The sequence below is a fragment of the Apus apus genome, chromosome 2 (genome assembly GCF_020740795.1).
Source record: "Apus apus isolate bApuApu2 chromosome 2, bApuApu2.pri.cur, whole genome shotgun sequence".
NCBI lineage: Eukaryota > Metazoa > Chordata > Aves > Apodiformes > Apodidae > Apus > Apus apus.
In genome coordinates, this window is record NC_067283.1 from 43,621,643 (window position 1) to 43,692,225 (window position 70,583).

Sequence of the window (70,583 nt, forward strand, 5' to 3'; positions counted from 1 at the left end):
AAATATATTCACTGAGCAGTCACATCAGAAGTGATTTGTGCAATGTAAGTGGTAAGTGTGTAAATGTGTGGTGCCATGTTGAAACTCAAGTTTGCATCATTACACCATTTGAGAGTGTCTTATAGGTCCCATATCCTATCTACCAGCCCTGTGCAGACATCTCGGGCAACCTAAACTGTCTAGAATGGCACTAGACACCTACCTCTGGGCACCTGAAGTGGCTGTCTCTGCCATTAGCATATTCACACTGCTTTCACTGGGCATCCCCTGTAAAAACTTCCCTACCCTGTAAAGGCAGTAGACTTAAACAGATGTGGGTCTATAAACTTGTTACTCTAGGAATAACAAATGAACTATTTTGCATGAAAAGTTTATCAGATTATGCTCTTCTCCCATTGCAGGTTATTCTGGAGCAGACATGACAATAAATCACCACAATCCTATGAATATTTCATAGAAACACATTTCAGCTTATGGGTGTTCTTCTTTTTCTTGAACGATTGTGTCTGTGTCTTTGGCTATTCATCGTCTGCGATACGTGACTGGCCACTTGATTCAAATTACTGTAATGTCGGAGTTTTTGACTGGTTCATTAAATATCTCATAACAAGGAGGAAAAGTAGGACTGCAGATGACTTTTATGTGAATATGCAAACAGGTATTCATAAAATCTTAGTCAAGATTTCTACTCACAAATGCTTTAGGAAAATTAATAGAGATCTCTAAACATTGTTGAAATAAGTAGTGACTTTTTATTCCAACAGATGGTAATGAAAATGGTGACAGCAATGATCATTTTGCACCATAGCACTAGTTATGAAGATGTGGGTCCAGCATTCTGAAATCTTTCTAAGACTGAAGTATAACTCACAAAGCTAATGAGAAACAGAGTTGATGGGATCTCTTGCAATGGATTTCATTAGTGTAATAGTTCTTGAGCAAACTCTGGAAAACAAATCTCAGAAGCCTGACATTTGCTTTATCAGTCCGTAAGAGCTCAACATTAAAATTCTTAGAGGCCATAAGGAACTTAAATTTAGAGTAGAAACAAGCACTTCTGAAAACCTTCAGTTCTCGTGTGTATCTCATAACGCAGGTTAGTTCTTTGGATCACTTGCCACGAAATCTGCAGAGCGGGAAAGAAGGCTGGAGGAAGGAGTACTAAGCTGTTAAATTTGATTTCCCCCAGATGACTATCAGCTTTTCAGGGGCAAACATTTCAACGGTCAGAGTTTTACATTAATTTCCTGTACGCACGTTTGGCAACCCCGTCACTCGGGGAGCGCTTAGTTACGCATACAAACACCAGCTAATGCGAAAGATGCTACCGACCCATTAACTGTCCTTCTCCTTGACTGAAAGCGCTTGCGTGGGTGTGGAAATGGAAAACTGCCACCAGAAATCAAACGCCTTAGTGAAGCGAATGACAAAAGCCCTGCTGTCTTTGGGAGAGGCCGGGTCAAGCAGAGGTGCTGCGCATTATACACGTTCACGTGGCCACTTGATTTGACTCCTTGTAGTGGACTCCGCATGTTCTCTGGGGTCTGTTCAAGCTGTAACAGCCTCACGGTTCCTCTGACAAAGTCTGACCTCACTAACACCACCACGGGAACGTGACCTGCTGCCGCTGTGGCATTTTCCCTGGTGGGAAGAGCCTTCCTCAGCTAAAGATGCAGATGCCTCTTATCTATTAGGTTTTTCCGGTAGATTGGAAGGCGTGTACTCGTAATAGTGATCGCTGCTCTGTGCTTCAGCGTGTATACTCTGCGTGGAAGAGATCAAGCGGCCAGGGAAGGTGGGCAGCAAGCCCGGCGGCCCTGAGGCGGAGGGCAGCCCAGGGTCAGGGTGGGACCCTGAGGGACGAGGGAAGGTCAGTGCCTGAAGGTGGGGGGGCAGGGCAGCGGAAGGGTGAGGCGGAGGGTTGAAGGAGATCCGGAGAACAGAGGAGCGGTGCGGCGGACTGGGAGGAGCGGAGGAGTTGCGGAAACCGGCCGGACGGCGAGGCGAGGGCAGCCCGAGCAGAGAGCTGGGAGGGGGGACCCGCGGCCCGAGACGGGGCGCCCAAGAACTACACCCCCCAGCATGCCTCGCGCGGCGCCCGGCCCCGGGCATGCGCAGCGGCCTCCGGGCTGCCCGCCGCCTCAGCCGCCTCCCGGGAGCGCGGGGGAGGCGGTGCCGCCTTGTCCCGCCCTCCCCGCCCCGCCGCCACGGCCCCTCGGTGGGCAGCGGGAGGGCAGCCCAGGAGGCAGGCGGCGGGGCCGGCTGCGGCGGCAGGTGAGGCGGCCGTTGGGGCGGCCGTTGGGGCGGCCGTTAGGTGGGGCGGCCGTTGGGGCGGGGGCAGCCGTTGGGGCGGGGGCAGCCCGGGGCTGGGCGGTTCGCGGGAGCCGGCGGCTGCCCCCTCTGCTCTGAGGGGAACGTGGGGGAAGGGGAGGCGGGCCGGGGTGCGGGGCGCTGTCTGTGGTGGTGGTGGTGGTGGTGGTGGTGGTGGTGGTCGGCGGCTCCACAGGGAGGAGGCGCGGGGAAGGGGGGGTGTGTGTGTGTGGAGATAAGCCGCGGGTCCCCCCAGGGCTGTGGAGAGCGGAGCTTGGTCGGTGGGACTGTTTCTTCTCCAAAGCCGAAGCGGTCCGGGCGGTCCCGGGGGCGGGTGACGCTGTGAGGGTTGGCTGTGGTAGGCAGCTGCCTGCCCCGCAGAGAGGCGTTTCGATTAAAACTCTGATAACCTCCCTAGAGGTCAGAGACGCTGCGGGTTTGCAACCTACCAGGGCAAGCAAAGATGTAATTATGTTCCGACGGTTTTCCTTGGTGGCTCAGTGCCTTGGAACCCCCCCCCAGACACCTGTCTTCAGCTCTGAAAGCTTATCAGCCCGTGTGAATTTGGCCCCGGTGGATACGGATGCTGAATTTATCGCATCCTGGCCCTTTTAATTGCTGTGTGCTGACTAAGCATGATGGAAAAGTTTCTCTTGCTTATGTCAGCGCTGGGTGCATCACACGTGCACATTCAGAGGGTCAGGATTACAGGTCTGCTTGTGTCCCCTTGCTTCCTTCCAGCCCCTCTCAATTAATACAGTGTTTAAATGGGCTATTAAGATAATGGCTGCTGTTTTAAAAAAAAGAAAGTGAAGAGGCACACTCCTCTCTGGTGATGAGAATAATGACTGCATCTGAACAACTGGTAAAGGCGAGGGAACATATTGGTGTTTTCACACCAGTACCATAGTTTGATAACTACCGACAAATGCTGACTTTTAAACAGTGACTGCTGATTCAGGAGAATCTGTTGACTTTGGTAATAAAACAGTAATGGCTCCTTTTAATAGTGATCTGGAAGCACTTGAAGTGATAGACTGGCTTGTTGGCTCAAGCCTTGGCTTAGCTGAGAGCCAGAAGAGCTCTTACTCTTTCAGATGACCACCTCCCCCCAGCAAATCTGATGTATGCTAGCCACATCAACTTAAGACAGGGTGTTTGTTTTGCAATGTCATTTTAAAAAACATGGTAGATACCAAATACGTGAACTAGATACAGGAAACCTGTTTTGCAGTCTGCTTTTCTGCAGGAGCTCGTTTTAAACGGTTTATGATTGCAAGGTGGCAGTTTTACTTGGAGTCTCACTTTTGTGTTTTAATTAGCTGTCATCAGAGCTGGAGTTCAGCCTCCAACACTTGTGAAGTGTGCCATGAACATGCACTCAAGGTACCTGCTTAATATTTTGGGACCAATTACCTAGAACCCATTCTCTATTAAGCAATGTACAAACTAGATTGACTATGTGGAAATCTTTTTCCAGTTACATTTCCAATCTCCTGAGTTGCAATTCACTGTGAACTTACTGAGGCATACATGAACCATCTGAAAATTGGATATTCACATTCCCCTTGTTCTCAACCCCATCTCTTAAAAATTGTTGATTTAAAGTCTTCTGTAAGTGCTGTTGGTTTAAGCAGTTCCCTGTGATAGCAGCCCACATTTAGTTTCTGTATGCCAGAGTTTTTCCCAGTCTTATATCTGGACTGTGCTCTGTCACAGCAAGGTCTTTAGGAGGTGTTTTAAAACATAAGAGGCTTAAAGATCTTCCACTAGTAAAACTATAATTTTATTCAAATAAAACAGAGCCATAGATTAATTCTCTCAGCAGAAGCTTTGCTTTCTATTTAAAATGGCTTTTCCAACTGGAGTGTACCTAGGTTGTGAAGGAGTGGATTTTTCTAGGAAGTAGTGGGAGGCAGGAAGGATCATGAAAAAGAAGGCGGCGCAAAGGGCAGCATTAAGCCACAGAGCTAGAACCCATCAGAAGTTCTCAGCTGTGCAGACAAAATCTTGCCGTGTCACACTGTGGGACAGTAATTTCTTCAGTTGTTATCCAGAATGGTCACAGAGTTTTGTGGTTCGGAGCAAGGGGTTGAATGGGTCTATGGGTCCATGTGGCATGAGGAGGAGTGGGCTAGGAAGCGTAAGTGGAGTTCCAAGGGGGAATGGGGGGTACTTCCCCTGTTTTGCTGGCCACGTTCCTGGGGAAGCCAGTGGCTGTTCCTCAGGGACTTGGCACAGTTGGCATAGAGTGCTGACTGAGAGTTAACGTTGGTTGGTGGTTGTGCTGTACTAGATGAGTGGGACATGAGATGTTCCTTTTAGGTCTTCACACCTTTCCTTCACCTTCTGTGGTAGGACATGTTCCATCCTCAACCAGCATGCTGCCTGCTTTGACACTCCTCTGCCCTCTTCCCCCTTGCCACTGTCTCTCCCTGTCCTGGCAGTGAACTGCTAGGTGTGAGTTGTTGGAGGAAGGTAGAGTTCTTTCTTTGCCCTCCAGGCATGCAGACTGGGCCTGGTGGAACAGGCAGTGGAAAGGCAGTGGCTCACATTTGGTCATGCTAGGCAGTCCTCAGCTCTGCCTGCACTTGGAGCAAGCTGTGAGGGAGGCATTGAACTCAGTGTGGCAGAATTTAAACTGTGAGTTTTCAAAGCCAATTACTGGGCACAGTCTGACAGGCTTCAGTTTCATTAGCTGCCTCCCAGGAGTATTGAGCTGTGCTGCTCACCTTTGCAGAGCTCAGATTCTCCTCTATGGTGTTATTAGGTGTTTTTAAAAATAGCTTCATCAGTCCACTTGAAAGAGCTGGTCTGCTCTGATAACGGCGCCTGCTGGTGTTTTTCCAGATAAGGAATTTGTCACTTTTCCTGCTGTCATACATGCAGCTTCTGCCCTATTTAGAATACAGCTTAAAAAAAGACTATAAAGTAGCCGCCAGTCTTGTGTAAAGATTTGTGTGTTCCATTTAGGAACAACTGAACCTTCCTCATTTAACTGCTCTGGACACTATTGGTTTATGAAGAAGATAGGAACAGACTAAGTGTAGAGTTGAAGGTGATACTTCATATACCTGTGTATTGAGGAAATCCTTATTGTAAGATCTGTTAAATAATAAAGTGACAACAGGCCAAAGATCTCTTCTTTTTTTTTTCTTTCAGTCCCAATTAGAAGTTTATTAGCTTTTAAAAGGCTCTGAAGTACTAGCATGTGCGTGCATGTGTATAATCTATATGGTGGTGGGAAGCAACCAGATGAAATAGTATAAAAACAATTTCAGTCTCTTTTGAGAGTCTGAAATGTAGTTGCATTTGTGCACACCAGGAGTATTGTGGGGAAACTGCAATCGCGTGACATAGGTAGTAATTCATTCTATAATGGTGTACGCAGGAGCAATGTTCTAATTTACACATTTCTTTGATGTTTTGTGAACAGGTGGCATTTTTAAAAAGGTCTATTAATTCTGTGGGAATTTTGTAACGGCTATTTGCGGGGGTATCAGAAGAGAGTAGCAGCCAAAGTGAGGCTCCTAACTTCTCTGCTCTGCTTCTCTGCAGCCTCATTCGTAAGCTACTACCCTACCCTCTTAGGCATCCTTGTTCAAGAATATTCACTGGTGTCCTCAGCATAAATTGGGAGTTTTTTCATTGCTCATGTTTTGTTGTAGGACCCAGTGAATTTTCATATGAAAGTCCTTTACTCTTTCCCACATTCCCTCTTGCTTCTCGGTTCCTTTCTGTTTTCCTGTATCTGTTTTTGTCTCTTTCACCATGCCTTTTGCTTAGGTTTATTCAGGTACTTTAAGCACCTGCCTAAGTGCAGCACAGGGTATAAGTACCCATTTGCTCTGTAATATCAAAGGATCACGTTTCAGAATTACAACTTTTCCCTTTAACAAGAACAAAAAAAGATTCCTGGTTTCTATGGTGATGAGTGCAATATAAACGCCTATAAATAAGTAAACATCTGATTCTTGGACTTTGATTTGCAGTATTTTTGCTTTTCTAATGAGATACAATTAAACATCAAAATGGGAGGAGGTGACATTTTACCAATTAAAAAAAATACATATTTTTTTTTATTCCATGCATTTTATAGTATTTCTGCTGAGAACAATTAAATATTAAGTTGTTTATTTTTCTCTCTGTTGAAGGTTTATGTTTTGAAAAATCAAAGTATTTATAGAACAACTTTTAGATGCCAAAAGGCACTCCACTAAAAAGGTGGTGTCCATTTTCTGTTTAATCAGAACATACATTTTGAACCAAATGCCTATTTTTCTTGTCTCACAGAGTTTATTACGTGCTGTCACAACATTTAAGTGCCAGTCAAAAGCATCTATAAATGTAATTATGTTTCTCTGCAGTATTTGAAACCCCACTGGTGCACAACAGCAGAACTTGAACATGTTGCTGACTTTTTCTTTTACGTTAAAATGACAAAGGCAAACTAAAAAATTGGATATTCGTTGTTGACATCTGAGGAGGAGGGGTGAATTGACTTTCTTCTAAGCCCTTTGTTCTCAGGTCCATGGTGTAAAAGTAGTTTCCTCTCTGTGCTGAAGGTGATAATTGTACAGTGGATTGGATGGAGACAATAAGCTGCTTCTTCAGAAGTCACCGAGTAGCCAGCAGCCATTGCTAAAAAAGCCTTTTTCATTAGTAATCCCTGGAGCCCAGTCCACTCGCAGTTTCTGAAAGCAGGACTGCAGCCCAGTTCCCCATCAGTGAGTGCACTGGAGTGTTCTCCCTCACAGGTGTTTCTCACTCAGGAAGTGGGTGCCTTTTGTTTAACAGCAAAGCAGGGATTACAAAGGGATGAGCTTTCTATCCTTAGGGGAAGGAAAATGGTTATTTATAATATAAGGAAATAATAATTTCTTGAAGGCTGGCTCTAGTTTCTTGGTGGAAACTGATTTTGCTACAGAGAGCCAAAGTGAGATTTCTTCAATCCTAAGCTGTGGAGGGCAGCTTGTGTACTGGTAGGAAGTAGATCTGGTTTCTGCCATCATCCCAACTTTGTATTCAAAGAAATGCTCAGACTTCCAAAAGCACTGTTCTTTCCTGTTAAGTTTTGGTTAAACTACACTATGTCATTCACTGTCTTCGTTCCCTCAGTGCATTCTAATTCATATCTACTTGCTTAGCAATTTAAAAGATACTTGACTAAATGCCTTTCACTTCAGAGTGTGTGTAATTTTAGGAGGACAAGGATTCATGGTATTTTTTCAAGTTACACACAATTACTTTTCATAGAGCAAGACACGTACATCTGCACATTGAAGGTAAAGGCAGAACAGGAGCAGCGGATGGGTGTCCCTGCAGGTCTCACTTCAGTAGTGACGGCCAGCACAGTTTGATGTATGTTTCATCAGCCTGTCACTTTTGTCCCAGCTGAGCTGCTGCTGTGACCAGGCTGGTGATGCTAACCTGAAGAACAGTGACAGCTTCATGGCTTTCCTGGCAGTGAATTAACCCCAGAGCTGCCTCAGAACCTGGTGCTTTGTGCTGTAGGACTGCACTGACATCCCAGAGGGTGGCACAGAGTCCTGACCCTGTGGCTGCCTCAGCACTGTTATGTGTGGGCTGGATGCCAGAGCCAGGAGCAGCTTGTGCATTCTACCTGCTGGAAGGTGCTTTGAGCTTTGTGTGTATCAAAGGCAAGTATCACTTGTGCCTGCACTGAGGTTAGGCTCGGACAGTCAGTGTTTTAACTGCAGGTCTTGGCTGTCTTCACAAGATTGTGTGGCTGACAGCAGACATGGGCGATCCAAGGTCTCTACCAAAAGGGGGATTGCAAAGGCTGATGAGGTTTATAGGCAGCCTGAACTCAAAGAGAATCTGTGCTGCCTACAAGAGCAACACGGAGATGGGAAGGGTGGCTTAACCCTGGGCTGGTGATTAAACCTTTATGCTTTCTATTAAGCCCTCTCTTTTCCCAGAAAGGGAAAGGAAAGAGAATAATAGGAGAGACTTATGGGTTGGGAACTAAACTATGCAGCTTTAATGAAACGATAGTGATTGAAAAGAAAATAATTAAATATCTACAAATATATACAAACCACACTGGTGCTCCCTCCCAATACTGCTTGTACACCACCAAGGCTGCAGGGCAGGCCCTGGGAAAGCCCCTGACTGGACTGCTAGAGTCCACAGCAGATGAGAGCTGGATGCAGGAACAAAAGGATTTGGAAATGAGTGGATCAGGGCCAAAGACAGAAGAACAGTCAAAGTCCTCCCAGGACACTGGCTATGGACAGAGAGCTTGACCCTTGTGATCTCTCAGCTTTATACTAAGCATGACATGTATGGGATGGAATACTCGTTTGGTTGGTTTTGGTCACCTGACCGGTCCACTCCTCCATGACAGGAGGGCCGCAGGTGTGATCCGTTTTCTTCCCTTTTGCACCTGGCACACAAGGTGTTGAGCAGAACCTAGCAGTGGTGCTGGTTCTGCATACTGTTCTCCAGCAATAACTATAAACATCAAGTGTTACCAGTCCTAGAAGCAGACACTGAGTGAAAAGACATGCTGTTAATTTCAGCAAGTGCAGTTCCTTAGTTCCTTAGAAGAGGCTTTACTGAAAATTAAAATTACTAAAAAAAAATTGGTTCTGTCCTGGCTCAAACCAGGACAGGTGACAAATAGGGAATCTTGAAAGTGCTCTGAGTTTGCAGCTACTCTCAGAGCCAGCCCCCTGGGCTTGGTGTACCATGTTGATGCTCGAGCAGGACCAAGCTCCAGAGTCACTGAGTTTTCTCAATTGGTAAGCACCACTATTACTAGTCCAGACTACCTTTTAATGAAGTGCAATCTCAGTTCAGAAGCCTTTTCTTAGGGTAGGATGATGAAATACACATGCTGATATTAGTAACAAATCAAGCTGGTGAGGACAAGAGGTAGAGATATTGTGTATCTCCTTTTCCTGCAGAGATAGAACAAAGGATTAAACAGCACATATACAACATTTTTTCTCTTTTTTTTTTTTTGTCTTTCAGAAGTTCTGCTTTTCTGTGCAGTATTTTTTCTTTCTTTTGATTATTTTAATTTTTTTTTAGTGGATGGATATGATCCAGGACCATCTGGTGGAATTTGCTGTTGTCACATCTAGGTTTTTAGATGTATTGCCTGTCAAGTTATATTGTATATTCAGATGAGTTTCTCATATGATGTGCTGACAACTGCTGACAGCCCTGAGATGGGAAGTTGGAAACCTGGGTGAAAGAAGAGAGGGCAGTGTTAGCTTTAAAAATGTAGCTTTGGTTGCTCTTGATTGGTGGGATTTCATTTCTGGTACCTATGGTTGACTTTTTAAGTAAAGAGAGGTAAATGAGTGAACTTTAAATCAAGTGTATCTAACTGCACCTAAGGTACTGTAATTAAACTTGGAAGGTTTGTAGTTCACTCCTAGTTTTCTCATTGATTTTGTTTTTTTCTCTTTGACACTGGGTTCCTCACTTAAGTTGTCTTTGTCCTTAACTCTCCCCCTGTAGGCACTCTCACATTTAAATTGCAGTCTTTCCTTGCTCTAGCTCCTCTGTCCTTCCTTGCTCCCACCTTAGAAAGGAGATCTCAAAATGCTTCTGCTTTTATTGGGATACCACCAGATACTCTAGTAATTGGAGTATGTCCTAGTTCCCTAATAATTCTGTAGTAAAATGAATTAAGATTTGTGGCAAATTAATATTAACCTTTGCAGACAGATCACATATATGAAAGCAATAAGCCACTCTGAAATAACTACAGTAATAATTTTCTTGCTGGTTTAATATTAAAATAATTAATTAAAGCAGATTTTTTTTAATGTAGAGATCCACAGTGCAATTATGTTTCTTCACACTTTGACAAAGATAATGCTGTGCTTTGTAAACCAGAATCCAAACAAGCTGTGAGCAGTTCAATTTTGTTCCTCATTTTTTTCTGCTTTAATTTGAAGCCCTGAGTAGCAATTAGGCTGGTGACAAGATAAATTTCACAACTTCTTCATTTTTTAATTGGCCAGAGCAGTAAAGAAGTGATTTGTGTTTGAACTTGAAAGGTTCTTATTTTGTGTAGTAGTTGTAAAAAGCTCAGTACAGGTACTTGTAAGTGGGCTGGAAGGAAGCCTGTTTGTAAAGAGAGATGGGATTGCACTACAAAGGCATGGCCAGGTGTGGTGCTGAACAGACTCTTCCTGCTCTCCTGCTCAAAGCTGTGGTGGTTCTACTGGGCCTCCTGCTCGTTACATCCTGCCTATATGTTGATAAACTTGGAAGTCATCCTTGGAAAGAAAAAAACTTTCTTCCACAGAGGTTTGAATCTGAAAATTACAGTCCCCAAAATCAGGGGACTCTTCTCGCAGTTTGCTAAGGGAGAAGCTCAGAAGCATTCACTTGCCTCTACTTATTTCTGTGTCTCCTTGGTGCTACTTCCTGAGAGTACCCTCTTTTATCTGTGGAGAGATGTGTTAATCTGAGCAGGCAAGTAGAGCCTGAATATGAGAAAAAGTAACCACTGTTCTGTACTCTGATCATCTGCAATTCCATACTTTGTGAGTATCAGATAGGATCTAGCTGGATCTGGAAATGATCCAGCTCCTGTGCCATTGTGGACGATGGACTGGGATTTTCAATGGTCAGTGTGAGGGTTCAAGCAGCCCTCGATGGTGGTGGTGGGTTGTGTTGCATGGAGCACTGTTCTCGTCCGTATCAAGCGTCAGCTCAGCTATTGTTAGAAGTGAACTTTGGAGGAAACCCTATAGATGGAATATGGCCAAATTACCTTCCTGTAACATGTTGGATAGCACTGCAGGGAGGTGAGGCTGGTCTTCAGTCCTCAGATGCATTAAATTAACTCTGGGCAAGCTTGCTGGGAAAAGGGTAATGAAGCGGGTTGGAAACAGGATGTGTGTGCTCAAGCACATGCAGTGGGCTTAATACTTGAGGCAGCATTCCCGCAGGCAGGTGGCTGGGGAGCAGCCAGGTCACGGAGCATGCTGTGCTGTCTGTTAAATGTATCACAGTCCACAGACGCAGCTGAAATCACTTGTCCAGGCATAAGAGGTAAAGTCACATAGGAAGGAGAGCAGTACTATTGGGAGAAACTTGTGAGAGGAGCTGGATGCAGTCTAGTGTAGTGCTGGCTGTGTAGGGCATGTCCTGGCCACCACCCTCTCAGGGGTTGCTTGAATCTTGCGGCAGATTTCAGCTCCTGATGGTGGAGACTGATGAAGATCTTGACACATCGATTCTGTTGTTTCAGGTAGAGGTGGCTGCTGAATGAATCTGCAATGTGACTGACGTGTGGTGCTTCATCTTTATTTCATGTGATGAGGAGATGGGAGGGTGGAGATTACTTGAAGTGCCTGGCCAGAGACACAATGCAATTTATTAGTGTTCGTTTGTCTGGGGAAATACACAGCCCATATATAATTTAGAAACATGTTAAAAAATAGGAAGCTATTGTATTTTAAAATCAGTGAGCACTCGAGTCTGTTGGTTTAAGTCTTGTTTCTGTGACACATAAATGCACTGCTATACATTTTGTATTTATAGTATCTGTACATTATAAGCTGATAAAACTAAGCCCTTCCTAAACTCAGAGTAATGTGTATTTTCCATATTTAGGCTGAAATGCCTGGAACAGTACATGGATTTATGCTAGTCAGTTCTTCTGAGATCACATTTAATATAGATATTCTTCTCATATAAGAGCTGCAAATGGATTTGTTTGTTTGTTTCTACCGTAGTAACTATTCTCCTCCCCCTTTTTTCTTCTCTGAGTCTTTTTTACCTTTTTCTGATTCAGGCCTGGTAATGATATGCTACAGCTAAATTATCAGAAGGGGAAAAGGGATAACAGTGTCTTCCACCTTGCTGTTGAGAAATCTATTTTTTTGTTTTCTGCAGTGCAGTGAGAGCAAGAGAAACAAGCAGGGTGTTGCCATCCTTTATCAAAGGCAGAATGATAAATTACATGTCCTGTACGCTTCAAAGATGTGTAAGAATGCAAATTCATGGCCCACAAGGATGTGTGGTTGAAAGTGCTGATCCAGCCAGGAATTAAGTGTGTGCTTAAATCTAAGCATAAGCCTTACTTCCATTGGGTGGATCTAGCTGGCACCATGTTGTGGGGGGTAAGCAAAGCTCTTGCTGTGAGAAGAGGATTGATTTATCTTAGAGGGTTGTAGTAGGAAAAGGAAATGAACCTTTTTCAGTCACCTGAAAGAGTGGTCTGTGAGAAGTGCAGGTGTTGCTCTTGTGTGTTACTGTCCTGGACTCTACCACATGAACTGTTGTAGATGGAAACCTTAATGGTTTGGTGTTTGCTGCTTTGCAGGGCATCTGTCCACATCCCATCCTCACTTTTCACACTCTGCCCATGTCTGCTAACCATGAGCAGAAGAAAACCTTCTCTGTAGTAGATGGCACAATAGTGTGGTGCCTCTGCATTAGGAGCGACTGAGGATGTCATAAGGGAGTGCCTAAGCTTTCCTCTTTTGCAAACAGGAAAACGTGTATAAATTTCCAACAATTTACAGTCCAACCCCTTTCCCTCCTGCCCAGCGTAAAAAGCCTTTGGACCAAAGCTCTGTACACTGCGCTCTGCCAGCCTGAGAAAGAAACCTCTTGCAAAAGTGGCTAGAGGATTGGGTGTTTTTTTCTGGCTGCTAATGGCAGTGTGCAGTCGGCAGAGAGGGCTAGATCTGTTCTTCTTCAGCTTCTTATTCTGGTTGTCCTGTAGTGGAAGCACTCTTTTCAGCTCCGTTTTTCTTTCCTCCACTTTAGTTCATTTTCATGCCACATTTCTTGCTCCATTGAATGCAACGGTGTGTGTTCTTTCTGAGGAAGAAGTGTATTCTCTGCTCTGGGTGCTGTCTGTGTGCTTCTGGTGGTATGAAGCTGTCCATCCTCTTGCTGGATTTGAGCTTGCATTCAAGCTGGGAGGGGAGGCATCATTTGTGTGTACAGGTGGAAATGTTTTTACTGGACTTTTTTTGTGCTCAATTAGATGTCATCTCTCTTGTATCCTTGAGACTCTAAAAGGGAGATGGGGTTGGATTTTCCTGATGCACTGATTTTATAGCATAATTAATTTTTACTGGATTACCTCCAATGGTCCTACGGCATTGCAGCTGGCACTACAATTCTCACATCTATTTCCGGTGTTTTAACTGATTTTATTTACTTCATGCAGTACAATGAGGTCTAAGGCTCATGACTGGAAGTTCTTAGTGCTTTACCAGTAAACACATCAGAAAGATAACCTCCCAGTCAGGTCTTTTTTTTCCTCTGGAGTAGTCATTAAAGGTTGCACATTCTTCTGCTGTACGTCCTTTGTGAAAGTGTGTCGTCTTTTTTAGTTCTCTGTTCCCTTTCTACTTGTTCCTTTTCTTCCTTTCCTTTATTTCAGTCCTATGTCTTCAATATTCTTTTGGTTTGCTTTATATTTGAAAAGAGACATGCCACAGTTTAAGTATATTTGGTTATTTGGACTTAGCTTGAAAGTTTTCTTAAGAAATGCTTTGTACGCAAAGGGCTCAGTAATTCACCCCTTCAGCTCTTAAAGCATTTTTCACCAACAGCTGAAAAGTTTCACTAACTTTTCCTGTCCTGTCTGCAGCTTTCGTTGCCGTTAGCCTGTCTTGTGCACCGAAGCTTGCTTTGTCATACCTACAAGAGGCTGTGCTGCACAGTTCTTTCATCTGAAGCAACTGACATTTCCCTTTCCCTTTGTAAAATATTTTGCCTTTCCTTTCAAAACACCCATGCAAGTGTCCTTCTCTCTCCTGACCTTTGTCTCTGTCTTGTAAAGCTGAAACAGTGTTATAGGTAATTGACAGCTGAACTCCTGCAAGGTTGGATCCAGAAGGCTCTTCTTCAGCTGCTAGGTGTTCTGAAGACCATGCATGTGTAGAAAGGGGCCAAGGGGCATTTTGATGTGAAGCAAGGATTGCTTGGTTCTTGTGTGGAGATGGCATGTATGGAGATGGGGATTAAAGGCGAGAGGAATAAGAGCTTCTTTGATAACAGAAGGGGGTTTTTGTAGTTGTGAAAAATGTTTTTGTACCATCCAGTTCACTTGGCAAAGTGCAATTGAGAAAATGTAATTCTCAATAAAAACAGTTTCATTTTTTTGGTTGCAAAGGTTTCTTTGTATATTATGTTAATTTTCTTTCCATCTTTTTACTGGTTTACCTTAACAACTTGATTTTCACTCCTGAGAGACAGTGTGTGTGATACAATATCCGTTTAAAATTGTCATCATGTAATTAGCAGAGAAAGTTGTCTCTGAAGTCTGATCTGCCTGCTGTTTTATGGCTCAAGGAGCAAAGAGGAGCTGAGTTGTGGAATTTGTGTCCTTGATTGCAAGTCCTTGTGTAAATTTGGCGTAGGCTGCTTCTGATTCAGAAAACCATCTCTTTATTCAGCTTAGAGCTGTGTAGATTGTAGGACCATGCTTGCATGAAGCCGGGGAATTATTATGAGTTTCCTAATTGTGCTCTATGTGCACCTTGTATGAAGTGGGCCCACACATAGATCTTTCTTATGCATCTAGTTGTGCTCTCTGGTGCAGTAATCAGTAGACCATATAGTTTTTAAACAATTTGTTATGGAGTCATGGGGCTAGCGCTGAAAAATAAGCCTTACTCTCCCTTTTCAGAGCTCCCTGTCTTCAAAACCAGTGTCTGAGGTGTTGCTACTACATTCTGCTCAAAACCACGCTGTGGGTTTATCAGTGCTTTTGGAAGTAAGTTGTCACTTACCATGGTTTTGGGTCCACTTTTGCATACTGTTCTCTGAATAACACTTGTTCTTGCCAGTTAGTTTCCCTTCAATGGTAAACCAGTGTGATTGTGTTTAGACCCTGATTTCTTTAAGCTCAGAAACCCATGTGTAGTTTTAAGCTGTATGTGAATTTCAGATCACTGGTGACCAATGAAACATCTGTGCAAAATAGCTTGGTGACTGCAAATGCCTTCAAGGAATCTGAACCATCTGGCTCTGTCCCTTCTTTTGTCCCAGAAAAAGCCCTCCTTAGTTTGGGTGTAGGGGCTGCTCTCCCTCTTCTGAAGAGGAATGCTTTGTGTCATCAATATTTTCCAGGATGCGATGGGGTTTTGCATTTGCTTCTGGCAATAGGGCAGTCAAATGTAGTTACAGGATGACCTCAGTCCATTGCATCGGGCAGTCACTGATGGGCCTTTAATGCACTGGAAATGAGTTAGCCGAATTGCTCTGTGTCTTAGTTTGCTGTTGTTTTTCCCTCTCACAGCTGGCCACCTGTAATGTAAATTGAGTGGGATGTTGACAGTTTGTGAATTGCAATCCCATAGCCCTGGCAAGATTAGTTTCCAGTGTTGGCTCCCCAGGCAGATGAGCCTTTCACCCACACCTGTGTGGACAAAAAGCCCTCTCCAGTAAGGTGTGTGACACCCGTTTATTTATTTTTTTTTAAATTATTATTATTTTATTTTCACTGACTCCCCATATCATAAGCTCACTTGTGTGAGCCAAACCAGACTCAGGCTTTTCCTCCTGTAGTGAATTTCAGTTTTGTTGTGAGCCATCCATGTTTTCCCACTCATCTTTCACAGTGGATGGCAGGAGTGAAGGGAGGGGAGGAAGGGTGGAAAATGAAAACGTGCACAAAGATTAATTTGCTGTGTAATTTCCTGTTTCAGAAGGAGGGAGAGGCACATGTGGGAAGATAGGTTAGGAGACCTTTCAGCACGTGGATTAAATACTGTCCTTTTTAGCAGAGACTCAGGTGTCAGGCTGAGGCAGTCACTTATCTGCACTAAAACCATATGACCAGACTAATTTTGAGGAGACATGAGGTGGTTTCCTGTGTGTGTGTGTTTTTACTGCCTCTAGATAAGTTAAAGCCCTTAGTGCTTATCATTTTTTAATGATTTGTTCTTACTCTTACTCCTTGTTTCTGGTTGTTTGCTCTTTACAGCACAGAGGTCACAAAATCAAGTTAGTATTGAGAAAGTTCTCTAGTCCTTGCTTAATTTATATGCATGTCTTTATCCTTGTGGAACACAGGGCTATTAGGTACATGGTTGTCTTTAATTGTTGAATATATTCAAGCAAATTAGAGAAGAGTGTTTTTATCTTAGTGTAAATTTTAGTTTTTATTTGAATGTATTCCATCACCTTGATAATAAAGAGATGGGGGTTATTTGGTTATTTTGTGTAACCTTAGTCATTTTCTAGTCGGTCCTCAGCCTTTGACACTTTCTCCTTTCAGATACTTGCTGCATTAATACAGGTGCAGTTTTCAGTCTTCATAGTTGCAAGGGGAACTTTTAGTGGGCTGTAACTTTAATCCCTTTGCCTGGGAATGTTTGGCAGACTGTTCCTGTCACCCTCCAGGACAGATTATAAATACATTGTTGTGCCATGGATAAGGTGGAGCTGGATGAGCTGAGGCAGTAAGGTTCTGCCTGGGATAACATATGTTCTCCATCTCTGACCCCTCCAGACTTGTGATTGGTCTCATTGCCTGTGGCTGATATATATTTTAGTCTTTTCTTTCCTCCAAGGCCACAAAAACCTTCCTCTTTCAGGAGAATAAGTATGAGAGCTCATATGTCTTTCCTTGGCTTATCTTGGGAATTCTTTGCAAATGAGAGGGTTCATACTTGCTCCAAACCTCCCTGTGCTAGGGTACTGCTGCAGGGCTTCCATAATGGCGAGATGGCTTCTGTGGGGGATGCCTGCATTAGCAGTAATGCTTGCAGAAGTCTAGATGTGGAGAAGTATATCTTGATGGAGGCTGCTGCCTGCAATGCCCTTGATGTCTTGAAATACAGTATAAAGTAGCTGAAAAACCACTCTCTTCTTGCAAAATATCTCTCTTTGCAAATATCTGCAGATGGATCCAGAGCAGTACATAATGAATGGGGGCAGATGTTTTTTAAGTGGAGCTGTTTTAAACAGCAGTTGGTTTATCAGGCTGATGTTGCTCTTCTCTCAGTAACAGTCAGGTTACACTTCAGTTATTTGAAGAGATTCTCATTGCCAAGTCCTTGACTCAGCATTTGACTCAACAGAGGCAGCAGATCTTGCCAGTGGGAAGGAACAGAAATGAGCTGCTGCAAGCAGGGTTGGGTAAGGAATCACCCGCCATCAAAGAGCTACCAACATGTAGCAAATATGTCAGAATGTTTGTAGATGTTTCTCTCCAACAGATACTTATTTTTCTCTGAAATTTTCACCTTCTAGGGTGTATTATATGTCATATCAGCTGTTTATGGGGGAGGTTTTAATCCCCACAGAGACGGGGTGAGAAGGAGTGTCAAAGGGAAACGATGCATTGACTTGTTAGTGGGATTTATGGGGCAAAAATTAACCACCTTATTTTGTATTACTATTAAAATAAATATAACAGCAAGACTTACACCCAAAAAAGCCCTCCAATCAGGGTTGAACCTCTTCCTCTTGCTACTGTGCCCTTGATAAATATGCCTGGATTCAATAGTCCTTCCATGAATTTTCAAGCTGCCAAGGGCATGGAGAGGTTCTTCTTAGCTATTGAACTGTAAATTGTTGCATATGACACCTGGAGGAGCTGGAATGGTTTTGTACAAGTAACTCAGTGTATTCATCACACTTTTCCTGTTGTGTGCAGTGGTTCATGTTGAAGCTGAGAAAGATGATTCATATTGCTTTCTTCTCTTCCCCCTGTCAGCAGCAGCAGTAGCCCTCAGAGCAACATTTGGAACAGCCTGGCCCACAGCCATGTATTACTATTACTCTGCTGGGCCCTCTGATGGTACTGTAATCAGATGAGAGACAAGGTAAGAATTGCTCTTTTCCACAGGGCAAATCAGACTAGGGTATTTAAGTACTAATCGGAAAATGATTTTAAGGAGATCTTTAAATTGGCCAGCAGACATTTTTTATTCCTGTGGGCTATGCTGTCAGGAAACACCCTTTTGTTTTGCTCCATTAGAAGTTATTTTAGATGAGTCATGAGACCTTGCTCTCTTTTAAATTTTCATGTGAATATTAGCACCCCTGGGGTATGCTGCCAACCCAGAACACAGATATTTTGTGCTCCCTTTAGCTTCAGTCTAAGTGGTTACACTGAGGGGTGGGGGTTATCCAGTAATACGGTGCTCCTATTGTTTGATAAGTAATACTATGATATTAATAGGATTGGGTTATATCCCTTTAAAATGCAAGGCTGTTGTGTACAGGTGTGGCTAAAGGGGGCATTGGAGGTAAGACAATCAATTTGCAATTTTGGGACTCAAAATGGCAGTAAACCTTTTTGTTTCCTCTGATTTGATTTAGATTCTCTTTTACTTTGGCTCTGAAGTACATTCCTGTCATGCTGCTGTGCTAGGCACCTCCAGGCATTTGTCAGAGCCTCGCTAATTGAAGCACATGCTCCAGCTGGGATCGAAAAGCTGTTTTGATCAAGTTTGTAACCGCTGCTGCTGCCTCCTTGTGGAGTTCTTTCCATGAAGTACTAGGTCTTTGGTTTGTGGGTTTTAGTTCTCCAGGGGTTGTTAGGAAAGCACAGTCTCTGTATATATCAGGAAGTGGAAGCTTAGGGCAAAGGCAGGTGCAGGGAACAGTCCTGCTATTACCCTTCTAGTGAACTGAGATGTCCTCATCAGTTACAGCACAACTGCAGCCCACTTGCAAATGGGTGCATAATCCAGTGAAGGCAGTGAAATGCTTGGACTTCTTAAGCGCTGTCCTTCAGTTACTTCCACACGTTCATTCAGCCCTACAGATCGTCATAGTGCCTGACAGTTCTGTTATTTAACCTGAAATACAAGTTACGTATTTCTGTTATTTCTCTTCTTTTACATACCTTGTAAGGCAAGTGGGAGGCAAGTGTGGGTGGGAATAGAAGATGGGAGGAAGGTGTCCTGTGAGCAAAGCAAGTCAGGCTTACAGCTGCTCTGCCAGCAGCTGTTTCAGAGCAATAGGGACAGAGCTGATAACTTAATCCTCCCTCTCCTTTATCTTGCTTAAACTGTCACCTGTGATCTTGGAGGATCTATCTTCTGTCTTCAGTCCTGGAGCCTGTGGAGATAAATACAACCTTGGGGTACATGAGAGGGTTTGATTGTTGGTGGGTTTTTCACAGGAAGCTGTTACCGTATCTGTCGCTGCTGGTGTGATGTGTCCTACCCAAATCTCTTTGCCAGTTTCAGTCTTTTCATCTGTGAAATGGGAGTTATGCTTCTTCAGGTAATGCTGTGGTGATAAAGGCCTAACACTGTAGTGTCATCTTAGAGAGGGCAGATGATCTTGGTGGTGCCTAGGCAAAAACAGTTAACAAGTACTTGGCTGTGGGAAGCACCATAGTGAGGCCACGAGCACTACCCAGGGGTCTGGCAGGCAATGTTTTACCCTTGGTTTCTCATGTCAGTCTAGATGAATGTAATTTACTTTCCAGTCTGCTCTTATGAGCATGAATTCTCTGCTTCCTTTACAGACACATTGGCACGAATTACATTTTTCAGCTGGCATAGCTGTAGGAGATGGAATTGGTTTATCTGTGTCACCCTGCTGACCTGTCATTCCTGATGACAAAATGGGAACCTGAAAGAGGACAAGTGACACCTAGCTTGGGTTAGAACAGCTACTGAAGCCACCTCCTGCCTTGGAAACTACCAGGTGACTCTCCCATGCCATTCATCTGACCACATATTGCATGTAGCAGCAGGAGCAGGCCAGTATACCCTTGCAGTGCTGCTAGAGTGGTCCCTAATGGGGATGAAGGTGGTATTAGAGTGAATAGTTTAGCATCTGACAAATTCAGATAGCTAGTATGCTTAACAGGTATGTATTTTATATGTATAAAATATGCACTTATATGTGGAGGAGAATAAATATGAATTTGTCAGGTTGATGTAGAGACATGTAACCTAAGCGTGTATGTGTGAAATGTATTTGCTCATGCATACACCTTTGTACACCTGAAGTTTATATAAAACTTGAATCCTACATCTCTTGAGACTGGCAATGTGTCATGCTTGCAGCAGTCAAGCAAAGTGGGGTTTGGCCATTGATGTACTCTTAAAAAACACCTTTTTCCCTGTCAAAGTATATTCTTGCTTAGGAATTTTCAATATTTGAATGAAGTCCTGTCCTTTTGACATCAGTTTTGATGTTCGCTTCTGCAGAATCAAAATGCCATCCTCTGTGTGTGTGTGGAGTCCCATTTTGATGTCCAGAAACCAAACACTTCCTTTGTCTCCTTGTGTTTTTATCAATACAAGGATTCTTTTTTGTCAGTTTAGGCACAAAATTTGTTTGTGCTCTAGAACTGAGATGCACTTTTGGTTGAAAAGCAATGCAGGAAGAATAATTTCTTATAGAGGATAATTCTGGGACTATAAATAATAAATGTCGTAACTCAGAGTGACGCAGGCACCCCTGCAGCATATACGTGCAAGGCAAAGACTCAGTAAGTAATGGTTTACCTGCTCTTTGTTAGTCCTAAACCAAGAGAGGTCTGTTCAAATTACTTTGCTAGCTTGGTGAGTATTGTTTGTTCTGTGCTGCATTTTAGGAGTTCCAAGAATGTTAACTGTTTTTCTCTTGTGGTGCTGTTACTGGAGGCTGCAACTTTATGAGGGGTATTAAATATTTATCAAACTTCTAGCTCGGAGCCAAGGCCACCTATTCAAACCTTATGAACTTGCAGTAGGCTGGTGGTGCTGACTACTTGATATGAGCTCAGGGAGGCCATCCTTAGTGCCTTATGGTGTAGTAGTGGTAGTTATTATTTCAGAGTTGTTTGATTTATTTGATTATGCTTTTCCCCCCTCTTTAATGATGTAGTTTTGTTCTCAGTTACCTCGTGGTGTGTCAGATTGACAATAGGATCCTCTTCAGGAATGGGATTACACTGTCCAACTTCAAGTGATGTGATAAATTGTACCTTTGAAATCTATGCACATACCTCATTTCAGGGGTAGGGGAGAAGCTTATTCATAAGTAGAAGACCAGTCTATACATTTTGTACTTTCTTCTCCTTTAAAATCAAAGCTTTACAAAGATAAGGAGCCCAGCATGGTATCTTTGGGTTCTCAGGGGTTCCACCAATAAAGAGCCTAACTGGAGGTGAAGTTTTGTGGTCAGTGGAAACATTCCCATTAGCATCAGGGGATGATAGGCCATGCAGTGGAGCTTTCTGCAGTGTGAAAGACACAAAATCAAGATACGTTTTTTCAACCAAAGTCAATTACATCTCTAACTCCACTCCTCAACTTTTAAAATTGCAAGGAAAAACACCTGGCTTCCTCCACACGAGATAGCACCTTTGCTTTCAAAGGGAGCTGATGAGATGGCAATGAGTTGAGTTAAATAGAAAAGGTAGATATCCTTAGATATCCAACAGGACAAGCTGAATGGGCCTGCCAAAGAGGGGATTTCTTCTCTTTGCTCTTTGTTTAATTTGTTTGTTTCTTTGCTTCTCCCAAGCAGCTGTGACTGACCAGTGTCCTGCTGGGATCCTCTCAGGACAGGAGAAGCACAGGCTTATGCTGTAGTTCAAAGCCTGCCTTTAGTTGGTGGGAATAGGTGACACAGGCCTGGAAAGAAGGATGCTGAAGTAAATTATAACTTACCCTGTCAATCCTAGTGGTTTTTAATGTTTCCATTTAGGCCAGAACCATGTTGCTTCTTCTGTACCAAGAAAGCAGAGGTGTAAAAGTGACACTCAGGAGCAGGAGATGAGAAAATGTCTGTTTCACTTCTGTGATGCCCTAGTTTAGTAGATACAACAGTTGTGTTTATTCATCATGCTGGCAGGCTCATTTTTGAAGGTCTAGTTTTGTCAAGAACCTTTTGTCAATTTTGCAGGGTGTTACTTGGGTTTATTCTTCATTTCTTTCAGCTTATTTTTCTTCAGCATTTGGCTTTTAACTGGCACTCAGAAACCCAAGATTATAAATACCATGGTATTGCTGCATGTGTGATGCTGAATGGCACCTACATTTCTCAGCTCTGATGTTGGCAGTATTCAGGTTAGCTGTTTTGGGTCCTGCACAGGACAAGTAATGATCTTCCTGGGGCTGCTTTGTGCCTTGCGGTTCTGCCAGATTTCCACCTCAGGACTACCCTGTTTTCATCTTGTATCAGAGAAAGCAGCACCTCTGCTGCAGCAGGCAGGAGAAGCTTGATGAGGGACATGCTTGTTTTGAGCCAGTGGATCAGTGTCCTGGAGGGAGGAGGAGATAACCAAGTGCCATCCTAGGTTGCAGGTTGTCCCCATGCAATGGCCTTCCCCAGGGGGCAGTCCTGGCTTCAGTAAAGTCAGAATACTTGATTGTGACTAAAGGATCTGTCATCTGTAGTAACTTGAAACACTGGTGGATCCTCACCTGAAAAGTTGCAGGGTACTGTAGTACTTAATATTGTGCTCTATTACTACTGTGTCAAAGTGTGTCATCCCTCACTGCCCTGCAGATGCTTCAGCCTGTTACTTACCACTGATTAATTTGGCAGGGTTGCTTTGCCTTCTTGCATGGAAACAGAAGGCTTCTCAGGACTGGAGTCCCACAGTAAGCAGCGTGTGTTCTTGGACAGAGTTATTGCAGGCTTGGTCAACAGTAACCAGCCCAGGCACAGAATCACACAGAATCGCTGGAGCTGGAAGGGACCTCTAGAGATTCATCTAGTCCAACTCCCCTGCCAAAGCAGGATCCCCTAGAGCACATTACTCAGGACTGCATCCAGGCAGGTCTTGAACATCTCCAGAGAAGGAGACTCCACAACCCCCCTGGGTAGCCTGTTCCAGTGCCTTGTCACACTTACCATAACCAAGTTTTCCCTCGTGTTCAGATGGAACTTCCCGTGTTCCAGTTTACACCCATTGCCCCTTGTCCTATTGCTGGGCACTACTGAAGAGAGCCTGACTCTATCCTCTTTAAACTCACCCCTTAGGTATTGACAGCTTGACTCTGCAGTGCAGTGAATGACCACAGATGCTGTAAATCCATTTATCTACTCCCTCGCATCAATTCAAGCATAATCTGGGGAGGGCAAGAAGCTGGAGATGCCACCTTGTCTGTGATGTGTATTTAGAGCAAGAATTTAGGTACCATGCAAACCCTTGTAGCTGCCACAATCTCCTAGTTCAGAGTTTTGAATACCCCTTATCTTACCTAATTGCATTTTTTAATGCAGAGCCATTTGAACTTCTTAATTTTTGGCAATGAGGATAAATTCCTGCCATGAGCAAAAGCCTAGGGATGCTTTTCTATCTTTCCTTATGTAAGATGATCACTCTTCAGCTGGGAGTATCTGTATAGACATGTGCATGCGTGTGGGTGTTAAAGAACTTCCTCTTTTTCACCATTCTTATTTCACCTGTTAGGTCTCATTTGAAAATAAGAAGCCTCCCAGGTAATCCACAAGATGTATCCTGCAATTATAGAGACAAAACATTTGCAGCGAGCCTTGTGTTTCCTTGTGATCTATCTGCAAGTACATCCCATACAGGGCTGGGATGGGATGTGCCTGTGTTTAGTGGTGTGACTTCTTGCCATGAGCCTTTTGGTGAGTGCTGTGCACAGAACTGGGCTGCTCTTCTGATCCCACATGTAGATCCAGTTGCGGAATTAAGATCTGAAATGTTCCCAGTCAGTACTGCCTAGTCTGCTGTCTTAAAGAAGCTGCTTAGTCCTCCCACAGGTTCAAGCTCTACTGAGAAAATTGGTATAAGGCACTCTTGCCTTCATGACCTTCAGCTTGGATACAGTAAGATACTGTGTTATAAGCCCTGGCTCGTTTTTTGTGCCTTTGTATTTAGGAATTACTGTTTCCACCATAAAAGATAACTCCATTTCAAAATATGGTTCCCTGGATCTGTGAAGGAGGGCACTCACAGCCTTGTTCAATACTAAGCCATTTGCTGACCCTCGCAGCTGGGAAATCGCTCCCCTGGTGCCAAGGGAATTGCTAGAAAGCATGCTGAATGGCTTTCACATCCTCTAGCAAGGGGCATTTTTTTCCATTCTCTCCTATTGTTTTGTTCTTCTGTGTGCAGTGTTTGGAGTGGTAGTGTCATTCATAATGTCTAAAAGCAGGATTTTTAAAAATGTGTCCCCCCAAAACGAGTTTGCTGTCTGTCTCCCAAGACATACTCAGCTTTGTGAGACAGCACGATGGTGTTTGTTTCAGCGTGGCCGCCCTTTGGGGATTTGCAGGAATACTGCAGCAAATCATCCTGCATGCAAGGCTGACCTCTGGGAGGCTAACAAATTGAGGTGAGCCAGCTGGAGCGATAGGACACTGCCGACAGACAGAGCATGCTCAGACCTGGGGGAGAAAGGTAGTTCAGTCTGCAGATTGGTGCACGGGTTACGGTGCTGAGAGCTGTTAGTTGCAATTTTTTTCTGTTTCTTTATGGTGGTGGGGAAAGAAGAGGACTGGAGAGTGTTCTTTACCCTTCAAAGTGTAGCTTTAAGGTGTCTTCTTTTTTCTTTCTCCTGTGAAAGAGAGGCACCGGATAGCATTCCCTTTTATTTAGCAACACCAGGTATGCATGCATGTGCTGAAACGCTCATCTTCCAGTGTTAGTACTTCCAAGATTAAAAAGGTTGCAGATGCTCTGAATTACTGTGTTTCTTTGCTGGGTGTTACTGTAATTGTGCTCTGTTTGCTGTGCTGATCACATACGGCTCTGAATTCAGTTTTGTTGGCACTCCTGGCTGCAGTGTACTTTGCTGGGGGGGCGGGTGGGTAAGCATGTATTTTTGATGCTGTCTTCTTGCTCCCCCTTGTAACTTCACACTGAATCTCTTCTCCATTGCTGTGCATGTGTGGGAAGGAGGTCAGTAGTTCATTTGTAATTCCAGGTCTTTGTAGTCCCTCTTTGTTTGGTGGTTTGCTTTACAATTTTTAAACAAAAGTCTCATGGTGAAAACATCTTTGATCAGGACTAATTTCTGTAGGTTTTCAGAAATTTATTTCTTACTGGACAGGTGCTGGTTTGGGAATACTTTTTTTATTTATTTACACTCCCCTAAAAACAAGCTAATGAAGAGCTTGTGGTAACCAAGGAGGGGTTTTCACTGTTCTTATTGGCTGTGCTGTGCTCCGAACAATTTCAGCTTCTGCTTAGAATTTGCAGCACACAGGAGCAGTCTGAGGCACCATGCTGATGGGAAGCAGGGAGAGCTCAGGCTGTAAATGCTGCTAAGCACCAGTCCCAGTATCCGAATAACACAAGTACTTTTCTCATCGGAGAAGAAAGAAATAAAGGATAGATAAAATACAGAGAAATAACAAATGGCAGCCAAAGCCCAAAGGCATAGTTGGAGTGGCTGAAGGTCATCTTGTTCACCACTTTTGGATTTCACATCATATTCTCTTAGATTAACTTTTGCAGCATTAGTAAATTTTCTCTTTAGCCCTCCCCACTCCGACTTTCTTTTACGTAGACCAAGTAAGATAAACCGGCTGGTCTCTGACACGTTTTTGTTTCTGACAAAGGTATATTGCTTGCAGACTATCAGCAAGAGACCAGGCAAAAGGAGGTTTTTTTTACGGATATGACAGTGTTGTTAATGCCAGTATAACCTGATAGGTTTTGATGGGTTCTCGGATGAATAAAGATGTGCTGGAATGAACTCGGTCTGTTAAGTTTCCTCCTCTGTCTAGCCATGGTTATTTTGAGTACCTTGAGTTTTCGTCTGTAGACTTGGGACTGTCAGAAGGTGAAGACTTAAAGGCTTAGAGAAGCCCTCTTTTTCAGCTCATTTTTCTTACATCTACCACTTAAACCTTGTTTATCGGAAATAAATCTTTATTTAGGAGAACTTTCCGGAGATTGGGGTTCGTTGTTGTTTGAGGAAAGGTTTTCATTCTCCATGGCATCCTGGATGCAGAAAAGATCTTAGGAATATGAACCTTTAAAGCCCACAAAGTATTTTTTTTTTAGTTTCCCACTTTTATATCAGTTTGGAGGTTTGCTTATATGCACTGACTGGTTAGCATTGGATTATTTTTTACCTGTTCTTTTGTAGATCAAGACAGCACTAAACAGATACTAAATCAATGGCTGCTAGTCAACCTGAAAGTCAGGTTGGATCTCATCCTATTTCAGCTCTCACAGCCGCTGAAATTTAATGGAAGAAAACTTAGATTTTCTATCCATAATCACAGCTGGGAGGTGTCTGGTAGCCACCGATATTCTCCTGTTCATATCAAAGGTATTTCTGTGATAAGAACCATCACACAGAGCCTCAGCCTCCTTAGTTGCAGTCTTGTATAGAAAGACTTACAGTTTTGCTTTCTATTCCTGACTTTTGCTAAACCATAAAAACTGAAGATAAACCTGATTTTGTTTATAGCTGTCTATACGTATCTAAAGTTTTTGTGAGACAGTTGTTTTTTAAATACTGTTACGTTTTTATTTTATTCTTTCTGAATAAAATTCTGTATTTAAAATTCCACTTGAGGCTGCAGAATTAAAGGTATTCTTATTTTTCATATCCCCTTTTTGTATCAGGCTTCATTAATGATGTTTGTATCTTTAACTGCTGGGCTTGCTCCCTTCAAGAATCTGCTCTTTTCCTGTTTAAAAAGTCAGCATTTCTACGCTTGACTGCTTTTTACAAAGAAAATGTTCCAGTATATCAATCATTCAGTGTGCCATCCTTGCTTTAATGTGATATGCACTGTGAAAGATATATGTATCTCATTAAACAAATACAGTGAATAAGATGATAACAGCCTTTTGGGCTGTGGGGATTGACTTGCTTGTAGTTCTGTTGGAATCTGTGACAGAGATGAGAATAAAAACCAGTTCTTGGCTGCTGAATCCTAACTCCCCCTCCTTCCAATTGGAAAAGTTGCCTTCTAGCAACTTCTGCTTTGAGCATGAATGAAGTAGATATTTAAAACTGCATGTATTACATACCCTGCATCCTTAGCTAAGCCTCTTGCATCAGGGATGTGAGAAAGAACAGAAGACATTTTGCAGGGGAAGTGTGAAATACCGTGTTTGCACGCTTTACTTTTTCTATGCTGATCCTGGAAAGCCAGCCTAGCAAGAGATGGATCCAGGGGTAGGGAGTGCTAATGGGAAAAATATCCTTGAGGAGGGAACATCTACTCCCACACCTCCCACTATATTCCCTCTCCTGCAGCAGGAGCAGCCCCAGTCCCAGTTGTGCTGCATTTCTGGAAACTGCAGAGAGGGTTCTGCTTGGACACCACTGCCATGACTGACGGGCTCTGTGGGAAGCTGGTCAGCTGAGCCAAACCCAAGTTGGCCTCCATGTAGAGGCAATTCTCTCTGCACAGAGTACTGATGCTTTTTGGAAATGTGTGTCCTTCATGCTTTTGCTTTTTTTTTTCCATATTGTAAGGATCTTTTAGCCTTCTGTAGCTCTGGAAGACTGAGGATTGGCTTAGGAAGTGTGTGTGCACTTGGTAACAAAAGCTTGGCAAGGCCTAAGTAGACAAAATCAGCACTTCTCTTTTTTGTTAATACCTGCAGGTTAGGTGGTCACCCTTTAGATGTGATTTTCACCCCAGTGACCTTTGTTCTTCCTAATCAAGCTCTTGTTTTTTTCCTCTGGGGTTCTTAGTAGTGCATGTTGATATCTAGTTTTTTTTCCCTTCGTCTTTTTATTTTGTGTGTGTGTGAACTTTGTAGGTTTTTCCCAGTTTCTTACCTAGATTGTAATTTTTTATAGTGCAGAAGAGATTTAAAATATTGTCCATCTTATTAAGAGCTTAAAATACTAATTCATCCTACCCTTCCCTTGATAATGAAAAAAGAACAACATAACTTGTCTCTGAAATTAATCCGAACAGTCCTTTATGCCAACTGCCTATTAGCAGACGTTCATTTTTCCCATCCATTTTGGTCTCCTCTACATGTTAACAAGAGATGAAGGACAGCTCCCCTATCTGTGCTTTCTGTTGCTTTCCCACTTCCTGAGGATGTTTATTACTACAGATGACCAGCAGCTGAAAGGCAGAAGGTGTCCACACTTCCAATAGAGTATCATGGGCCTGCAAGGTGTTTGAGGTCCCTGCCAGAGGTGCTTGCTGAACACACTATGTGCATGGTTCTGAAGTCTTCACCTGCTCGGCAGTAATCAGTGCTAGTTAAAGCAACAGTGGCTGGGATGTCAGGCTGAAGCTGTGACCCTTTTGCTAAGTTAGTGATGGTGAAGGAAGAGAATGGAATAAGCTCTTCATGCCTGTGATCTCTTTTGAAAAAGAAGAAAGGTAAACTGACCAAAAATAGAATCCCTCCTGTGGGCTTTTTAGCCTCTGGAGCAACATCCATTGTGGCTGAGCTGCAAACCTCAGGAAATGCTCATTTTCCTTGCAAAGTCTTGAGTTGCCCCTATGCCAGTGTGTTGTTTGAGCTCCTCATCTTTGACCATGCAGTGCTGCAAGTCAGCTGCCCTGCTGCCCTGTCAGCATCACTGCCAAGGAAATATGCTGCTTCTGTCTCCCTCTCGCACTCCCACTCCTCTGCTGCAACCCACTCCTGTCAGGAGTCCTCAAGGGTATGTCCCATCCCCTCCCCTGGGACATGGTTGCCCTCTGCCAGCTTGGCAGCAGAAGCTCTGTGCTGCTTTACATGCACATCTCTTCCAGCTAGGCTCTGGTCTATCAGCTGTCGGTCTTCTGTTGCTGAAGGATGGTGCTTTAGCATTTCAAAGCAGAGAGTGAAAAAATCAGTCCGTGCAATTTCCTTGGTAACTGGCGTATTGGTCACATGGAGCAAAGCCCTGGTTATCCCAGTGTCACTGGGAAGTGAAGGGTGGATGAGTGTGATGGGGTGGGGGAGGAGATAGTCTGTGGGCAACTGGGAGTGTGAAGGGCCTAGATTCTGACTTGTATGTAGAAAGAAACAGCACAGAAGATTCTGCTCCTAACAAAATAGCAGTGTGTCTTCCTTGCCACTTCCTGCAAGTGTTTTTAAGTTCCACCGTGGGAGGGCAGTGGCAGCTCTAGACCCATTTTGCAAGGGAGATTCAGTAGCAAAAGTTTTCTTTTATTGTGAAGCAGCTCTCTTCAGGAGGGAGACTAAATGCTTTCACCTGTTCCAGTTACCTGCTGCCTCCTGGGCAAGTTTCCTATGCAAGGACTACCACTGCTGACAACCCTTAATGATTGATGTCAGCCTAGGGGTCTGAGGAGCCAGGGGGCATGGAGAGTGCTTGCCTTTACCCCCATGGTGCGGGCTCTCCTGGGTCTGTAAAAGCAAAGAGCAGGACAGTTTGTTACTATTTATGTTCTGTCACTCCCTGAAGGACCAAAGATTTTAGTTCTCTAAGGACTGTGTTCACTGAAAATGTCAAATTATAAAAAAAATGGTAGATGATAAAATGTAGGAAAACAGGCAAAGAATCAAGACTGTTCCCTGAGTAGCTGTGAAGTCCTCCTTTCAGTTCAGCCTGCAACCTGCCTTCCTGTCCACATCCCCTTGTTCACCTCCATCAAAAGCAGCTTTCAGCCAGGCAGTGTGAACCAGGATTTACAAACTGGCAATGAGAAACAGGAATGAAGATGGATTCCTTTAGCATTGCTAGCTTTTAACATTCATTCCTGACACCTGGTTGGCTAAAGCACATACACTCACTTCAGTTAAGTGCAGGGAAGTGAAAGAGCTGCAGTGAGGGAAGAGATAGAGGAGAGCCTTGCAGGTGATTTTTATTAAAAAGCTGAGTTGTTCATTTGTAGCCATTTAGTGTGTATTGCTGTAGCAGAGTCTGAAATGAAAATTGCTAACCTCTGAACATTTGGCTGCCTACATCAAGCTGCATCTCTGAAGTGCCTCTTATGCCCTTCCCTTGGGGCTGGAGGGGAGAACATATCAGTTGGGGGTGAAACATCTCAACAGGCTGTTTCCAAGGAGGCCTGTTCAGCTCAAGGGGTTTGTAATGGTCAGCAGCTCTCTCCACCACTGAGATGCCCATGAAATGCATGTGGTATGGGTGGAGTTTTTATGGACTGTTTGCTTCTGATGACTTTGAAACACCCACACATACACAGTCTTCCCACTGTACTGGAATAATAAAGAGGCTGTGTGTTTTTTCTTCCCTGCCAAGTTCTTGCAACTTGTGTTGACTCCGTTGAACTTATAGATGCTTTGTTCTTCTGACCTGAAGTTGCTGACTTTCACAATGCACACAGAATGGCCTTCATTTGAAGTGTGTGCTTGTGGCAGAGGACTTGATTGTTAAAGATCTCCTTAACTTAATGACTAGCAGGCTTTGCATGTGGCTGCTTGGGCTTCGTCCTTTCCTTGGTATTGCTGCTGAAGTCCTTTAAAGCAGCTTTCATGAGGTGAGAGGTCTAGTAGAGGTATTATGTGGGGAGCTGGATGATATTATTGATGTCTTTCAAAGATAGTAAAGAAGTAAAATGAAGCTTTAGAAATCTGGTACCAACAAAATAACTCAAGATCTGTCCCCATCACAAATGTCTTTTCCTGAGACAAGGAAAGGCTGGCTTGGTTGCATTAGCAGAGCCTAACCAAGTACCACTGTCCCCAGTAGGTTTCCGTTCAAGGTTGTACATGGAACATCCATTGTTGAGAGTTGCAAAGCCATCTGAAGCAGCAGTCTTCCCCTGTTACAGAGAAGGAAAGATTGAGAGGTGATGTGACAGCCATCATTCATCTGTGCAGAATATCTGTGGCACCTAAGACAAGACCAGGTTTAAACTGCTGTGGTGGAAACAAAGGCTGAGTGTTTGGAAAGAGCTTATTGTAGTCCTTCATACCTTTACTGCTAGAGACTGGCTGAAGAAATGAATAAGTATTAAAAACAAAGATAGATAAGCATTTTTGGGGAGATTTTAGGAAGAGCTGAACCTGCCTGGGTAATTACATGACAGCTCTGGGTCCTTTTCCATGGTTGAAATCAAAGTAACACCTTTTTAATTTGGCTCTTGCTTTTTAGGGAGTTGCTAAATGAGGCAGTTTTCAGACCACTTGCCAAAGGAGGTGGACTTCATTTCTGTTCCATTTGAGTAGCTAGATCTGCCCTGGAATTGAAATGAATTTGTTTCTTAGATGCCCAGAGACCACCTCTTGAATTTGTGTGGCTTACAGCTAGCACTCACTTCTTTGGCATTATTCAGTCTCCCACATAGCTCCAGTTCTTCCTGAGACAGGGATCCCACTGGCTGCTGGGATCTCACAGGCTGTAGGAATCCCTTCTAATTTCTTTGAATTCCATGAATTATTCTCCATTTAATTCCAAGCTGCATCCAGACTGCAGGAGCAAGGTTTTATGCTGCAATATGTCTTTTCAAAAGAACTCCCTTGACAGTAGAGAAGGTTTCTACCTTGGTCTTAAATATGCCTTGCTGTCTTCTTCGACACCTGCGTGTAAGAACAAGCAGCTCTGGGATAAAATGCAAAGGCTCTGTTGCTTGGGATGTCAAAGCATGTGACTGAGACATTGCTTGTTTTTCCCTCCGTCCAAACTTGCATCAAAAGGGAGTTTAAATTGCTGCATCCGAAAACTGCAGTGAGAAACAGTGTAATCAGGTACGTACCAATCAGAAATTTCTCTTCCTATAGTTCCTCCTGAGTCATGGCTGCAATTATTTACAGCCTGACTAGCAGTGAACCTTGATACATAATGAAGGTTGGAGCCCATAAATACTGTCAGTGAATCAATAACTCAATTGCCGTTCACAGTTGAAAATATAATCAATACTCTGATAGAAGCCAGTAGTGTTTCTACATGGAAATAAAACAGTGGCAGGATCTCTGCCGTAACAGAAAATGAAACAGGGAGGCCTTTGAGCAGCACAGAATTGATTCTTGGGTCAGGATGGGAAAACTCCAACACTGGCAACACTTCAAATGTATTACTTTCCCATTTGTGTAAGGGTTGGGTGTGCTGGTGCAAGTCAGACTTTCACTAAACAAAGGTTTGATTGTTTTAATGAAACATCAGTTACTCATGTAAAGAGCAGAGCTCTCATCTCTCCCGTGACAGTATTTATTTTGGAAGACAGTGGTGGAGTCACCATTCCTGGAGGGATTTAAGAGTCATATAGACATACGAGTTGGGAATATGGTTTAGTTAAGAACTTGTCAGTGTTAGCTTAACAGTTGGACTTGAGGATATTGAAGATCTTTTCCGACCAAGGTAATTCTGTGAAGACAATGGCAGTTTCTAGCTTTTGATCCCAGATTGCAGCCAAAGAAATGACTGAGTGGCTTGAGAGTCTCCCACAGGGCAGTCCTCCCCCGGCCCCCATAGTAAAATTAAACTGAATGTTATATTAACCACTTCACTTTTCATATTCGAATGGAGTGTAGCAAAATCTATACTTGGCAGTGCTCCTTGTACTATTACTAGCTGCACGAGACAGGCAAGAGCTGGAGTTGGATGCTCACAGCCGTGCAAAAGGCCTTTGGCAGATCCAGAGAAGGAGCTAGGTCTCCCAAGCCCTATGTGAGCAGCCCAGTGATCACAGTGCTGTCTTTCCTCTTGCTGTTGAACTGGACTGCAAAAAGCAGAGTGAGCCAAAGTCCCTGGGAACATACTGGTTTGTTCTAACAAAGCTTCATAGAGCTCATCTGCAAACTCTTAACTTTTTCATCTCCAAAATGGCAGAAACGAAAATGTGAGGGGAATCTCCAAAATGGTAGAAATGAAAACGAGAGAGGAAGCCTTCCTTTAGGGCAGCTTCCAGTTCTGTTTGCCTTTTTTTTTTTTTTTATAAACAGTTTTGGGTAATACTTTGGAACTCTTTTTATTCTTTTCCCCACTCCCTGCAAGGGAAAAAAATTGCTGAAAAAAGCCTAAACTCTCTTGAGTAGTCCATAAAAACATGATTTATGGTGGAGCTGTAAAGCTGATGTTTAAATGTTTCCTTTCTTGTTTTACTTTCCACAGGTCTTTGCCCTCGCCATGTCAAGGAGTGTTAATGATGTGTTCCCTCTCCATTGCATTCCCCACCTGTCATCTTGCTAGGATCTAACTACAGAATGAACATAGCAGCTGTGTTTAATGCCCTGCTTGTGTCTGTCCTCGCTGCTGTGCTGTGGAAGTACATCAAATTGCGAGAGCATGTCTTCATGGTCGAGGAGGAGTTGGTCCTCACCCGTCAGTCTCAGGAACTCTCTCAGGTTCAGATTGACTACCATGCAGCTCTCCAGGCACTGGTGGAGGACGGTACCAGGATGGTGTGCACTGGCAAGATGCACACCGACCGCATCTGCCGCTTTGAGTCCCTCTGCTACTCTACTGAGGCTGAGGAGTTTGTCTACTTTCACAGCAACTCCTCGGTCATGCTGCCCAACCTGGGTTCCCGGAGGTTCCAGCCAGCTCTGCTCGACCTCTCCTCAGTGGAAGATCACAACACCCAATACTTCAACTTTGTGGAGCTGCCAGCTGCTGCGCTGAAATTTATGCCAAAGCCAGTCTTTGTGCCTGATGTGGCGCTAATCGCTAACAGGTTCAACCCAGACAACCTGATGCATGTCTTTCATGATGACCTCCTCCCCATTTATTACACCATGCAGCAGTTTCCAGATTTAGATCTGGAGGCACGGCTCTTCTTCATGGAGGGGTGGAATGAAGGTGCTCATTTTGACCTTTACAAGTTACTGAGTAACAAGCAGCCGCTCATCAGGGAGCAGCTTAAAACCCTGGGCAGGCTCCTCTGCTTTACCAAAGCCTATGTGGGACTATCCAAAATCACCACCTGGTACCAGTACGGTTTTGTCCAGCCGCAAGGGCCAAAGGCTAACATCTTGGTTTCTGGTAACGAGATCAGGCAGTTCACCAAATTCATGATGCAAAAGCTGAATGTCAGCTTGGAGGAAAGCTCCAGCGAGGAGTACATCGTAGTGTTCAGTCGAACAATCAACAGACTTATCCTAAATGAGGCAGAACTAATCCTGGCTCTGGCTCAGGAGTTTCAGATGAAAACCATCACTGTGTCTCTGGAGGAGCATTCATTTTCTGACATTGTCCGGTTGATCAGCAATGCGTCCATGCTGGTCAGCATGCATGGAGCTCAGTTAGTCATGTCTCTCTTCCTGCCACGAGGTGCCACAGTGGTGGAGCTCTTTCCTTATGCTATCAACCCTGAACACTATACCCCTTACAAAACCCTGGCAACCCTTCCTGGCATGGACCTGCAGTACATTGCCTGGCAGAACACCGTCAGGGAAGACACTGTTACCTACCCGGACAGACCTTGGGATCAGGGTGGGATTGCTCATCTGGACAAAGCTGAGCAAGAGCGCATCATGAAGAGCACAGAGGTGCCACGGCACCTCTGCTGCCGCAACCCCGAGTGGCTGTTCCGTGCCTACCAGGACACAAAGGTGAACATCCCTTCTCTCGTCCATGTGATCAGGCAAACTGTCAAGTCTAAGCCTGGACCCAAAAAGCAGAAGTTGTCCAGTAGCCTCTATCCTGGCAAAGTGAGGGATGCCAAGTGTCAGGCCTCTGTCCAGGGCACGAGCGAAGCTAAGCTTGCTGTGTCCTGGCAGATCCCCTGGAACCTGAAGTACCTGAAGGTCAGAGAAGTGAAATATGAGGTGTGGATACAAGAGCAAGGGGAAAACACTTACATGCCTTATATATTGTCCCATCAGAATCACACCTTCTCAGAAAACATTAAGCCCTTCACAATATACCTGGTGTGGATACGCTGCATCTTCAACAAAAATCTCCTGGGACCTTTTGCAGATGTGCTCTTGTGTAGTACATAACCTGTTGCACCACCTGTACAGCTCTGCCCTGGTCTCCACTCCACCTGGGTTTTACAACTTCTTGTCTTGTAGTTTGTGGAGGGCTGAGGAGGACTAGGCTGTACCAGTGCCTAAGTGTTCATTTTATTGCACTCCACGTGTGTTCTTTAAATGGTATTTATTTACAGTGAGTGTTAAAAAACAAAACAACCTCTGTGTTCTTCAGTGTAACTTCCAGAGGTTAAATTACATGCTGAATACATGTAATCAAAAACAGAACGGAAGTGAATTGTGTGTAACCTTGGTCGTGATACAAATTTGTTTCTATTGTGTGGTGAGTATTTAAGCACAGCGTTAATCTGCAATTAATTCCATGGCTAGGAGGGCAATTCTCATCAGCTTTTTCATTGTAAGTTATTTTTTTTTTTCAGTAACTCTGAGTGTAACTTTGAGTTCAAGATTTGGTACAAGAGCCTTCATTAAACTGCTGGAAACGTCCTCGGTATTTTCTTGGGTTTTATTTTATGTCAAAATCATTATTGTGGTCAATTTATCTATTGCTGTGATAAGATGTGTATATGGGTAAATTTTTACTGTTCGTATTTTCTCTGAAGAGAATGAGACTCCAGTGTCAGCTTCATGTTTAAAATCAGATTTTACTGCACCCCAATAGCAAAAGGCTGGAGTAGCAGATGGGAGATAGAAGGGATGGAGTTGATAAAAGAATTTACTGTGTTTTAATTTGTTTTCATTTTGTGAGTTATGTACCGGTCTGTGGGAAAGAAAGGGGATGGTTTGGAAGAGCTGGGGGGAAGAGATTGCACATACAGCAATTCACTCAAGAAAATAATATTTCTTAATGTTTGATCAGAATAATCTGTTGGTAATAGCTGCTAACAGGTACGTGCTTTGCTGGGTAATAGGGAGGTGGTTGCAAAGGGAAGCCTTCTGGGCACAGGTTTTCCTGGATGTTGGTGGGAGGAAGCAGAGTCAGGCAGGGGACAGGGAGGTGGGTGCCATGGCATTGGGCTGGACAGCGTGTGGCAGGGGACGGGTTGGTGAGATTCGCATCTCTGATCCTCCAGTGAGGGGAGTGGTTTATTCTAGACTTACACTTGTTTTCCTTGAGATCAGAATCTGGCTTCATCATGGGGTAACACACTGACTGCTTAGGACCTGGTGCTGCACAGTTCTGCTTTAGGTGGAGACACCCTAAATGAGGCTGTCTTCGAAAGTCAGCTCTGTGTCAAAAGCCTAGCTCTTGGGGAAGAGAGGAAAAGAGGGGCGGGAGTGTGAGAGGTTTCCCTGCTAGATGTTGGCATCCTCTGTGGTTTATAACCAGCATTAAGGCAACAGGAAAAAGGCTTTCTTCTCCTCTCCCTCCCTGGCCCCCACTGTCCTCCCAAGGTCTGGATAGATGTTTGAACAGTAGGATAAATGGCTTTGCTTTCTGAGTGATGGGCTGATAGATGAGCGTCTCAAGGCAGGATTATGAGTTCTAGAGAGAGAGGGAGAAAAACATTGCAGTACAAACCAGGCAAGAAATGGAAGGGTTGAAAAATGAGTTGAAACACTGCCGTACAGCATTGAACCTTCAGGCAAGTGCTACTTCTGTATATTCGTTTTCATTATGTCTGACTTTGTTTTCAAGCATGTTTATGATTTAAAGGGGGGGGAACTGAACAATCCCAAAGTCTTGTGTTTGCTTTGCCATTGTAGCATTGCCAACTAATATTTTTTGTCTTGATGTTTTAAAGGGGGGTGTGAGTACTCCTGTTGTTTTCTTAGGACAGTCTCCATGTGGCTCTACATCACCTGCCACATGCATCAGAGCTGAGGTGAGAAAAACTTCACAAACAGGCTACAGATACGAAAGTGAGCTGTTCAGGGGAGCCACCAGGACCTTCAGGACCTCGCTGGCTAATTGGGTCTCACTCTTGGAAGGGTTTTGCAGCAATCTCGCATCCCTACATCCGTTGAAGTTGAAGGTAGCCATGTGGCCAGTGGCCATCCTCCTGCTGGCTGTCGCAAGGGTGGTAATGTTGGCATCCTAAGAGTCAGTATTGAGTGAGCTTTCAGAAGGATGAAGTTTGGTCAGCATTCATTTTTCATCTGTTTTCAGAAGTTATTTTCTTTGGGTTTGTGAGCTGCCTGTGTTCTTCTGAGCACCGTTTGTCCTGGGTGGGGTACTGGGCTGTGTGTTACTTTCCTGCCAGCCTTTTGTAGGCACTCCTCTCAGTGTCTTTTGTAGCAATCCTTGCCTGTAATTTTTAGACCATACCATTTCACTTAAAATTAGTTTTATATGATTGCAGATTTTCCAACATTTGCAGATCGGTTATGGCACATTAGCTATTTTCTTCCTAATGATTCTGATCAACAAAATTGGCTGCAGAGCAATGAAGTGTCATATACATGGGTTTCCATGCTCTTAACTCCAGCATGAGTCAGTCTCAGAGACTCCCTTTTTCCAGAAGATAATCAAATGTGCTTTCCAAAAAATGTGAAATCAGGTTCTGTCTTCCTCATCAGTACTGTGAGCACTTCAAGAGGTGGAAACAAAGGATTTTTCCTTTCCAGATTCTGAGATAGCTGAATGCTGAAGTTGTGATGGTGATGTGGCCACTTGCCTTCAGTGCCTGCCTGGTAAAAGAATATCTACAGTGGAGCCTCACTGCTTTACCTGAATTCCTCCTCTGCTGGAGCATGCAGCACTGAGAGTATGTGGCCCAGCCTGTGGCTGCCCTAGATTGGGCACAGTCATGTTATGCTGATTTATACTCCCTTCAGCACTGCGCTGCAGTGCTCGCATCTTCCCGTGGTGCATTTTTTTTCCTTTTCATAACCTGGCCATCAGAGAGAGCCCTGCGGCCCCGTTCACCCCTGATCCTCCCCTGTCCCACAGGCTGTTTGTTTCGCTTGCTTCACACGAATATCCTCTCAAACAGCCTCCAGCCTTCATGTTTCAAGAAAACCTGGTGGGACTTTAGTCCGTCAATGCCACTTGATAGAATGCTGGCCTGGCATTGCTTGAAGTTTAATCCTGTGATGAATGCAGGCTCTCCTTGCACAGGGGATGGGGCTGCATCTCTCACGTTCAGGAAGGCAGGGCTGGAGCTGGGTTACTCTATTTCCAGAACAGCTTGTTCCTCAGACAACCTCCCAAGCTCCTTTAGACGAGTTGTGCAAGAAACTCGCACCTTCCACCACTGCATCATTTGCTTTTGGTCCCAGAACAAATACATTAAGCTCTGTGGTGCTGTCTGGCCCCGCTGTCCTGAAAGAAGAGAAATAGCTGGGATTTAATCCAAAGCCTCTGGGGCAGTGCAAGATGCTGATATCAAGCTGGTCTCAAACTGACTGCTGCTGGGCTTGGCTGTGCTTACGGAGATGGATCATCTAAGAGGATTTCCTCTGGCTGCAGTTTCATCTCTCATTTTAATTACCCAAAGCACCAGAAGCAGCCAGCTGCTGTGGGAGGGCTCCTTACTGATGTGTTCAAGGATGAGCAAGGACTGAACGGAGCATTTTCATCCCTGGAAACATTCAAGGCCAGGTTGGATGGAGCTCTGAGCAACCTCATCTAGTTGAAGATGTCCCCACTCACTGCAGCAGGGTTGGACTAGGTGACCTTTAGAGGTCCCTTACAATCCAAACCATGCTGTGATTCTATGATTTCCTAGCTTGTACACCTGAGGTGCTGGAGCAGAAGCTGCAGGTTGTATGATAATATGGTTACATATGGGATAGAATCATAGAATGCCAGGTTGGAAGGGACCTCAAGGATCATCTGGTCTAACCTTTCTAGGTACTACTGTAGTTTATATGAGATGGCTCAGCACCCTGTCAAGTTGAGACTTGAAACTGTCCAGTGTAGGGGAATCTATCACTTTCCCTAGGAGACTATTCCAAGTTGGTCCATCTGCACAGCAAGGAGGTTGTGACTTTCCAGGATCCCTGGGTGAAAGGGACTGTGTAAGCACAACAAAATTTAATTTATATTTAAAAAAAAAAAAAAAAGGGTGACTTCAGCATTTTTATTGCTGTATCTCATCTGCTGAGCTCTACAAATAGCAGACTTATTTCTACAATATTTTTGCTTCTGGCGTCTGTGTGGTATAAGGCAGGGTAGGTTTAGTGGATAAAGGGGCACTTAATTTTCCCTGCTGGACTTGGGAGAAGCAGACTCTTGAAATGACTTTCAGTGTGATGACTGACAGTCCATCTGTGCTGGGGTCCCATGTCCCCCCAGGGGGGCTTGAGCCAAACCTTCAGCTAGCAGGCAGCTGGCTGCACTGCAGCAACCCAGTGCAACTGCACCAATCAAGGGCCTGGCCCTCCTTGCCACCCTCTCAGATCGTCCCTTCAGAACATGCTGATTACTAAATTAGTGGTTGGCAAGGTCAAACAGATAAACCCAGTAGCCTCCTGTTTGCTCAAAAGAACTTGGCAGCGATCATCACCTTTAAATGCTGCTCAGTCCTGCCATTTGAAAATGTGTTGTCTTTAAAATTTAATTGAGTTTTCTTTTGTTTGGTGTTTATTCAAACAGCTCGCTTGAATTGCCTGACTTACCTTCTGGGTTCTGTCCCTGTATGCATAGTGTAACATGGACAGACATACATACCCACTCTAGCATCTCTCTTCTCTGTCCTAGACACTCCTTGCTCTTTTGTTCTTCCTTATTTTGAGGTTATTATGGTTATAGCAGTCACCCCCTGGAGCTCTCCATCAGTGGGGTGGTAAGGTGGAAGGCGGTGGGACAGACTGTAGCTACACTGTTGTTCACAGTGATGTCATTTTCCCCGCTGTGTGTGGGTTTCCCATGGTGTTTTCCTGTGGTCATTTCCATGGTGAGTCAGTTCCTTCTGCTTCTTCAATCCGCCTGCCAAAACCTACCGGGTCCCTGTTTCCATCCACAAACAGGTACTGAGATGGCAGTTGCTGTACAGACCCTGCTAGATCTCCTGTTTTGGGGTGATTTCACCAATATTGGAAAAAAAAACAGAGCTGAATACTGGCTTTTTCCCACCTTTCAGCCCCAGAGGGCCAGGTCTGCTTGTATTCAGGGACTGTTTATGCCAGGAGTGTCCCCAGGGGCCCCCTGGAGGGTGGCAGTGCCTTCCTAGCAGATAAAAGTTCACAGGCATGGGTGAGTACATCTTCGCCTCCTTCACCCCCATCTTTTGGTGGGTAATGCCCATTTCTCCTCACCTGAGTAAGCTCTTTATTTATTTACCCAGCTACATGCCTAGGGTCAGAAAGCAGAGGCTCAGGCTGCTGTTTGAGCTGATGAGCAGGGCAGGAGGATTGGTGCCCATCTGGCCAACGTTTTTGTGGAATGTGCCTGTTTCTTTATGGGATTCTCCCTGCAAGAAGCATGGAGGAGAGGGAGGTGGCATGTGGGACACTGCCATCTGGGGTGAGTTACTGAAGAGTCTCCTGGTTTTTAGGTGAGAGGCCAATGGCAGACTGTGAGTCCAAGCTTGTGGTTTTAGCTGGGTATCCCAAAATTTCCTGTTTGTACAAGCCCTCTTCCCAATCCTGCTCCTCTGTTTCAAGGATTTATATCGCCCTCTACATTACTTTATTCTTTTTACTCCCTCTTCTCTAGACTTCGTCTGCTGTTTTGCCATCAAAAGAGAAAATTTGAGCTGGACTTTGGGCAGGGGAGAGCAGGGGCAAGAGCTCCATGGGAAAACATGGGCAGGTCTCCAGCAGTAGCCAGGGAGCCCCTGATGGGATTGCTTGTTTTTCCCGATGGGAGATGAATGCAGCCCTCTGGATTTCATAAGCAACTTTTTTTTTTTTTTTCCATCTATTATCTTCTGACAGAGAGAGAAAGGTGATTTCCTCCACACAAGAATACCTTTCCATTTCAGAGCCAGACAGTTATGAAAAATCTTTCTTTTTCTCCCTCCAAGTTCCTCTCCCACGATTATGATGATGCTTCAGAGGAGCAATTTGAAATGTATTTTGCTTGAGGGGAAGAACAGGATTCAGGTTGGGAACATTATCTGGGAGTGACGGTTTGCAGGTGCTTTGGCTTCTTGTTCTTTTCCCACCTCCTGGTTGTGTAATTTTGGCCAGGATGAACTCTGCAGGACATGCTCTGGTTCATGGTGCTGCCTGGAAAATGCTCTAATGCTCTCTCCTTGGAGAAGGGAGACAAGAAGACGTTGCTGCTGCAGCTCCAGGAGGGCAGACACAGTCATGCATCCCAGCTGCTTCTGTGAGAACACTTTTCTTTCTGTCAAAATTTTTCCTCCCTCCCACCACAAAAAAACAAACAAACAAACAAAAACAAAACACCACAAAACAAACAAAAAAAGCAGCTCTTTTAGGGAGACAATTGCTTTTAAATTGAAAAATCTGAATTCTAGTGCTAGGTTTCAATTTAAAACTGGTTTTGATACAATTTTCAACAATTCCTTAGGGGTTAGAGCATGGTTTCTGACTAAATAGTGGTTTATGTAGACCATTTCTCTTTCCCCAGGCTAGAAGAAGGATTGAGAACCAGTGGGGCTGACCTAAGAGTTCCTGCCTGCACTGCAGAATTTTTGGTGAAAATCTCAGGGCAGCCTTTCCCCCCAAAAGTGTGCTGCAAAGCTTGGGTGCACCCGTGTAGACAGAAAAAAAAACCCTAGGAAAGAGCAGCTGGTTTAATTCTCTGTATTATGCGTTCTCCTTCTAGGTGCCATCACCTTTCAGAGCAAAGTCATTGACTGAAACAGCTGCCTATGTTTTTTTTTTTCCCCAAGGCAAGCACCAGTGGGCTTACCCTGCTCTTGCTGAGCTCACCCTCATCCCATAAAAATCAAGAGCAGAGCGTATTGGTGATCATTTTGGTGCATCCTCACCAGAAGCTCAGACAGAGGCTGCTTAGGTAAGCCCAGTGCACAGACAAGCCACCCAATTCTGGGCAAGGATTTTGGCTCTGCTTTCTCAGCTCTCTTTCAAAGCAATAACCTTTGAGAGGGAAAAAAACCCCAAAATTACCCATGTGGGGCTGCTGTGCCCCTTGCTTTTTGCTGCTCCAGGCCAGATAAGCTGTTTACCTGGAAATGCTTTCAGCTTGGTGGAAATAAAAAGAACCCCTTAAAGCAAATCCCATATAATCTTTAGGAAAATATTACCACCATCAGGTGATCAACAGTTTCAGGAGCAAGCAAACATGCTTAAACCCAACCAGGTGCAGTCAGAGCATCCAACTGCAGCTCCAGGGAGCTTTCCCTCCGCGCCCCCCCCCCCTTTTTTTTTTTCCCTCTGTTCCTGTTTGATGGCTTTTTTTATACCCTTTGCCTTCATGTAAACAACCACGCAGGGGTTGCTCAGGAATAAACAAAAATCAGGCCCTTGAATGCAATTGCTTCCTGGGAAAAAGACCAAAGCAGAGAGCCATGAAATACATGGATGGTGTTGCAGGCAGAACCACGTTTGCCAGGGCTGTGAAACGGGGAGCTCCTGTATTCTGGGGTGCCCTGGGAGCGTGCTTATCTTTGCACAGATTTGCAACAGAAGGGGAAATTTGAAACTGGCTATAAAAGGGACCCGTTTATTGCTTAGCTCTGAAGCTCCCTGCCTACTGAAAACCACAGTCTTGCAGCACACCAAGTGACAAGAATTTGGGTTGCTTCACTGAGCTTGATTGAGTCGCTGGAGACCAGGCTCATGGAGAGAGAGCTGCTCATCATTCACTTGGAGGTGCAGCTCAGGGTAATTCATCTCCCAGTTTTGCTAAGAAGGCAGCTCGAGCCCTGCCATCCTGGGAGGCCACATGTGACAGCAGGACTTCAAAGGAAAATGCTGCTGTTGGTGGGCTCACTCTGTGTTCCCATTGTCAGAGCTTCCTCTGCGGTGATGCCAGGGTGATGCTCCAGGGCCATGGTCAGCACGTGGTGCGGTTTTCATCTGGCATCCCCTGTCGAGCCTCCTGGGCCTCCTCATCCCTGAGATGTGGGTTATTTTCTCCTCAGTTAACTCAGCATGACAGTTCCAGCTGGTCCCAAGCCATCATAATTAATGCGACGTCTTTCCTGTTTCTCTCTCAGTTTCAGACTCTGGCCCAGACTCCTGCCAGCTCTCATCAGACACCCTCCCTGTTCTGGCAGGCCAGCAGCACAGCAGCAAGCAGAGGGAAGGACCAAGGGGCATAGAGGCCAAAAGGAGAGCCATCTTGGGAGAGAGGCTCCAGGAGAGATCCCCTTGGAGATCTCCAGTCAGCTGGTCCCCAGGCTTCATGTTTCAGATGCCCAAGAGAGTAGATTTAGATCAGATATCAGGAAGAAATTCTTTACTGTGAGGGTGGTGAGTCACTGGCACAGGCTTCCTGGGGAAGTTGTGGATGCCCCTTCCCTGGAAGTGTTCAAGGCCAGGTTGGATGGGGCTTTGAGCAACCTGGTCTAGTGGGAGGTGTCCCTGACATGCAGTGGGGTTGGACCCAGATGATCTTTAAGGTCCCTTCCAACCCAAACCATTCTACGGTTCTGTGAGTTTCAGCCTTTTTATCCAGAGAGGGGACCTCTGTTTTGTGAGAGGGTCATTTCAGAGAAGCTGCATGTGTTCCGCTCTATTCTCCATTTTTACTTTCTTTCCTCCCATCTTGAGACACCGTGTGATGCACAGCAAAGGGCACCCTGCAAAGGGTTTGTTTTGTGGGGACTGTACAAAAAACACAACTGTGGAGCAGATGCTGTGTTTTGCTGTTCTATTGCTAAAATGTTGGTAAAGGTTGTCCAAACCCATGCTGTGCCTGGAGCTGAGAACTGCTTGATGACTACTCTACAGGAGATCAAAGACCTGAATCTTAACTTACAGGTTTTAGGGGAAACATTTTGATCGACCTGATGGCAAAAGGGAAAGACCGAGACCTCCAAACCCCAGCCCTTCCCAGGTGAACTGGGAAAACAGCCATATTCTTTTCCCATTTGGGGGCTGATATTTCCATGTCCAGTTCCCTGCTTGGATTTAAGGATCATTTTGGCATTGTCTTGGTCGGATTTTTTGGGGGCTGAAAGGAAATGCTGTGTGAGTGTTTTATTAGCTGTTCCTTTACCTTTGAAGATAATACCTATTGTTTATTAGTTTAAGAGAAGTACAAAGGATGTATTGAGTTCTGGTTTAATAACTTCCCTCTGGTGCTCCAACACAGCAGTAGCCTAATCCCAGGGCAGGATCCTCACCGAAACCACAGAGGATCCCAAAACCACGGGAATGTGCTTGAACAAAACCTGTGCAAACCTCCATCTCCCTGGGCAGAGAGGATGGGACAGGATAAACCTGGGGCAGGGGCAGAGTGGCTGCAGAGGCAGGTGGAGGGGGGTTGAACTGTAGGGTGGTCAGCAGCAGGGCAATATATGGTCACGTGGAGCATCAAATCACTTTGATTAATAGCTGACTGTGTAAAAAAACCCATGTCCAGGTCTCCTCATGGATAATTCACAAGCAGAAATAAATGATGTACTGGGAACAGCTCACCTGGTTCTTTTTATCACAAGTATCTTGTGTATGTCGCCACATTAAAAGCAACATGAGAACTTAGTTATCCACATGTGCTCAGTACAGGCAGCTCTATAAAATCCAAGGAAAATGAGCTGTGAAGAGCTGGGGAGCTTTTAAAAGAGGAATGCTTTACCGAGGGGAAAAAAAATTGGCATTGAAAAGACATCCAGCAGATACTTCTTCTCTTGGGCTAGTTATGTTCTAAAATTTATGTCTTATGGGAGGGGTGAGGCTGGACCCAAGCTAGTAATCTAAACCAGAGGGTGTTCAGCTGAGACATATTTTCCTACCTGCCAAACCTCGCACAACACGTAGAAAAGCTGTTTCCCCACTTCTGCAGTTGATTATGGCTGTACTTCATGTCTCAAGAGACTTATGATTTTTCTATTTCTCAGCAGGGCTTAATCTTTAAATTCTCTTCCTTTGCAGACAGAGGAAGAAAGGAGAAATGATGGTGCTTGTGAGGAGGGCCACGAGTGAAGGATCTCATGGAGGGGTGTAGGACAAAGCCAGTCTCAGTGATGGCTCCGGTCAGGTTGTGCTGGAGTCACCCTGGCTGGCTCCTTTGCTGTGGGATCACTCTAGCTGGAAGCTACAGCTGCAGATCAGAGCTTGGAAGCAAAACCTCCTTCTCTTCAGCTTCTCAGCAAAACCTGTGAAGTCATTCTGGCTTCAGACCCCAGGCCACCAGCTGTGCCCCTCCTCTGCTCAGCACCCAGAAGCCCCTTCACCCACGGTAACCAAGAAGCAGAGGCTGAGCAGAGGCTGGTTGGTGCTGGTTGTCTCCCTCCCATGCATCGTCTCCAGCTCTGGGGTCTTCTGCCAGCACACGGGGACCCTGGTCAGAGCCTGGAGGCTAGGAGAGCTCAGTGACAGCCAAGAGCCACTGCTGTCCCCATGTCAAGAGAAGCATGAGGCTGCCCTGCCAAATAACCCGTGGGGTTTGATGTAGGTTATTAATTGAACTAAGTAAAATTTGGGGGAGGGATATCACACAAAAGAGAAAAAAAAGAGACTGTTTTATGTGCAATGTAGACATGTAGAACAAAAATTAGAGCTTACAAAACACTGAGACAGTGAGAATTATAGAAAAACACATCCCTGGTAGACAACAATCCATCCTTGAGGAACAGGACTGCAGGACAAATGGAAAGGAATACTCCCATAACTTATCTTGGTTGCAACCTTGAGCACTAGGTAGAAAACGAGTCAGTGTAATACTGACTTGCAGTATTAACATACTCCCCTGCCCCACTTCTGGCACTGCACCTCCTGCTGCCCCCTTTACCCAAACCAGGGACACTGAAGCCCCTTACAGAAAGAGGCCTGAGCCATGTACTCAAAGTGACGCTAGGAACAGGGCCTGAAGCCCAGCAGGCTTGCAAGCAGCTGGACTCCATCCCCACAGCAGCTGTCAACCACCCTCCCAGGGGAGCTGTGGCTGCAGAAGCAGGACCCCAGGTAATGGCAGGAGGTCTGAACTGCTGACTCCTGCCTGCAGCCCTCATCTTCTTAAGTCACTGCTGGTTCTAGTTAAGCTTTTTTTTTTTTTTCTTTTTCAGTTTTTTAGGGTGAACCTGGTGCAAAACTACCAGGAGCTAACAGTAATCATTTTTGACAGCTATCACAGAGAGTGTCCCAGGCTGAGATGAAGGCTTTTTTTCCTTATATCAACACCACAACCACTAGCTATATATGACAGAGGGGGTTTGTTGTTGTTTGTTTGTTTTTTTAAATTTAGGTTAAGTTAGATATTTTGAAAATATTTATTCATGACAAAGCTGTCGGTAAAGTTGCCTCTCCAGGCTGTTGGTGGAATAAATGATTGAATCTTTACGGAAAAAGAAGGGGAAAAAATTATATTTAATGTCCATTATCTGAGTGCTGATAAAATGCATCCCAGCTCAGTGGAGGGCTTGCACAGTTGGGGCATAAACCAGAAGAGGCTGCCCCCCCCAGCTGTGTACCACCCTACCCCACATTAGTGCATTTTTGTAAACTTGCTTTGATACCTCTAGATCCAAGAAGTTGTTCATCAGACACCTTGTACCAACATTGTGAGCCCGTTTCTCCAAGGGATCCCCCATTAAATGGCTTCCACGTGAGCCATGCGGCCTTTGCATCCATGACCCCATCTAATTAATCAACATCTGGCCCAGCTGCAGGCACTGCTGAGCTGCAGAGGTGGGGGGAAGAGATTTAGTGCAAAATGAATGACAGCTGCCCCTGCCCCTGTGAGCCACAGCTGCAGGTTTGCTTCTGCAGCCTGTCAGAAGATGCTAATGCCATGTCCCTCTGCTCTGTGTCCTTTCAAAAGCTTAAACTCTCACGTCACCAGATTAACAAAATGAATGAGTTGGATCCTTGTTACCATTAAATCTTCCTTGGTCTTTTTTTTCTTCCTTCCTTATGCATCGTTTTCTTCCTTGCTGGAGTTTTGGGTTTTGATGCAGCTGAGCTCACCACCCTCCTGTCACCTCAGGGGACACAATCCAGAAGGATGCGTTCCTTTCACCCGGGACAGCAGAGGTGAGTGAGTTGCAGGCTGGCTGGGAGGAGCTGTCCTGCCTGGCAAATCCCTGCAGCAAGGAGGGAGGAGAAGGAGCAGAGGTTTGTCTCAAAGCTCTCAGCAGGTAATACCAGGCTGTGTCTGCTCTGCCCCTGCGGGTACCTCTGAGATGTGCAAAACTTGGCCCACGTCAACTAATGAATGTCTTCCTAGAGGCCTTGCTAAGCTTTTGTTAAAAACAAAACAGGCCCAGAGAGGCTGTGGATAAGAGAGCTGGATCTCCTCATGGGCAGGCTGTGATCAGCCTTGTCATTTGTGCTGGGGGGGACTGCCTTTTTAATGAACAAATGTGATTTAATGGTATTGTTTTCATACAGGGAAAAAGAAAACAAATTATTGATTCTTTACTCACCGAGAGGTAGCTTTGCAGGCTTCCTGCAACACCAGCAATGAATTTTCAATATATAATGATTTAAAAAAAGCAGGGACAAGGGCAGTTCACAGTACTTTTGAGCAAGCTCAGCAGCCCATTTTATTGTTACAGAAATACACCATTTGCCTTGTACAATTGTATAAGGGCTGTAAAGAGCAGACAAAGTCTGATCTGGTGCCACTGCCCTCCCTGGCTCCCTCCTCCACCATCCATGGTAACCTACTGCAGCACCCACCAGCCCTGGAAACAAATGTGTAACTCACTGAGCGAGCCCATAGCTGGTGTGAATCTGCCCACTGCCAGCAGAAATGGCAACACCAACACCAGCATTTCTGCCATCTGTTGCTTCAGTTTTCATGGAGCAAAACAGAACCCCTGAGGTGCCTTTCCTTGTCCCAACTCAAAGGTGTCCTTTGTCACAGCAGCCCCCCCTCCCCTGCCTGTGCTGGGTGCACATGTGTTAGTGCTGTGGGGAGGGAAATCAGCTAGGAGGTGAAACCCAGACCTGCACTTGTCTGATTGACACAGGCATGGCCTAAGCCACTTCCCACCATCAGCCAGAAGATCTATGAGAGGGGGACAAATTGAATTTCAGCCTCTTCAATAGGAAGATGGAGCCCTCATCACTAACCCAGCTCAGAAATGTAAATTTTGCAGAGTAACTAACTCCTGCAGACCTGGTTTGCAGCACATGGTAGGAGAGGAGACAGCTCTCTCCCTGAGATGATTAAAATCTGATTTACGAGACACAGTGGACAGATGGCATCTGGTTTTTGCAGTCAGTGGTCCCTGTGGAATAAAGAGGCAAATTTCAAGGCCATAGCTCTGAAAAGACAGGGAAATTAATTTATTGACCATGTCCCTGCAGATGCCTGTGTTGACATCTCTGCTCCCATCATGTCAAGGCTCGAATCCACCAGTCCAGCAGGTACCTGCTTTGCCCCCTTCCTCTGCCTCTCAGCACCCAAATGTTCCCCAAAGGAGACTCTCTACTGAGAGGAATCAAAATGCCTCAGGATGAGCAAAGTTGAGCCACTGGCACAGAAGTGTGAATGTTTTGGGGGCTTTACATATTTTCTTCTGCCCACCTGAGGCAGACACATCTTCCTCATGGGTTGTTTGTTTCTAATTTCTAGAAGGGGAGGAGAAATAAAGGCAGAGAATAGTCTGCAGTGAGTATGGTGTCCCTGCACAGGCACCAAGTGCTGACCTCTTCCACCAGCACAGCACTCCCTGGGATGTCAGCCAACTCTTCCCAGCAGCATCCAAACAGGATCATTGTAGAATCACAGAATGGTTTGGGTTGGAAGGGACCTTAAAGGTCATCTATTTCCAATCCCCCTGCCATGGGCAGGAACACCTCCCACTAGACCAGGTTGCTCAAAACCCCATTCAGTCTGGCCTTGAATGTTTCCAGAGTGGGGGCTTCCACAACTTCCCTGGGCAGAATGTTCCAGTGTCTCACCACCCTCACGCTGAAGAATTTTCTTCTTAATGTCTAACCTTAATCTACCCTCTTCCAGTTTAAAACCATTACCCCTCGTCCTGTCACTACAAGCCCTTGTAAAAAAAAAACCCTCCCCAGCTTTCCTGTAGCCTCTTCAGGTACTGGAAGGCTGCTATAAAGTCTCCCCAGAGCCTTCTCTTCTCCAGGCTCATCAAATCCAACTCTCTCAGCCTGTCTCCATAGAAGAGGTGCTCCAGCCCTCTGATCATCTTTGTGGACCTTCTCTGGACTTTCTCCAGGAGCTCCATGGCCTTATGATGCAGCTTCTTTTGGCTTCTTTTTGGCTTCTTTTGATGCAGCTTAGGACATGATTGGCCCTCTGGGCTGCAAGCCCATATTGCTGGCTCATACTGAGCTTTTTATCAACCAACACCCCCAACTCCTTCTCCTCAGGGCTCTTCTCAATCTATGCTTTGCCCAGCCTGTATTTGTGCTTGGGATTGCCCCAACCCAGGTGCAAGACCAACTTGGTCTTTGTTGAACTTCATGTGGTTTGCATGGACCCACCACCTCTCAAGCTTGTCCAGGTCCTTCTGGATGGCATCCTTTACCTCCAGCATGTGAACCACACCACACAGCCTGGTGTCATCAGCAAACTGGCTGATGGTGCACTCAGTGCCACTGTTCCTGTCACATGCAAAACACATGCAGAACGCTCGCTTGCTGTGTGCTACAGCATAAAAAGAGGCTTAGTGCAGGGATGGGGTGGCAGCCCAGGGTTTGCCTGGTGACAGGGGGAGGGGTCTCATCGCCGCAGGGACCACAGCAGAGGCCTTTGACTCAGGTTTCTTAGCTTGTGCTAAAAATACCAGCTTTTGCCAGGGAAGCTGGAGTCTCTGAGGACAGCTCAAGATCACAAAAGATAAGCTCAGATATTTTACCCTAATACTTTCTTTCATGCATCTGCTCACACAGGCTGCCCACTTTTAGTGCTCTGTTCTTGCCTCTTCTTTCTTTCCTTTCTTTCTCCAAGTCCCTTCAAAGGAAGATTAAACAGCAGGACCTTCTGGTGTCCTAATCCTCCCTTTTGGGAGGCAGAAAGCAAGACAAATATTGCCTCATCACTGCTATCAAAAGGCTTTTTTGAGTGCAATCAAAGTACATGGCTCCCAGGTGACTGCTGGTATCTCCTCTTCAGAGCTTATAGGGGACTTTGGTGACAAGGGATCTGGTGACACTTGCATGCCCCAAACCTCCCCTGCAAAACAGGGCTGACCCCAGCACCACCCGGGTGTGTGGGTGGGTGTATCTCAGTGGGCAGGCTGAACTTCATCTCCATTTTCCTCCTCTTCCTGTAAAACCCAGGGCAAGACCACTCCAGTTGATTTGACCCCTCCACAGCTGTTGCCTGCCAGCAGCATCCTGGGGAAATAACCCCTGTGTGAGCATGTTCCGTTCTGTTTACATGCAGAGCTGGGACTCACATTTTCCTTGGGGGTCTTCCCTATAACCTGGTTCAAAACTACCTGTATTCATCTGGCTGGGCTGGGAGAGATGGGATTTCACCATCCTGGGAAAGTATCTCTCCAGTTTCCCAGGACTGAGTATCTAGTGGGAAAAATCTTCACCACTTTCGGGTGCTTTTCTGAAGGTGCTGCCACCTCCAGACAGCTGGGGAAAGGGCAGGCAGCCCGTCTGCTGAGTTAACACCCGTGTGGACTGAAATACCGGTTTCTGGTATTGGTTGAGAAACCTCAAGGATTCAAAGACCAGACCTGATGTCTCCCCCTTTCTTCCTCCTCCCCTCTCCTGCGTGCTGGTGGCAGGGACACCAGGGAAGCCACAAGCCCTTCTTCTGCCTGGCCATGCACAGAGGTGACAACTTATAGGCTCCCATCCTGAAAGGAGGTAAAAAGGGGAGTCTGGCTGCCCAAACGGGAACCTGGCCAGGGACTGGGGAGGGGAAAAAACTCACATGGCACCCAAACCCAATCAGCAGACAGAAGGTGGAAGCTCAGGCACTGCCTGGTGGCTCCATGCGTGGGGACACGAGCAGCACCCTGCCCACTGGCTGGCAGCAGAGGGTCCCGGGGGCTCCCGGTGTTCCTAATGTGCTGGGTGTGAGAAACTCCTTTGCACCCACATAGTGTCTTGGGCTGGTGATGCTGGGTATAGCCCAGGGGAATAAAATCTGGTTCAGCATGGAAGAGGAGAGCAAGTAAAGCTGATCCTTCAGTCAGGAGTCAAACAAAATCACAGGGAAATTCCCAAGGACCATGTGGAGGCAGTTTGGGATGGTAAAACTTCTTTTTGGGAAAGGATGCTCATGTCTTTGGCCTGCCTTCTTTACAAACCAGTGAATTCAAAGCCCCCAAGCACGGCATTGTTTTAACTGATGGTTGGCAGCACACAGCTCTAGCAGCTTTGGAACAGGGATAATCCTACCAAAGCAGCAGGTATCCAAAGTAGCTCTAAGAGCCAGGTTCTCGAAAACTTGATCTTCACACCATTTGAGGTCTTCAGTCCATAAAGAGTCATGAAGATGCCCTTTGCAGAGAGCTGAGATGTGGGCCAGCATGACCCCACGATGGCTGATCCACCAGAGAAAAACAAATACCTGAGTGACCCCAGAGAGAAAGGCTTGTTCACACTGAAATGCTGCTCATCTTGTCTCACAGCAAGAGTTTTGCCTCCAGTGATTCATTAATGGTGCCTGGTCTGGGGGCTTGTCCTTACACCTAATTTGCAAAGTGGACAGTGAAAGTGGGGAGACAATCCTGGCTTCCGGGAACTAGAACAGGGTCACTTGCAGTCACATCCTTGATGTGATAAAATGCTGCTAATTCACATTTGCACCTGCCAACCCTCAGTGTGACTGTGCAAGAGCTTCTCATCTCTCGATGACCTCAAAAAAATCCCACTGGCATTTCCCCCCTATCCTTGTCAGCATGAGGAAGAGAAAGAAACAAAACCAGATAGCTCCATTTCTTCTTCCATTTCACTTTGAAATGTTTTGTAGGTGAGGATAGACCACAGGAAAAGTCTGATTTCAATGTTTATGGCAGAGAGCTGCCCCCTGACAGCTTGGAGGGACTAAACCCCCCATGTCCATGGTGCTCCGTGCTTCAGGAAGAGGCACAGCATGAATAGGCATGATGGGAAGTCCAAGTTTAAGACACCTCATCCTCCTGAGCTATTTTGGGTAGTATTTGGCTATATTTGGAGGCCTGCTATTCTGGTAGGATCATCAGCTCTCCTGAGAACTCCTGAACTTCAGGATTTTTGAACTGGTCCCTGTGGTTGTCACAGGGGTGGGTTTTTGAATAGTAAGAGGCCATTCTTGTGCCTCTGCACAGCTGGTGTGAGACGTTGTGAACACTGTGCAGGGAGGAAGGGTTGCTTTCTGCTGCAGCTGCAGAGAGCTTGGGTCCACGCTTGGGTGGGCAGAGCCCTGGCTGCTGCAGTGTCCCACCCTCCAAGCCTCCGTCCTGCTGCATCCCGCTTCCCCATGTTCCCAGCCTGGAGCAGCATGCTACAGCAGCTCCCTCAGATCTGTATGTTAGTTAGGGAAGGTAACAGAGGGGAAAAGGTTGTGATGGTGGGATAAAAAGTGCTGCTGGGTGGATCAGGCTGGAAGGGACTTACTGATGCTCTGACAGCTTGAAATGTTTCGGTGCGGAGAGGAAACTTTTAAGACGCTCTGGCCAAGTGCCGGGAAAAGACAGCCTGTCGAGCCAATGCCACCTGCTGGAGACAGCACTCGGAGGCTGCGGTTCACGGCGCAGTTTAAAACGGTGTTCCTTGGTCATCCTTGCATCCAAAGCCCCTCTTCTGCAGCTTGAAAACCCGAGCATATGTCGAGGGGAAGAGACCTCGGTCATCCACAGGCGCAGCCCTTCTGCCGTCGCAGGGAAGGTTTCCTTTCCCTCAGGTTCCCGGTCTCAGTTCTCCCATTTGCTTTATCTGACGGCTAATTATCATTCCAGAGGTAATTGCTGGAGGAGCCATATGGGATCCATAAAGCGCTAATGCTGGGGGAATTTTATTTTTTTTCCCCAAAGAATCAAAAGACCAGAAATGTCCAATATATTATTGTTGTTGTTATTAGCATTATCATCACTGCTATAGTAGCAGCCAGCAACATCAGCTTAGGTTATGGAAACCATTATTGCTGCACAGACATGAAGAGAAGATTATTGTCCCTTACAAATCCCTTAACAAGCCGTTACAAGTCTAAGAGTTTTTTAATTGGGAGGAAATAATATGTTCACAAGCTCTAATGAGAGAGTTACAGAATTAATCCAGACCTAAGGGGTGGGAAGGAAGAAGGAGGTGAAGCCTCAGCGCAAAGATGAAGGGAAGAGGGAAGATCTGGGGAGCAGCCACTGCTGGGGCAGCAGACCTTGGGGCTGGGGGGTGGCTCAGCACTTCTTCATGCATGTACATGTTGGTTACCTAATAAGCCATTTCTTAAGCTCCAGTGGTACTGCTACTTATACCATAAATTCAATGATCTTCCCTTTACTGGTCATTAATCTGCTTCGTTTCTTGACAATTTTATACTCTTTTGATAAACTGTTTGTCTAACCACTTGGAAGAAGCAATATCAAAAGCTGTACCTTAGGCTTTTGCCCAGCTAATGAAGAAAATCCATCACAAGAGGAGTTTATGTATTGCTTTGCTGGATGTAAATAAAATGTCAGGCTAATTTGCTTCCATTAATCTTAAAAGGCCGTTGCTACAATGACAGTCCTATGGCGGAGTGGACTTTTTTTCCTTTTCCACATAAATATTTAAGCAAGTACTGAAAGCATAAATAAATTGCTTTCTAAAAGGCACATTATTTTTATATCCAGCAATTTAACAATAAATTTGGATTTACTTGCTAGCTCTTACCTTTCAGGCAGCAGTCAGCCCACTTGCCCTGCATGGCACAGGGATGCTTGGGAGGGTCTTGCTGAGCATCTTGTGGGGTCTCCAAGTGCCACCCTACTGATGTGGTCCCTGGCCAGTGGATGTCTTCAGTGGGCTGATCTGTGGGATCTGTCTGGGGGCTGCTGCAAAGGCTACTTTGTGTCCTGTGGCTGCAAGGGGCAGCTCAAGAAGTGGCCCTTAAATGCAGCAAAAAAAAGGCATTTAGTTTAAGGAGGGTGAGACCAGCAAAGCACTGGAGCCAGCTTCTGTGGAGTGGTCAGGGGGTCACCAGCTTTGTGGGGTTAAGAACAGGCTGACCAGGAGTAGTGTGCCTGCAAGGGGTCTGGGTGGGTGGCTGTGTGCATGGCAGGGATGCACGTGCATCTGTGTGCACGCCTGCGTGGGGGAATGTGCATGCATGTGCACACACACACGTGGATGTCCCTGTGCGTGTGCAGGTGTGAGCATGCACAGGGGTGTGTGCGTGCACACGGGGGGGAATACACACGCACGTGTGTGCACGTGTTCCGCACGTTGGGGACAATTTGGCCCCTGCCTTCCTTCCCCCAGCCCCATTTTCTGCCAGCTGAATGGGGGGGTGTAGCCACAGGTCTGTGAAATGCAATCATCCCACTTCAGTCACGTGAAAAGAAACAGCTTCCTCCCCAGGCAGCCCCAGGAGCTTCCTGTGTGTGCCCGTGCTCTCAGCTTACTCCCTGAGCGCTGGCAGTGAGCAGCACTTTCCCACTGTGCCAAGGGTGTGCACTGGGCTGCTGCAGGGATGCCCTCCTGCAGGGAGCCCTGGAGGGGGCACTGCCTGATGTCTCAGGGAAAACCTTCTGGGCTTTTCCAGCAGCTCTTGAAGTGTCAAAGGGAAGAACAAAGCAGAGAACAGCTGCACTGTTCTTTCGCCCTGGGTCTTTTTGGGTGACGTGTGGATCAAGTGGTGCCTCGTGTCCATGTTGCTGGGCCCCTGGGGGCACTTGCATACAGAAGGCTTCACTTTCCCAGTGGTCTTGGCTCCTTGATGCTGCTCTCCTCTGTCCTGTTATCCTGTCACCAGTGATACTAGCAAGAGCATCCTTGTTAGGATGGGAGTTGTGCTTAATTGCACCCTTTGGGAACCACCTTCACTTCAGCTCTTGCAGGCCCAGGGAAGATGCCTTAATTTCTTTCTTTGCTGTCTTTTTTCCTGGCTTAGCTGCTGCTGCCTTCTTAAAGCCAAAGCATTCCTGCTCCAGCTCTGTAGCCAGCATGTACCGTGGCCTTTTTTTTGTTACTCCACCCCACCAGGATCCACGATGATGCCTGGTGAAATTTGGTTAAAACAGGATCACTCCTGAGAGGAGATCTTGTTTGTCAAGCATGGCCCTGAGTGAGTTTTTATAACTATATTATAAAACCATAAAAATAAGTTTATCGTAGGAAATATGACACATTCATAGCTGGAGCAAACCGAACCTGATACTAAGTGGTAAAAGGCTGACAGGGCCAGAGTGGCCCATAGGGCTGTAATCACAGTTCAGAGCCTGTGCACTGTGCTGGCTATGTAGACAAGCCCATGGAAAAAATGACTAATTAGAGGAGATTAATATCAATGTCAGCAAGATCATGGCTTTTGCTTCTCTCTCATTTATCCATACAAGGCTCCTTGTTAATTCAAAACCAATTTTTATTCACATGCATTGAGTGCTTACAGATGTTCCACACGTGTTTAGCCAGCAAACTCACGTTAGAACTGAGGAAATCCAAAAAGCCCTAGAAAATTCCCCACTACCTTGTGCAATGTTAAGGTCAAGCAGATGGAACCAGAGGACAGAGATGCAAACAGAGGCAAGGCAAAAGCTGCTGTTCCAGCACAGCCATGTCAACAGCTTTGGCCACTGTGCAGTGCCCCACCTTCCTCTTGCTGAGAGCTTGGCTTACATGAGATGAAACCTCACTTTTAATGACATTTCTCATTTTAATGAGAAAAACAAAACTACGACTGATGCCACACATCCTAACTAATGTTCTTGTTACCACACAGCTTTTCACAGCATATTTTCTGGATTGAATTATTGTTGTATTTAGTCTCCTCTATTCATATAAGACTGTGCTTGGGCACAGCTCTTCACAGGATGAGTTATTTTGTTCTCCAACCTTACAGGCTAAGCTCACCTCCCAGTATTTAAACCCCATAATTTGGGCTTTAGTGGGGCTTCCCCAACAGTCATCCACCCCATGGCATGGCAAACTGGGTGATAACTCATTGGGTGGAAAGGGTGATGGAGGAACAGCTTTCCTGGGCTGACTGGAGGGCAAGACTCCAGGAAGATGCTGCCTGCACTCTAGATGCTGATGTGTCCTTGATGTTGAGTGCTGACACTTTCTGAGAGCAGTAGTGCTTGTTGGTTCATGTCACCCACACCTCACTTCATCTTCTCTTGAGCAAAAGAAAAGAGGAAAAAAAGGTAATTGCCTGTGCTGAGCAGTGTGGGTGTTAAAATATCCCCTTGCAGGCCTTATAGTTGACATGGTGCTGAGATGGCTGGAGAAGGGAAGGCACAAATGTCCACCTTTTCTGCCTCTCCCACTGCATGGGTGACTATGTTCTCCAAAGCTAGGGCAACAGGACAGCAGCACAGGTGCCCACACTGGTCTCACCGAGACTTTCCAAATGCACAAGTCATTTGGGGTGCCCCAACCATGAGTGCTCCCACTGTAATGCTGGAGAAATGGAGGGCTGCTCCCTGAGGCTCCTTTAAAAAGCCTTCTTCTGGTGGCAAACCATTGGCCTGCAAGCTGAGAGCTGGCTGCTCTTGGCAAGCAAGAAATGACAGCGTGTCCAAGATGGGAAACACACCAGGAAGAGTGAGAGAGGCTCTGGCGGAGCCCATCCCTGTACCTTTTTTCCTCCTGTTCATTTTTTGCTTTTGGGTTTTCCCTCTGCTCTGGCACCTGAGGACTTGCCTGGCTGGAATGCTGCGGGGCCAGAGCATGCAGAGGTGAGAGGGTTGAGAAGGACTCTGCTGGAGGTGCCAGCATGCTCAGAAAGCATTTTGCACTCAGTTGCCTTCTGCTGAAATAGCTTGGCATTTTTGTTACAAGATTTCTTCTGCAAGCCTTGGGAAGAGTTTTGCACAGCCCTGCTGCAGAGAGCAGGCAGGCATGCTTTCTCACAAGTGGCAGAGCTCATGGCAGGTATGACTTTTAATCCCCTGACAGTGAAGAGAAAGAGTGAGCGGGAGATTGAAATCCCACATTCAAATTCCCTTCAAATCCCCCAATCAAAAAGCACCTTGGCAGCAGCACAGGCACAGTGCACCACCCATGGGGACAGCACCGTGGGCTCTGTGATGGCAGCTGCTGCTGGGTAATGCCTGTGATCCAGGTCCTGCCTGAGCCTGGCTTTGGGCAGTGGTTTACATCCACTGCCAGGCACACCTCACCTCCTCTGTGGGGGTAAGACTGAGCACAGCTTGACTCAGGTGACTTGTCCCTGCTTAATCCACTTAGAAAGTTCTCCTCTGCCGTCCCCCTGGCTGCTCCAGCCTCTCTGCTTGTAATGTTTTGGAAACAGCCAAGGCATCATCAAAGAGCCCAGTGCAAACCATGAAAAGGCTGCCAGTGATTTCCCTCAGCCTTGAACAGTGCCTCTCACCGCTTCATTAACCCTTCCCAGGGTCCCCATAAGCTGTTCAGTAGTCCAAGACTCTGGTTTTCAAAGTTACTGGAAGTATGAAGGCACTAAAAAACTCTCATGGGTATTCCCCCTTGGATAATCCACCCTGAGACCGTGTCTTGATAAACGTTGCTTCACGGCTTTCTCAAGCAGTTGTGGGTTGTGTCAGGAGACATCTCCTCCTCTGCTTCCCTACTCCCTGCCATCCTGTCTCCTTTTCCAGTGCACCCTGCAAGGCAGGGACACACATACACACCGTTTGGAGAGGTAAGCACCTGCACGCAGTCTTGCATCACCCAGGCTGAGGGTGTGAGGTCCGTCCATCCATCATCACTGGAGTTTGCCAGGGAGGCACCATGCCTGGCCGGAGGTCGGCTCAGCTCAGCGAGTCCCTGAACTCGGTCAGGTTGTGCTCCTGGATGTACTGCAGCAGGACTCGTGCCCGCCTGTCAATGGTCCGAAGAAGGGGCCTCAGGCCCTCAGCACCACCCTGGCTCTCCCACAGCTCCTGATCCAGGCGTAGGGACTCCAGCAGAAGGCTCTGCAACCTGCCTGACCGCAGCGTGGCCACTGCTGCGTCCGGGAAGCTGCAGCAGGGTAGCAGGAGAGAGAAGAAGGGAAGGGGTTACCCGGGGGCAGCAAGGCACCCCTGCAAAAGCCACCCTGATGTTTCCAGAAGAAATGTGTGACCACCCAGAGGAACACAGGATGAGGAGCCTTCTGCTTAAATCTCTGCCCATGGCGAGTGTGTGGGACAGCTCCACCAGAAATGGATCCAAACGAGCTCTAAATCCAGGGGCTGATAGCATGCCAAATGCCTAATGGGCAATGAGGCAAGAAATGCTGAAATACCTAATTATTTGTTATTTTTGTGCAGCTGCCAGTTATAGAAGGGAAAATAGACTTGGGAGACTGTCATCAGCCACCAGAGCATGATGAAGAGCCAGTTTCAGGGCAGGGGAACATGTGATGGGTTCGTAAGCCTACCCACCCACCCCATCCTGGGTTGGAAGTGGCCCCACTTCCCAGAGGTGCTTGGCCGGGGAGGCCAGGAGTGGCAGAAAGGCATGCACGTAGGCCTGCTGTCCATCACTTGTGTGCAGGCTCAGCCTTCACCCTGGACATGCGCCCAGGATGGTGCGCATCACCCTTCCTACCTGTCTATGCCTTGCAGGAGCCTGAAGTTGAGCTTCTCCTCAGGGTGCTGTGGCCTGCCTGCGTTGTCGATGAACACCAGGCGGGACGGCATGCTCTTCCGCACCTGGCAGCAGGATGGGAAGGAGAAGTCCACTTACTGTGGGGACTCACCCATTTGGGTGTTTAGGCTAGTTTTTTAGTGCATCGAATAATCCTGAGAGCTTCTGGGAGCCGGTAGCTGCCAAAGCCCAGGTCCCTCAAAGATGCACCTCCCACCACACAGGCCCCACAACACCATAGGACCTACATCCCCCTTGCTGCAACATCACCTGCAAGGTGATTAACCTTCATCTTAACCCAGAGCAGCCCCTGGGGAGTGTGAGGACATACCAGGATGTGGACCAAGACCAGCTCCGCCGGGTTTCGGCACTTCTCATGGAGCATCTCCTCCACGCAGGGCTCAGAGGGATCAGGCTGAAACCCACAGCAGTAGCGATCCAGGCGGTCATGAACCTGCAGGAGGCATTTGGGGACCTTAGCAGGAACAGGCACCTGGGAAAGGTGTTCCAGTTGTGAACTTTCCTCTCTCAGAGGAAAAAAAATTCAAGGATCCTCAATAGACATGAAATGGAACAGCTGCACACAACAGCGAGTGAGACACCAGCAGGGAAGCATTCAGAAGCTGAGCTGACTTGCAAAGCCTCCCTGGCTTGGGGAAGAGACCAACAAAGGTGACAGTGACAGGCTTTCCTGATGGAGCTCAGCTCTGGTTCTTCCACACTCTGTATTTGCATGGAGCAAATGGGTCATACTTTCAGCTGAAGTCAAGGGAAGACATACACAGTGATGAATGTAGAAAAACCCAAGGAAGCCTGGGCTCTGAAACCTCAAAAAGAGATTTTTTTTTTTTTCATCAGACTGAGTCTTGGTGCACTGGACAACAGTTTCATCTGGCTTCTGGCTCATATAAACCTTTTCATCTATCCCTACTGGCAACCCGAGCAGCTGTCAGTGGAAAGAAGATGAATGAAAAAGGATCTATAAGGGAAAAAATGATCTGTGTGTTATCCAGAGCATGCCTGACATTTAAGTTAGGCCATGGTGACTTGTTTTAACTACATTTGTATTTAATTATTTGCAAGCACTGCTCAGGCTTCACATTGTCGTGGCTGCCAAGTCCCACCCTCCTTCCCACCACAAAACCCTGCAGACACCCTGAAGCTCCTTAGCAGCCTCCAGTGTTTCACCCGCACCCTCAAAGAGATAAGGGACTTTTAAAATAAATTAATTTCTGACAGACCCAGCTTCAGTAACTCTCCTTGGTATTCACAAAGCTTCCTCATCTTCGTCAGAAGGAGCCAGTGCATCCTTTGTGATGGTCTGCAGGGCAGACCGGAACTTGCTGTCTGTCAACAACCCTCCCCATGGCTGCATGCTCTCATGGCTGGGCAGGGGGGCTGCCTCACTGCCTCCAGCACTGGAGGTCTGTTTGTAACATTACAGAAAAAATATTCTCTCATACATATATATATATAAAATTATTTATTTTTTAAAATCTCCTTTAAATATATATATAATAAAACCATTTTCCAGTTGGAGTGCAAAGGCATTTGACTCACTGGCTTGCTCAGGGTTGCTGGTGCTGACCTGAGAGCCAGGGCTCAGGGTGCAGAACAGCTCCTGGAGCTGCCAGGAGGGTCTCAAGTGAGCCCAGGAAGACCTACAGGTGCTGCCTAGATGGAAATCAAGTGGCTCACAGTGGCTGCTTATTCCTTCACCCTGATAATTAGCAAAACTTATCAATTACAGGCTGTGCTTTGACAGAGAGCTCAATCTGAACCCAAACATTAATCAAGCACTGCAGAAGATGTTGCAGGAAACACGAAGTTTGATTTCCATAGCCATTATATTCATAATTCTTCAAGAAGCAAGATTAGTCCCACACCAGAGACCCTCACAGAATCCCTCTGTTTCCTGAGGTTTAAAGAAGCACTTGGCTCAGCATTTCTCCATTGGAAGATACACCAGTTAAGAGCTTGAGTGTCTTTTGACACAAAACACATTGAAATGAAAGAAAACATCAGATTTCCTCCACACATCTCCTTGGTCTATCTACTCAAAAGCTCAGCACGCCAGTTCCTCTCTCTCCTGCTACATTGTTTTCTAGGCTGCACAAAAGGTGAAGATAACCTGAGATGACTCACAGAGGCATCAAATGTGCTCAGGCCTCCATTCACCTGCCCATGAGCACCTGTGAAACCAAGGTGAATCAGTGCTGGACCCACAGAAGTGCAAGATGAAGGCTGGACCTGGTGTCTAAGTGGAGCCATGGAAGATGGACCAGCTGGTTGTGGAGACACTGAGAGCACCGCTGATGTGTTGAAGAGCCCTCCCTCCCCTGACCCACCCTGGCTGTTTATATTAATTTCTCCTCCCCACAGCCTAAGTGGCTCTGATGAACAGGACATTAGATTTCACTGCTGGAACTCAAATACATGAGCCACACTGTCTCCCATCCAAGCTCAAACCCTGTGAGAAGCTCCCCTTCGGCACCTCTTTTATCCCATGGGAAGCCTGGCCATGCCAGAGCACCCCCTTGGGTCCAACCAGCCATTACTCATTTCCAGCCTGGGATGACTTTCCCTAGGGGAAACTTCCTTGCACTCCTCCCAGCTGGGAATGGGGTGCCACAGGATAGGGATGCAGCTGCAGGGCTTCAGAGTTTATATATTTTTTTACCTTTTTAAAGCACAGGATAAAGCCATCAACAGCTGCCCCTTTCCACCAGCACTTTGCTCCAGGGAGGTGTGTTCCCTTATGGCAAACACCAAGAGAAACCAATATATAAACAACCAAATTATTGAAGACAAAAACCAAGGTTTCAATGCCAGGGTACAGCAGGGGTCACATCTGCAGCTTCTCCTTCCGCAGCAACGGCTGTGAGAAGCTAAGGCAATTTCTGAAGGATGCTATTTCCCTCCTACAACATCCTGCTGACTTGGTGCCTCTTTACCTTTATGTGACTTTTCTGCATGGGAGGATCCCATTGCATTTTTTGAGGAAAACCTGTGAATTGCCTTTGGATTTATCATTGCAGTGCTTTGGCCCTCCATGGGAAAGTCTCCTTAAAACTACATTCTTCTCCTGGAGACTCAGCCTTTCCATTGCACTCAATGGCATTTTGCCTGGGGAAGGGAAGGGGCTGGTTAATCTTCTCATTTCTCTGGCTGTTTCAGCTAAAATATTCCTGAGCACAGCCAGGACTGCTCCACCTCTGCCAGCCACAGTCTGAGGTTATAAAGATCAGTGGTCAGGCTTTGCCAAAAAAAAAAAAAGAGAATAATGAGAACACATATTTTAATTTTCTCCCTTTCTCCCTTTTACTCCTTCCTTCCTTCCTTCCTTCCTTCCTTCCTTCCTTCCTTCCTTCCTTCCTTCCTTCCTTCCTTCCTTCCTTCCTTCCTTCCTTCCTTCCTTCCTTCCTTCCTTCCTTCCTTCCTTCCTTCCTTCCTTCCTTCCTTCCTTCCTTCCTTCCTTCCTTCCTTCCTCCCTCCCTCCCTCCCTCCCTCCCTTTCTTTCTCTCTCTCTCTCTTTCTCTCTCTCTCTCTTTCTCTCTCTCTTTCATACTTGTCCTTTCAGCTACTTTCCCCTTGTCTGATAACTAAAGCTCCAGCCCCAAGGTGCCTACATTGGCTTTTTCCCACCAAAACCATTTTGCTTCCTCACAGCTGCCCTCTAAGAAAGGATCACTCCCTGAGATGCTGCCATATGATTTACCAGACAGAAGATTGAGCCCTATTAATCCCAAGGAGGAGGAAAGCAGCACCATATGAAGGGGCACAGCTCCTGATTTCCAGGACCAGCAGCACATCCCCATAGTTGGATCTGGTGGGGTTGAAAAAGAACACGTTGCTTGTGTCTGGGGATGCCCCATCCCAAGCCACTGCCAGCATCTGAGTGAAGTGGAGCCACAGAGATGGGATAAAGCACATCCATGTGGGAGCAGGCTCACCCCATCCAAACCCTGCCTGCGTTTTCCCCATGAGTCCCAAGCACAGAGCATGCTCTGGCCAAACCGCTTCTGTACAAAGCTCTGCTGCTCCCCATTAGCTAATGAGTACAAATACATCCCAGGAAACTGCAGCCTGCACAACCCAGTGGAGAAGGAGACCGTGGTCAGACACAGCCAGCACAGGGGGACCCAGGTGGCACAGCTGGTGCAACAGTAACCCCAAACCTACCTGGAGGAGAAAGTCAAAGAGGGCCAGACGGCTCCACTCGCCAGGCAGGATGCTGGAGCAAGGAGTGTCCCTGGCCACTGGCCTCAGTCCATGGGACTGCAGCATCTCCTGGTACTGCAGCCACCCCAGGGCACAGGAGTTCTGGTCGTTGTTGGCATCCTCCAGGTGCTGAAGGTCAGGTGCCCACCAGATGACGGGTCGTGGGGAGCCATTGGTGTAGCTGTATGGCAGGAGGTGGCTGGTGAAGCGCCGGGCCACGGCGGGCAGGCTGCGGTTCAGCCCCAGCACCCTGTCCAGGTGGAAGGCCAGCACCTCGTAGAGGTCCCTGGGGCGCTTGATGAGCCCACAGCGCCCATCCTGGCAGCCCTCCTCCCGGCTGGCTGGGGAAGCTTCCCCCTCGGCATCCCCCAGGGCCCGCAGCCCCACTCGGAGGACTTGCCCATGGGCCGGGACGCGGGTTTTGGAGATCACCTGCCCCCTGGCCAGCAGCTGCATCTTCTGGAGGTCGTCATCAGAGAGCCATGGGGGAGCAGTCCCTGCTGCCCCCCGTTGCCACCTCCTGCTCCGGCCGGGGGGCTGGCCCCACTGCAACTGAGCTGGGGGCAGGGGGGACTTTTTGCCACGAGCTAGTCCCCAGGGCAGGGGGGGAGCCACCTCCTGACAGTGTTCTGGAGGGGCTGATGCTGGCGGCAGGGGTGGGGACCGCTCTGGCAATGGGGGCAGGTGGGCCAGGGCCAGCAGGGCCAGGGCCAGCAGCACCCCGAGGGCCGCTGGGGCGGGGGGCTTCAGCCCCATCCTCCGCCATGGTCGCTGGGCCTGTGAGAAGAGAAAGTGAGAGTGTCAACAGGGGCCCCAGGGGGCCGACGGGGGCTGCAGCTGGGGCACCCCTGGACCTACATACCCCTCACCCCAGGCAGCACAGATGGGGGGTTCATGATAAGCTTAACTGGGTTGGCTTTGGGCACATTGCCATGTCTGCAGTGGTGATGTACAGATTACCTTAGAGATGATGAACTCCTCATGGTCAAAGATTTTTCTTTTAAAAACTCAGGGAGTGAAAAGAAAAAAAAAAGGGGGCAAAAATAGGAAGAGCATCCATAAGATGCTCCATAAGACCAGCAACCTGGTCTTCTTTAGTAGACCTTTTCCATCCAGCCTACTGCTTTGCTCCAGTTGTTTTCAACTTGTTCCTCAGCAAAATAATCTGTGACACTGTTAAGATTTTCCACAGAGAGAGACATCCCTGTCACACTTTTCACTGGCACTTCAGGAAAGGGATGAGTGGTCTAAAGCTTCTGCAAAAGCCACCATCACATGGAGGTGAAACAGGGTTTTGCACAATTCCCTGCCTCCTACTGTCATCGCATGGCTCCTGATCCTCCTTCCCAACACCAGCATTTGCTGGCTGGAGCAGCTGTGCCATGCAAAATTAGAGCATCTAAAACCAGAAGAAGGAAATATTATTATTTTATTATGATGAAAAAACAGGCTGAATTCCCACCCCACCCCCCCTTTCCACCCTCCACAGGTGGTGGTCTGCTGCACTCCCCCCAAAAGCAGCCAGCTCTGCTGCATCTGCTCACTGTGAACCCCAGACATGGGAGGGGAGACCTGACAGCAAACCCTGCTAAGGGCCTGTAAGGTGCAAACTCGACACTCGACAGCAACCTGAAAATACCTGGGGCACCTGCTGGAAGCTCCTCTGTATCCCCACCACCCAGACAAGCCCCGAGCTGAGGTAAAGCACTGCCTCCCACTTCTCATGCAACCACATCCTCTTGCAACTTGGGATCTACGGAGCTGAATAAGTCCTAAAGGAAATCAGGGAGCAGAAGTGGGGGATAGGATGTGCACTGTGACTTGGGATTGCTGGACATGGACAGGTGGGAAAGGCTATGTTTGCACCATGCCTTTAGTGTTCGTGGTAGAGATAGACCAACCCAGACTGAATTCCTGGCTGGATGTGAACTCTTCCCAGTTCCTAAGAGGTTTTTATCTTCAGACCTTACTCCAGACACACTCAGTAGCTCCCACCCTGCTGCACACTGACCCCATAACTTGGATCCCTGCTGGGAGGATGTCCCAACATATGCTGAGACATGGTCTCTGGGGCTCTGCCCACTGCTGCTTCCAGCAAAAGCAAGGCAGCTCCAAGTGCCAGGAGGTGCTGTGGCAGCCTATACTGAAAGAAGATGCAAACTGCTGTATCTGAAACCTGAAGCACCAGCCCCAAGGAAGCAGTGCTTTAGATGAGTCCTGCCAGGTTTTGGTGTGTGTATCTTTATGCACACAGCTTGCCTTTTTTTTTTTCCTTCTCTCTTTCAGTCATAGTTCCTGCTCTGAAGGGACTCATAAAAATCCCATAGGCTTGGAAAGGCAAATGCAAGCACTGCTAAGCCAACATATCTCCACTTTGGTCAGAAGCAATCCCACAGGTGCAGGGCCAGGGCTGCCCTCAGCACAGCACCTTCCCGGTTGGGGTGAGAGAAGCGAGGGGCAGCTCTGGGACACCTTCCAAGCACCCTCCCCATCCCCCAGGGCCACACTCACCCGGGTGTTCTAAAGCAATTTGGGGGAGGGACAGAGCTGCAAAAGACACCTTGGCACCTCTTCTCTGCTTTGCAACAGGCATCTCCAAGTGTCTTGAACCCACACTGGAAGTCAAGGCGACGTCTGAGTGGATACATTTTTTTGCGATTATTTATTTTGGAAGCACAAGGCTCTCCATGGCAGACACAGTGGGACAATATACTGCCAAAGAAGGGATTAAGAGATTGCTTGTAAGAGGAAAAGCTTGGAAAAAAAAGAGCTAATAAAGCAGGGCGGGGGGAGGGTGAGAGCCAGGAGCCAGAATCACTTCCAGGAGGCAGCTGGGTGAGCAGAAACATTTCCAGCCACGGGGCTTTTAGGACCGCAGGCTCCTGCAGGCTGCAGGGACCAGACCCCAGCACGACTCCCTCCCACACAGGACCTGTCCCAGGTGACCCTAGCATGTGAGCTCCTTCATAAGCTGATTCAGCCCTATCCTAAAACCCAGCAGGCTTCGTTCCCTCACTGCAGGGAGGCTGCTTCAGACAGCCCCGTGGGGAGGATCCGCATCTCTCCCACAGACACTCCATCAGCCAAAGAGGATGAGATGTGCTGCAAAGACACTAACTCGCTGGCAGCAACCCTGGGGGGGGGGAGGTTTCTTTCGAGGTGTCCCTCCCAAGGGCTGAGTAGATTTAATGCCACTTCTAAGAGGTAGTGACAGTGCATTAGGAGTGATTCAGCTGTATAGCTCTCACTTCATTGTTTCTCCCTCACGAATACAATATAGTGGAACATCTCCCTTATGAGGAAAGACTGAGGGAGCTGGGTCTCTTTAGCTTGGAGAAAAGGAGACTGAGGGGTGACCTCATCAATGTTTGCAAATACATAAAGGGTGAGTGTCAAGAAGATGGAGTTAAGCTTTTTTCAGTGATGACCAGTGATAGGACAAGGAGTAATGGATACAAATTGGAGCATAGGAGGTTCCATGTGAATATCAGGAAGAACTTCTTTACTGTGAGCACTGGAACAGGCTGCCCAGAGAGGTTGTGGAGTCTCCTTCACTGGAGACATTCAAAACCCACCTGGACACCTTCCTGTGTGATGTGCTCTGGGTGACGCTGCTCTGGCAGGGGGGTTGGACTAGATGATCTTTCGAGGTCCCTTCCAACCCCTAGGATTCTATGATTCTATGATAGTGCATCAAAACGTATCCACCAGGATAAATTATTTGCTCACACATGGCTTACACCTCTGCTGGGAGCTAGCACGGCTTGGTGTGGGGTTTCTGGACCTGCCAAGGGACCCCCTGTTTTAGTTGTCCCCTAAAGCCCTAGACTGAAAAGGAGCTAGTCCAGGGCGAGGCTCTTCAGAGAATGATCTCCTGTCCTAGATCATGGGCAGGGTTACTCAAGGCTTGGTATTAACCACCCCAGGCATCATACTACATGACTAAATTACTGACTTAGGCCCTTTTCTGGGCAGTGGATGAGCATGAATACCCTCAAGCAGAACCAAGGACAGGCAGGACTTCTGTCAAGTGGCTGGTTGTGATGCCTCCCCAGCTCTCTCCCACTTGGATGAGATAACCATTTGCTGTGGAACCACAGCCAACATCAACTAATGCAGGTGGCATCCAAGCTCAGCTGACCACAGCCATAGGATCATAGGATCATAGAGTCATTAAGGTTGGAAAAGACCTTCAAGATCATCAAGTCCAACCTACACCCACAGCCATGCCCTGGATCTCCTGATATCCTGCTATCCTTACTCCTCTCAAATCATCACCGTAAGTGTTTCACAGTCTGTCTCTCCAACCTCAAAGTGCTGAATTAACTGCAATGGTATCTATGGAGTTAACCCAATGGACAGGATTAACTGTAAATTTTAGTACTCCTATCTGCATCCAGCCAAGTTCCCTTCCCAAACCTTGCTTCCCTGGGAAGTTTCTCCCAGAGCCTCCCCAGTCCCACCCCTCTGGAAAGACTCAGCCTGCTCAGCTCTCAACAAAACACCCCATAACCCTCTTCTTCCGCACAGAGGATTTTCAGGGTGATTGTTTTTGTTATCTTCCCAATAATAACCTTTTGGTGATTTACACCATCCTGGACATGCAAAGAACCTGGCTGCCAAAAATTCAGGTATTGTGGAGGGAGGGAGGGTGCATGCAGGAGCAAGGAGAACCTTGGAAACACTGCAGGAAAAATCCTTTTTAATCCACAGCTGGGGAGCAGTGGATGCCAAATGGATGGCAATGATTGTAATTTTTTTAATGTCAAGTGAGTTTACAGACCAAGTGGTTAAAACATCAATCCTGTCCAAACCCACTTAGTCTTCTCTGTCAGCAAGTTCTGGTTTTCGGACCACAAGTTAGAGCTTCATTTCTTGCCCATCCTGAGCTTGAAACCCTGCACTGTGAAGCTGGGCAAGGGCCACCACAGGCTCCCTTCCCCAGCCCCTTCAGGGTTTCCCTGCCACATCAACAATAAAAAGAAAAGGAAAAAAGTGCAAATACAATCTCTGTTATTTCTGGCAGTTGATATTGCAAATTTAATAGGAATCTAGATGATAGAACTCTACAGAAATATTGTGTTTACAAGCCCAGGGTAAATACTTCCCAAAGAGGCTTTCTCTGAGCTTATGCTGAGAAAAATAAAATTAAATTAAAAAGCTATGGCTTTGATTTAGCCTGAAATGCAAACCATACATACAGCTCTGCTTTGCCAGCCTTATATATTGACAGTACAGCAAGTCTTCTCCAGAAATTAGGTCCATTTCCCAGCAGGCAAGCTACAGGCAAAACCCATAGAAAGAGGTACTGCTTGTTCCAGAATGCCAATAATTAAATAATATATATCCTTACTCATCAAAGGGACATACAGCATGGCCCAGGCTGCTGAAGGCATGGTGGAGAGCCAGTGCAGCCTGGCTGCTTGGGGATAAAACTTTCTAAGTGTGGTTGGGAGAGTTTTATCCTTGACATTGTATTCCCTGGACTCTTGAACCTTGGCAGAATTTGAGGCAGAGAAGCCTGTTTCTAATTTCTTTTCAAAGTGCATCAAATTGGCTTTGTTGGGCTTGAAATAAAAGAAAAACAAACCCCAAACCTCATTATCCAAGAATGTAAGAAACAGTCCTAAAACTAGAAAGATGCCATGGAAATACGTGGCCTTTAAAAGCAGGTTTCATCCCTGCTTTCCTCTTGTATCCAAGACTGCTCCTGCCCCTGAGCTGCCACTGCCAGACCCCTCCAGCAACAAGTCCCCTCATCTCAAAGAGATCCCCAAGAAAGCCAGGATGGTTTGACTGTGGCCACATCCCTCGCTGCTGTGTGCCTGCCCTGGGCTCCTGAGCTAAGAGGATTTTGCCACAGCTCATCAGTGAGCAGGTCACAAGCAGGTATATGCATTTATCAGGATGCACACGATGCAGGATATTTTTTGCAACACATAGAGCTGTACCTTCCTGCCCAATGAACTGCAAAACCAGCTGGGCAACAGGAGATGCAGCCCACCATGACCAATTTTAACAAAGACTGCTTGAAAAGTAACTGGGAAACCTCCTCTGGCTGCCCACTGCCTCCAGGAGCATCTCCAGAGCCTTGTGCCCAACACGTGGTAGGGAAAAAGGCTGAAAGCAGATACATCAACCAGATCAGAGAGGGGAACAACCCTTTCCTTTTGGTTTTTACCAAGATTTTTTTGGCTTTTAAGCTCACTTCTGGGGAGCCATAACCATGCCAAGGATGTGGAAGGAGACAAAACCCCTTCACCTCCTGAGTGACTCTGTGTGAGCCTGAGCAGAAGGAAATCATTAGCAGCATTCATCACCCATCAAGTGCTTAAATGCCTTTCGATATCATCCTGCTCAGGGAAGGGAGACAGTTGGCAAGGTGGGAATTTACTAAAGACAGCTATTAAACGAGGACTGGCAGCCCTGAAGGTAGCACCAGCTCAGAGCACATCTGCTGTGCTCCCCCACACATGGGTGCAGCATCAGGTCCCACCACCACCCACCTGCATCACCGCAGGACACACAGAAAGGAGAACCCTTTGCGTGGCCTCATGATCCATCAAAGCAGCCATAATTCCTAGCACACCTGCACCAGCTTTGTGTCCGGTTGCAGCTGCCAGGGATGCAGGTTTTTACCCTCCAAAATGGCCTTGAAAGGGGGAGGACCAGGACCCCACTGCACTTTGCCACACTGCGGACACCCTGAAGGCCATCCTGCTTGATGCCAGGGCAGGGATGCAGCAGGCAGGCATCACCTGCCAGGTCACGGTGACCCTGCAGACCCACTTCCACACCTTGCTCCTCATGAGTGTTTTGGGGAGCTCAAGCCAGGCACTGCAAGGTGGGAAGAGGGACTGTGCTCCCACGAGCCATATAGACAGCAGACACTGGGTTGGCTGAAGCCCAGGAGGTGGAAATCTGATACACTGCCACATGGTGCCGGGCCCTGCCCTGCAGAGTCAGCAAAGTCCTCCTAGCTGGCACTCAAGCCTTCCCACCAGTATGTCCAAAACCAAACCAAAAAAATGACCAAGTTCAATTGCCTGGATGGGGCTTTAAAACATGCTGTACTTGACTACACTTTGGGCAGTTTGCAAAGCTTCTGCCTCCGGGGGATAATTCACAGTCTAATTGCAAGACAAAGGATGCTTTGCTCTAGCACAAGACATCACTCCAGCAGCAGCACAAAGGGATGGAATGGTGGTGATACCACTTACTCCCAGCACTGACTTTAAAGGGACAGTGTCAGCATACTTCCTTTGACTTCTAAAATAATGCTGCTTTCACATTTCTTCCCAGCTATTGCTACAGCCTTGAGACAGCAAACTACAAAAACCTTGAAATCCTCAAGCTCCACAGCCTCTCTCTAGTAATAACCTGATGTGCCTTCAACTCCAGGCCTGGCATCAGCCCCCTGAGCTTTTTGCTTCCCAGGAATGAGACATCCCATGTCTTGCTCTATCCCCTCCATCCAGACCCACTGCTTCTGTTCTTGGGAGGCCCTTCATGCTGGAGGTGCTTCTCTGCCCTTGCTCTCCTCCCACACCCTGTCATCCAAAAGGCCATTTTGAACAATATCTTCAGTTGGTGCTGGAAGCTGCTCTGTGTATCAAGAAAATCCCAGCACATGTATGTGATGGTGCCATTCCCATCTCACTGGCTGAACAAGTACAGGCAAAACAGGGGCTCAGAAAACCCTGGGAGTAGCCTGCAAGAGCAACAA

The 70,583-nt window shown here is 46.5% G+C and overlaps 2 protein-coding genes across 10 annotated transcripts; one reads left to right on the plus strand and one right to left on the minus strand.

The window, feature by feature from the left end:
* The first annotated feature begins 2,189 nt into the window (after positions 1–2,189).
* POMGNT2 (protein O-linked mannose N-acetylglucosaminyltransferase 2 (beta 1,4-)) lies at positions 2,190–35,470 on the plus strand. Of its 9 annotated transcripts, none has more exons than XM_051610600.1 (6): positions 2,224–2,274; positions 14,954–15,040; positions 17,990–18,098; positions 18,598–18,726; positions 19,757–19,938; positions 33,165–35,470. In XM_051610600.1, the coding sequence occupies exon 6, from the start codon at positions 33,257–33,259 to the stop codon at positions 34,991–34,993; it is 1,737 nt and encodes a 578-aa protein (XP_051466560.1). In that variant the 5' UTR covers positions 2,224–2,274; positions 14,954–15,040; positions 17,990–18,098; positions 18,598–18,726; positions 19,757–19,938; positions 33,165–33,256; the 3' UTR covers positions 34,994–35,470. The 9 variants fall into 9 exon arrangements, with proteins under 9 accessions (XP_051466556.1, XP_051466563.1, XP_051466562.1 ...); XM_051610601.1 differs by lacking the exon at positions 18,598–18,726 and adding an exon at positions 19,406–19,509; XM_051610595.1 differs by lacking the exon at positions 18,598–18,726.
* A 21,245-nt stretch (positions 35,471–56,715) lies between these two features.
* GASK1A (golgi associated kinase 1A) lies at positions 56,716–64,180 on the minus strand. The gene is made up of 5 exons (XM_051610231.1): positions 64,175–64,180; positions 62,819–63,634; positions 58,968–59,090; positions 58,598–58,701; positions 56,716–58,027 (listed from the first exon to the last, which is right to left on the minus strand). The coding sequence occupies exons 1-5, from the start codon at positions 64,178–64,180 to the stop codon at positions 57,817–57,819; spliced, it is 1,260 nt and encodes a 419-aa protein (XP_051466191.1). The 3' UTR covers positions 56,716–57,816.
* Between the last annotated feature and the right edge of the window lie 6,403 nt (positions 64,181–70,583).

Excerpts from the sequence above, each read along its gene's own strand:
- POMGNT2 (XM_051610596.1), top strand. The coding sequence starts at position 33,257 with ATGAACATAGCAGCTGTGTTTAATGCCCTGCTTGTGTCTGTCCTCGCT.
- GASK1A (XM_051610231.1), bottom strand. Across the intron at positions 58,702-58,967 it reads TGGTCTTGGTCCACATCCTG|GTGCGGAAGAGCATGCCGTC; the intron begins GTATGTCCTCAC and ends TCCTGCTGCCAG. Across the intron at positions 58,028-58,597 it reads CTCCTGCAAGGCATAGACAG|CTTCCCGGACGCAGCAGTGG; the intron begins GTAGGAAGGGTG and ends ACCCTGCTGCAG.